The sequence below is a fragment of the Pezoporus occidentalis genome, unplaced genomic scaffold (assembly GCF_034315485.1).
Source record: "Pezoporus occidentalis ecotype Australia unplaced genomic scaffold, CSIRO_AGI_Poc_V1 ctg48, whole genome shotgun sequence".
NCBI classification, from domain to species: domain Eukaryota; kingdom Metazoa; phylum Chordata; class Aves; order Psittaciformes; family Psittacidae; genus Pezoporus; species Pezoporus occidentalis.
In genome coordinates this window covers 8,512,419-8,584,507 of record NW_026915813.1, presented here as the reverse complement: position 1 = coordinate 8,584,507, position 72,089 = coordinate 8,512,419, and positions in this window count along the sequence as shown.

Genomic DNA, 72,089 nt, shown 5'->3' with positions numbered 1-72,089 from the left:
GTCATGCCCAGGATGTAACTGGGAGTTAGCCAGAAGGGCTGTGAGTCTGCAGGGTTGGAGGAGGTATGGGTTGGTGCTTGGTCGGGCTTGGGGGGTGAGTTATCGGTTGGCTGGTGGTGAGGTGTTGTATTCTCTTCCCTTGTTATTTCCTTTATCATTATTATCATTGGTGCTAGCAGTAGTGATTTGTGTTATACCTTAGTTACTAAACCGTTCTTATCTCAACCCGTGGGCATTGCATTCTTTTCGAGTCTCCTCTCCGTCCCTCTGGGAGTAGGGGGAGGGAAAGAAGGGGGGGAAGTGAGTGAACGAGTTACCTGACTGGGTTTAAACCACGACACTGTTTTAACAGAACATTAATAAGAACTTATATTTCAGAATATTTTCTTTTCTGCACTGCTTCAGGGACGTTTTACTTCTGGAGAAGATGAAGCATTACTGGCATATTGCTGGCTACTAAAAATTCATCTGTGTTAATTCATGGCTTCATCCAGTGCTGCTTATAACAATGAAAATTTAACTGGTATTACATTTGGAAAAGGGTAAAATTTTGTAAATAGAAGTAGCCTTCTGTTGAGTTGCAGTAATTTTAAGAGATAGTGAACTATTACTGCCTAAAATGTGTGCTGGTTCTGTCTCATGATTTTGGCTGCTGAATATCAATATTACCGCAGAAGGCCTTAGCATCACAAGAAGGCAAGAGTTTAAGCAGATCAACTACATAGAAATATGTTGTTACTACTTCCTGCCACTAGTTATGTGTTTGTTTACATCCTTGGAATAGCTGGGAATGGAATGAATGATCAAATGCTTTCTTTCAGATATTGCAATCTTATTCTTTCCCTATGAACACTTTACCTTTTTTTTTTGAAGTTTTCCAGGAGGTGTATGTATCTTTCTTTTTTCCTTAGCATACATGAGCTCCTGCTGGTCTTCATTAAGAAAATGATCCTGATGAAAGCTCAGGTCCCACCCAATTATTGTCTTCCAGGCTCAAGAAAGGTTTCAAAGATTTCTTTCTTCTTCCCTCTCTTTTTGTTACTGCATAGTAGTGACTATAGCAATGCTGTACAGAGCAGATAGATCACTTTCTCTATTTCCTGCTATTTATTAGGTATCTAATGTAATCAGTGCAATCAGTTCTTCTATATTATACAGAGTACTTATCATATTTCCAAGACAATACCTCTAGATCAGTATTCCTTAAAATATCCCTCAGAACTTTACAGATGTATACTACCTTCTGAATTCTCAGGTGTGCTTGATTGCAGTAAAATTCAGTTTTCTGGATTCAATCCATTTATCCAAGATATTAAGATTCTGGTAACACTAGGGTTGTCCTTCCCTCTTATTTACTTGCTTTCTCCCCCAATCTGTGTCATCAGCAAATTTTATTATCAAAGATATTTAGATCATCAATCTATATAACTGATAAAAGAGCATTAGTGTCATACCTAATATCAGTTCTTGAACTACCCTATTAGATTATGCTATGCACATTGATATCTCATTGTTAGCAATGAAAATTTAAGTTGCAATATACATGATATCAAACATGAAATTAGAGTCCTATTCAGTGGAAGATAAAGTAGCTGTAAAATGTATCATTTTCTGAGAAAGGAGAGGCTACTAACTGTTTTATCCTGAACTATAGTAGGTTACTGTCTATTAATAATTTGTACATAGGTATAAATAAAAGCAGGTTCTTTGACTGCTAAATTATTTTATCTTACTTTTTTAGATTTTTTTACCACTTTCTGCGTCTGAAACAAAAAAAAAACACTTCTATTTCCATATTAGAAACTATACTGTACTCTGACTTATGAGCAGGCAGTTCTATGATCGGAGCCTCGAAACAAAAGCGAATTTTACAATCATCTTTAAGTACACAGAAGCAGAATATGCACAACTCAATAAAATCCCACTCTTGATGACAAGAAGTTGAGTCAGAAAATTAAGATAAATTCATGTCTGTCTTGAAAAAATTCAGACAGGAAGAAGAAGGAAGACAGCTGCAGCTAATGTATCTGGAGTTTCCTCTCTAGTTCTTTTATTGCCTTAATTTAAAATGAGTTTAGTGCTAATAAAGTTTCTAAGCAAAGCGAAGTTTCAGATTACAGAGAAGTTTGATTGTCCAGAGAAAAAGGCTGAGGACTGTGCAGGATCCAGGCCTCTATCCAAAGCACAGAATTAGATTAGCTATAGAATGATATCTTTTTCTGCTGCAAAGATTAGTAAACAAATATCTTTCTTGGCTTCATCTGCTTACCTTTGCAATATGCATAGGGATCTTAGTAATTATAACTGCTGTGTAAAGGAAATAGCAATATCCTCCTTCTGTGGCTTTATTTTTTTCAGTATGTGGCTAGCTAGCTGGAAAATAAATATGCTTGATGGAATTCACATAAAAGCCTGATGCTGACTTTTGTGGGTTCAAGAGATTGCATTTTGACCAAATTTAAACAGGCAGTTGTGTTAACTTATAAAGAGACAAGAAGATTCCTAAACTTGATCTTTTTCAGACCAAATCATTATTGTTAACAGTTATAATAATTTTTTCTTGCTGCTAATATGTTTTTGCATAGGTCATCCCATTTGACCTTTTCCAAATGTCAGCAATAGTATTTAACATGAATATGCTTCACAGACACTTTAAACACTCATATAATGTTTAATATTAAAAGAGAATAAACTTGGTATTTGTATTCAAAATGTCACTGAATATTGCGTGAACATTGATCATTCTGGCTTAATCACAAGGTGTGTATCTAAACCCTGATACTATCAGATAGCTTAGGAAATTAGTATGGAAGAGAATTGTTTTCATGCTTTTCTGTTTTTTAATTACTGAGTGTTTATAGAACACTCTTCCTTTATAAGGAATTTGGTCATAGGGAGCTGTCTTGAATTATTGCTTGGAAATAAGCAAAAAGTAAAAGAAACTTTTAGTTCCTTCTATTACTGAAGATACAACTTAATGTTCTTGAATTCTCAGAATTCCAAGTTATGAATACATCGGAGACCACATGCAGTGAAAGACCTAATTTCAGGAACCTAGTTCCCAAATGTACTAAGTATTAAGGCACTCCAAATGAGAGGTAACCTCAAATGAGCGATTTAAAAAAAAAATAAATAAAAAAAATCCAGTGAACACTTTAATGGACAAAATTTTTACAATGGACCAGTAGGAAGTATCACATGTTGTGTTCTTGAAAAAGAAATATTTCTGAAGTCAAATACTCTGAAATTCTTCTCCATCCGCATTGACTTAAACCCTAGAATTGCTTTCCAATGGAGGGTTCCTTCAATCGCTGTTTTCAGGATAATTCTGTAAGACCTGTTGAGTTTGTCTAAAACTTGAATTTCTGGCTGAAAGCTTTCTCTTTAGATTTTCAAAGCTATCACCAGGAAAGGGAGATATTTCTTTACAGTTTTCCTCAGATTTAGGACCTTTAAGTCCACATATCCAGCGAAATCCTGCATCCACTGGCTGAAGGGGGAAAACAAAAAACTTACTTGATCATGAGGAAAAGCAAAGGAAGAGGGAGGAGCCATTAGCTTCTTAGTTAGTAAAAGCAAATTTCAATACTAACTATTCCGCAGAAACTTGTTAGATTATTTTTATTTTTATTTATATGGTATCCCCTTTGTTTTGTTTTGTACATGCGATATGCCAGCCTCATTTAATCTGCTAACTTTCTAATGAGGGTGGATGTGAAAACCTGAATTTTCAAGGTTTTGCATTTTAACATTGAGATTAAAGGAGGGAAAATAATATTTGAGTTAAACAAAATGACGAATAAATGAAGATTCACATCTCTCTTCATGAGTGCTCTTACTGCTACATGATAGTATTATATGCTTGTCTGTATTGAATTCCGTTATTCTGTGAAGAATAACATTATTCCTGTTGAACAGAGCAACTGTCTGGCACATTCTGGAAGTGTCTATGTATTTTGCACGTGTAATAGGGTAATTTAGGCAGGTACAAAAGTGTGAAGGAATTATGACACCTCAGATGTTGTACATGATAGATCTTCTAGCTCGAGAGAGGGCACCTTCAACACCAGAGCTGGGGGGAAGATCAGCATCCAGGAGCCTCAACTCAGAACGACAAGAGCCACCGAGGGAGCCTCAAGTCCTCGACAGGACCTGCCCACGAGCCGGCAGCTCAGCTGACGCCAGCAGCTGACTCAAACGGGGCGGAGCCTGAAGCAGCGGCACCAGCCCTGAGTGGGTAAAAACCTGCCCCAGGGAGGGCGAGCGACCAGGAGCGCGGTGAGGCAGTTTGCGCGGGCAGGCGAGCGGGATGGTGAGCACTCGTATGACTAGGGTCCGGTCCGGGAGCTCTGCTCTTGTTGCCCCGGCGGTGGCCAGCGTAGGCACCCAGACAGAGCCGATGAGAGGGGAGGCTGCAGTGCAGAGCTCTGAGTGTAGAGGGCGCCTGCACTGGTCTTGTGAGGGAATGGTGCACAATGGGCAGGGCTGCACTCGGTGCTCCCTGGTGGAGGTCTTCCTGCAGCAGGGGGCTGAGCTGCGGGAAGCTGTTAACAGGCTGCAAGATGTCAGGGAAGCTGAGAAGAAGCAGGAATGCTTGCTCCTGGCCCAAACTGTGCAGGGGCCTCAAGCTTCACCTCTAACTCATGAAGAAGGAGGCCATTAACTTGGGAAGCTGGGAATTAGTAAGAAAAAAACAAAAAAAAAGGAGGAAAAGGACAATCAAAAGCAAGGGGCTTCCCCCTAAATCTGTTGTCCCCACGCAGAACCGCTTTGCTGTCCTGCAGGGGGCTAATGAGGAAACACACTTGAGCCAGAAACAGCCGGCTGATGCCCTGGTAAAGAAGATCTCTACTGGTGCTGCTAGGAAAAAGTGGCGGGTCGTAGTAGTGGGGGACTCTACACTGAAAGGGACAGAAGCACTCGTCTGTCGACCTGACCCCATCTCAAGGGAGGTGCGTTGCCTACCAGGGGCACTGATCAGGGATGTGGCAGAGAGGCTGCCTGCTCTAGTAAGTCCCATGGACTATTACCCACTCCTGGTGATACATGTGGGTGCTAGGGATATAGCTAGTAGTAGCCTGGGGAACATAAAGAAGAACTACAGAGTCCTGGGAGAGCTGGTTAGGGGCTCTGGAGCTCAGATAGTCTTTTCGTCAATTCTCCAGGATACAGGGGAGGACCTAAAAAAAGCTAGGAGGATTAGCCAGGTTAATAACTGGTTAAAAGGGTGTTGTCATAGTCAGGGGTTTGGGTGTCTTGAACACGGGACCCAAGTTTGTAGACCAGGTCTAGTGGGGGTTGATGGAGTTGGTCTGATGATAAAGAAGGGAAAGAGCAGTTTTGGTAGGAGGCTTGCCAGACTGGTCAAGGAGGCTTTAAACTAGATGTGTTGAGAGGGGGGCATCATTCCATCCCAACACACCCAGTCAGTTGCCAGCACCTATAATAAATGCTCAGAGCAATGTAGAGATATCCCAGCCACTCCATCCAATGAGACGGCTTCATTTGGAGCTCGGCTCAAATGCCTCTATACAAATGCCCGTAGCATGGGGAACAAACAAGAGGAAATAGAGATGTGTGCATGACGGGAGTGTTGGAATGGAAGGTTACAGGCTTTTTAGAAAAGACAGGCCTGGAAGGCTGGGAGGGGGAGCTGCCCTTTATGTTAGGTATAGGCTGGAGAGTATGGAACTCTGTCTGGGGACAGGTGAGCACTCAACAGAGAGTTTGTGGGTCAGGGTTAAAGGGAATATAGCTATGGGAGACATTACTGTGGGGGTCTGTTACAGAATGCATGGTCAAGGAGAACCTGTGGATGAAGCGCTCTACAGACAGATAGGAAAAGCCTCACACTTGCAGGCCCTTGTTTTCATGGGGGACTTCAACCACCCTGATATCTGTTGGAGCAATGGTACGGCCTGGCACAAGCAATCCAGGAGGTTCCTCGATTGTGTAGAAGACAGCTTCCTCCTGCAACTAATAGAGGCGCCGACAAGGAGAGGTGCCATGCTTGACCTCGTGCTCACCAACAGGGAAGGGCTCGTTGGAAAAGTGATGCTCCAGGACAGCCTTGGATGCAGCGATCATAAGATGGTCGAATTTGAGATCCTCAGGACAGTGAGACGAGCGTGCAGCAAGCTCACTGCCCTGGACTTCAAAAGAGCAGACTTAGGCCTCTTCAGGAACCTCTTTAGTAAGGTTCCATGGGATACAGCCCTAGAGGGCAGAGGGGCCTAAGACTCTTGGTTGATATTCAAGGATCACCTGCTACAAGCTCAGGAGTGTTGCATCCCAACTAGAAGGAAGTGCAGCAGGAGGGCCAGGAGACTTCCTTGGATGGATAACGAGCTCCTGAGGAAAATTCAAATGAAAAAAGAGGATTATAATAAGTGGAAGCAAGGACAGGTGGCATGGGAAGAGTACAGGGATGTTGTCTGGGAAGCTAGGGACCAGGTTAGGAAAGCTAAGACTCAGTTAGAATTAAACATAGCTAGAGGTAATAAAGATAACAGGAAGGGATTCTACAGGTACATAGCAAATAAAAAACAGACTAGGGAGAATGTAGGCCCCCTCAGGAAGCTCGCAGGAGAACTGGCTACACAGGATTTGGAGAAGGCTGAGGTTCTGAATGACTTCTTTGCCTCAGTCTTCACTGCCAAAGGCTCTGACCAAACCACCCAAGTCTTGGAAGGCAGATGCAGGGACTGTGGGGATGAAGACCTTGCGCCCACTGTAGGAGAGGATCTGGTTCGAGACCATCTTAAAAATCTGAACGTGCACAAGTCCATGGGCCCTGATGAGATCCATCCGCAGGTCCTGAAGGAGCTGGCAAATGAAGTTGCGAAGCCACTGTCCATCATATTTGAGAAATCATGGCAGTCAGGTGAAGTTCCCGACAACTGGAAAAAGGGAAATATAAACCCAATTTTCAAGAAGGGGAAAATGGATGACCCCAGGAACTACAGACCTGTCAGTCTTACCTCTGTGCCTGGCAAAATCTTCGAGCAGATTCTCCTGGAAGGCATGCTAAGGCACATGAAAATCAACAAGGTGCTTGGTAGCAGACAGCACGGCTTCACTAAGGGGAAATCCTGCCTGCCCAAATTGGTGGCCTTCTATGATGGGGCTACAGAACTGATGGACAGGGGTAGAGCAGTTGATGTCATCTACCTGAAATTGTGTAAAGTGTTCAACACTGTCCCACATGACATCCTTGTCTCTAAATTGGAGCGACAACAATTTGATGGATGGACCACTTGGTGGATAAAGAACTGGCTAGATGGCCACACACGAAGAGTTGTGGTCAATGGCTCAATGTCCAGCTGGACACCAGTAACGAGTGGTGTCCCTCAGGGAACGGTGTTGGGACCGGTCTTGTTTATATCTTTATTGCTGTCATGGACAGTGGGATTGAGTGTTCCCTCAGCAAGTATTGACTAAAGACATAGCTTAGTAAGACTAAATGAGGTTGCCATATTGCATGTACAAAATAAAGAAAGGGGATACCATATAAATAAAAATAATCTGACAAGTTTCTGCAGAACAGTTAGTCTTGAAATTTGCTTTTACTAACTGAGAAATCAAATTTACGGATGAGAAATTATAATTTTCTTTATAATATAATGTAATAAAGAGGTCCTTTAGAAAAGACAGGAGCAGCCAGCAGGGAGGGGGAGTTGCTATTTATGTTAGGGATAGGCTAGAGCGTACAGATCTCCGTCTGGGGACAGGAGAGCAGTTAACAGAGAGTTTGTGGGGCAGGGTTAAATGGAGAACAGCTATGGGGGACATTACTGTGGGGGTCTGTTACAGACTGCCTGATCAAGAGGACTCTGTGGATGAAGCACTCTACAGACAGATAGGAAAAGCATCACGCTCGCAGGCCCATGTTCTCATGGGTGACTTCAACCACCTTGATATCTGTTGGAGGGACACTGCGGCCTGGCACAAGCAATCCAGGAGGTTCCTGGATTGTGTGGAAGGCAACTTCCTCCTGCAAGTAATAGAGGAGCCGACAAGGAGAGGTGCCATGCTTGACCACGTGCTCAACAACAGAGAAGGGCTGGTTGAAAAAGTGACACTCCAGGGCAGCCTTGGATGCAGCAATCATGAGATACTCTAATTTGAGATCCTCAGGACAGTGAGACGAGTGTGCAGCAAGCTCACTGCCCTGGACTTCAAAAGAGCAGACTTTGGCCTCTTCAGGAACCTCTTTAGTAAGGTTCCATGGGATACAGCCCTAGAGGGCAGAGGGGCCCAAGACTCTTGGTTGATGTTCAGAGATCACCTGCTACAAGCTCAGGACTGTTGCATCACAGCTAGAAGGAAATATAGCGAGGGCAGGATATGGATAAGGATGGGTAAGAATGGATGGATAAGGAGCTGCTGAGGAAACTTTGAGGGAAAAAGGAGGCTGATAAAAGGTGGAAGCAAGGACAGGTGGCTTGGGAAGAATATAAGGATGTTGCCTGGGAAGCTAGGGACCAGATTAGGAAATTTAAGGCCCAGTGAGAATTAAACTTGGCTAGGGATGTGAAAGATAACAGGAAGGGGTTCTATAGGTTTGATGGCTTGGCTTCGCGAGCGAAGATTTGGGAAGGGCTTTAACCACGCTTACTACAAGCATGGTGACCAAGGGCATGTGAGGTATACAAATCTGGTTGGAAAAAAAGGGGTGCTTAAGCAATCAGGAAGTTGCAAATAAATGACATACTAGGGAAAACGTGAACATTCTCCAGAAGCTATCAAGAGAACGGGTTACCCTGGATTTGGAGAAGGCTGAGATTTTTGATGACTTCATTTCTTCGGTCTTCAGTGGCAAAGGCTCTGACAGTGCCACCCAAGACTTTGGAAGGCAGACGCAGGGACTGTGAGAATTAAGTCCTTAGGCCCACTGTAGGAGAGGATCCGGTTTGAGACCATCTTAAGAACCTGAACATACACAAGTCCATGGGACCTGATGAAATCCATCTGCGGGTTCTGAAGCAGCTGGCAAATGGAATTGCTAAGCCACTGTCTGAAAAATCGTGGCAGTCAGGTGAAGTTCCCAACGACTGGAAAAAGGAAAATATAACCCCCATTTTCAAGAAGGGGAAAATGGATGACCCCAGGAACTACAGACCTGTCAGTCTTACCTCTGTGCCTGGCAAAATCTTGGAGTAGATTCTACTGGAAGGCATGCTATGGCACATGAAAAACAGCAAGGTGGTTGGTAACAGTCAGCATGGCTTCACTAAGGGGAAATCCTGCCTGCCCAATTTGGTGGCCTTCTATGATGGGGCTACAGAACTGGTGGACAGGGGTAGAGCAGTTGACGTCATCTACCTGGACTTGTGCAAAGATTTGACACTGTCCCACATGACATCCTTGTCTATAAATTTGGAGAGACATCAATTTGATAGATGAATAAAAAGTGGCTGGATGGCCACATGCAAAGAGTTCTGGTCAATGGCTCAATGTCCACTTCAGGACCAGTAATGAGTGGTGTCCCTCAGGGATCGGTGTTGGGACCGGTCTTGTTCAACATCCTTGTCAGCAACATGGACAGTGGGACTGAGTGCGCCCTCAGCAAATTTGTCAATGACACCAAGCTGTGTGGTTCGGTTGATATGCTGGAGGGAAGGAATGCCATCCAGAGGGACCTTGACCCACTTGTGAGGTGGGCTGATGCCAACCTTTTGAAGATTAACCATGCCAAGTGCAAGGTCCTCCACCTGGGTCAGAGCAGTCCCAAGCGCAGCTACAGGTTGGGCAAAGAAGAGATTCAGAGCAGCCCTGCAGAGAAGGACTTGGGGGTGTTGGTTGATGAGAAATTTAACATGAGCTGGCAGTGTGCATTTGCAGCCCAGAAAGCGAAGCATACCCTGGACTGCATTAAAAGGAGCATGACCAGCCGGTCAGAGGAGGTGATCCTGCCCCTCTACTCTGCTCTTGTGAGACCTCACTTGGAGTATTGTGTGCAGTTCTGGTGTCCTCAACATAAAATGGACATGGAACTGTTGGAACTAGTCCAGAGGAGTGCCATGAGGTTGATCAGCGGACTGGAGCACCTCCCATATGAAGACAGGCTGGGAAAGTTGGGACTGTTCATCCTGGAGAAGGCTGCATGGAGACCTCCTAGCAGCCTTCCAGTATCTGAAGGGGGCCTATAGGGATGCTGGAGAGAGACTCTTCATTAGGGACTGTAGTGACAGGAAAAGGGGTAACAGGTTACAACTTGAACAGGGGAACTATAGTCTGGATATAAGGAAGTTCTGTACTGTAAGGGTGGTGAGACACCGGAATGGGTTGCTCAGGGAAGTTGTGAATGCTCCATCTGTGGCAGTGTTCAAGGCCAGGTTGGACAGATCCTTGGGTGACATTGTTTAGTGTGGGGTGTCCGTGCCCATGGCAGGGGGGTTGGAACTAGATGATCTTAAGGTTCTTTCCAACCCTAACTATTTTATGATTCTATTCTATGATTCTAATAAATTAAGAAAGGGACAAATAAAGCCTTGATTTTATTAAGTACGTGAATCTCTGAACTGTGATCAAGCTCCAGAGGCAGATGAGATGCTAATGGGAATAGGAACTGAAATTAGAGAAGGCAACTGAATACCCTTATTTAAGAAAAGGCCTAGGGACACAGCAGGAAGTTAAAGACCAAACAGTTTAACTTCAGTTTTCAGGAAAGTATCAGGGACTATTTTAAATCAGCAGATTGGAAAATGCTTAGAAAAGCACAACTTGATTAAACAAAGGTTGGAATAGAAAGGTTATGCCTTACTAATTTGTCAGTTCTGTGAGACTATCATTGCCAATGTAGAAAAAGGAATCGCAGTGTAGACATCATTGCAATGGCTGTTCAGGAAGCTTTTTAATAATGGAGATTGTGTAAGGTGCAGAATCATTTAACAGAAGAGAGTCTGGCATACTAATTTAAAAGAAAAAGGCTAAAAGACAGCGAACAAGCTACTGTAAACCTGTAATAATATTGTTTGGAAAAGGAAAAATTAAAAAAAAAAAAAGATTGTGATCCCATAGAAATAACACTGGGTTCAGGATGAGATAATACAAAAGCCTTGCACTGTATATCAAGTTCCATAAATAAAAGAATGGTCAAAATTTAGTAAACGATCTTAAAATATTTTATAAAATTTTTTTGTATGATAGGCTTTTTCCTCCAGCTTCTAACACTAAGGTAAAACTGTGATGGAACTACATTCCATCCTTCTTTGTGATACTCCTAAAAGTCTTATCTACAATATGATACAGAAGTGCCGCAGACATGTTAGTAAGGGTTATAAATGTCAGTGCAGATCAGGAAAAAATAAAATTCACTGTTCAAAAAGGAAGTTGTACTTTTCTGTCTGTTTCTATCCAGACTGAATTTAAGACTTTGAAGTGGGAAAAAAGACTATCTCATCTTAGAGGAAAAGTAAAACCAAAACAAAACAAGAAAAAAAAAAACAACCCCAAAATCCAAACCCACTCATATGGAAGTGAAAAGACCACTTTCATCATGCTCTTCATCTGTTTGAAAGACTCATACAATTTTTACTTGCCAGAATTTTCTAGCAAAGATGACCGTAATATCTCATATAGCCAGAAAATTGCTGAGATCCCTTTTTTACCTTTTTTTTTTTCCGGTTTGTCTTTAGCCTGATGACAGTTACTTACCATTACAAAAGAGAAAATGAAAGAAAAAAAATCCTTCTGGGTTTGTGTCCACTGGAAAGTCAAGAGATTTGGGAAACTGAATTAGATCATAGCAATTTTAATCCTAGAATAATATTTTACATAAAAAAAAAAACTAAGGAAAATTGCTGCATAGTTTACAGTTTGATTTATTTTTGTTTTTGTAGCACAGGTATGATATTTTGAGAAAGAGAAATTATTATTGTACTAGATTTATATATATGCTTTTAAAAGAAATAAAACAGATTCTTACCTGTTTGTAATTAATACCGTATGACATTTTATATTACCCATGTTTAATATATATGCTGTAGAAATCTAAATGTAAGAGGTGTGTTTTTCTTCTTTTTATTATTAGTATTTTTTCTCTTCAGCTTTGGCTTTCTGAGTAATGCTTAATATTTGTGGAGGTTTGACTGTGGCCAGCTACTAGGTCACCACCCAGCCACTATTTCACTTTGTCTCCTCAGCAGGACAGGAAGAGAAAATAAGATGGGGTAAAGATAGGGACATCAGTCATCAGTTATTGTTTCAGACCAAAGAGACTCAACTTGAGAAAGATTCATTTAATACCAATTAAAATGGAGTTTGATGGTTAGAAATTGAGACCGAAATTACAGCACCTCCACCCCAGCCCACCCTTTTTCCCAGGCTCAAATTTGCTCCTGATTCTTCTACCTCCAGATGCTCACTGGAGATGGGGAATGGGATAGCAGTCAGTCTGTCTCTGCTACTCCTTCCTCTTTATACTTTTCACTGCTGGAGTGTGTGTTCTTCCCATGGGCTACACTCCTTAAAGATAGATGTGTTTCACTGTGAGTCCTCTGTAGCCCACAGTCCCTGCAGTAAACCTGCTCCTTCATGGGCTTCTTTCCACAGGCTGCAGCTTCCTTCAGGGCACATCCACCTGTTCTGGTGTGACGGAATGGTTTTAAACTGAAAGAGGGTACATATAGACTAAAGTAAGAAATTCTTCATTGTAAGGGTAGTGAGGCACTAGAACAAGTTGCCAAAGAAGTTGTGGATGACTCATTCCTGGAAGTGTTCAAGGCCAGGTTGGATTGGGCTTTGAGCAACCTGTTTAGTGAAAGGTGTTCCTACCCATGGCAGGGGTATTGGAACTAGGTGATACTTAGGGTCACTTCCAACTCAAGCCATTCTATGACTCTAGATTGTAGGAAAACTTGCTTGCTGAGTTGTTGTTTCTTTGTCCCTGACATTGTCTGAGTTGTAAATTCTGTCTTCCATGGCTTAACATTACTGAGGGTCATTTGCACAGACTTTGCAATGTCAGACCATGTCATATGTTGTTCAGACAATATGTACATAACAGTTTTTACTGTCTCTCTATTGACCTACCTTAATCTTCTGTTGCACTTTTCAATGGACTTTTTAGATGCTTCTCCATCTTGATTTTTTATAAAAACAATATATAACCTGAAAAGTCTCACATACTCTTTATGAAATTTGCTTATATGATCCTTTCTTCCTACTCTCTCACCACAGTTCTGGCATCATGAACGTTTGCAACATACTAGGTTGTTCCACAGGCTATAAAATGAGAGGTTCCATGACTAGTGATCAAGTGTATGGTTCATGAGCAGCAGAAGCACTGTGAAGCCATCTCCAACAGAGCACTGGAAGAGGGGTCATTATGAACTGCAGTGCTACAACCTTGTGACTCAAGTTGCAGTGTATCTGAAAGGTGGCCCAATAAATTGTTCATATAAAAGACATGCAAGACAACCCATTACAGGGGATATCATAGTCTAGTGCATATAGAAATTTACATAACATGCATATGTAACATCCATAAGACTGAGAATCTCATGTAAGTCACAGTAAGCAGAAAGCATTTCTCGTAAATGTAATGTATGCTTCATTGAGAGGGGAATAATGTCATTTAAGGAGTATAAATATATAGTCTGTGTCTCATTATTGAAACATATAATCTTGGATTATGTTAGTTTACTGAACCAAATCAGTAATGGCTCCTAGATTTAAGCCTTCAACTGCATCAGAATTGATATAGCACAATCAAAAGATTACAAATCTAAGTGATCATCAAGCCATAGTGATCTTTCTTTATTCAAGCCACAGTTGCCGGAAAGCTGTCTTCTACATAAATTAATGAAAATTTAAAAAGTAAAAAAGATAAATAAATATCTAGGGAAATGGAAAACTGGGTGGCAGAAGGCACAAAAGCAGTCAACCAGCAAAATAATAATCAAACTAACAAAAGAAGGGTCTAAATATCAGGAGATAATACATGTTAGAATAATAGAATAGTTAGGGTTGGAAAGGACCTTAAGATCATCTAGTTCCAAACCCCCTGCCATGGGCAGGGACACCACACACTGAACCATGTCACTCAAGGATCTGTCCAATCTGGCCTTGAACACTGCCACAGATGGAGCATTCACAGCTTCCTTGGGCAACCCATTCCAGGGCCTCACCACCCTAACAGGAAAGAATTTCTTCCTTATATCCAATCTAAACTTCCCCTGTTTAAGTTTTAACCCGTTACACCTTGTCCTGTCACTACAGTCCCTAATGAAGAGTCTCTCTCCAGCATCCCTATAGGCCCCCTTCAGGTACTGGAAGGCTGCTATGAGGTCTCCACACAGCCTTCTCCAGGATGAACTGCCCCAACTCTCTCAGCCTATCTTCACATGGGAAGTGCTCCAGTCCCCTGATCAACCTCATGGCCCTCCTCTGGACTCGCTCCAACAGTTCCATGTCCTTTTTATGTTGAGGACACCAGAACTGCACACAATACTCCAAGTGAGGTCTCACAAGAGCAGAGTAGAGGGGCAGGATCACCTCCTTTGATCAGCTGGTCAAGCTCCTTTTGATGCAGCCCAGGATGTGGCTGGCTTTCTGGGCTGCGAGAACACACTGCCAGCTCATGTTCATTTTCTCATTGACCAACATCCTCAAGTCCTTCTCCAAAGGGCTGCTCTGAATCTCATCTCTGCTCAGCTGGAGCTTTGCCTGGGACTGTCCTGACCCAGGTGTAGGATCTTGCACTTGGCATGGTTAAACTTCATAAGGTTAGCATCAGCCCACCTCTCAAGCATGTGAAGGTCCCTCTGAATGGCATTCCCTCCCTCCAGTGTATCAACTGAACCCCATGGCTTGGTGTCATCAGAAAGCTTGCTGAGGGCACGCTCAGTCCCACTGTCCATGTTGCTGGCAAAGATGTTGAACAAGACCGGTCCCAATACCGATCCCTGAGGGACACCACTCATTACTGATCTCCAGCCGGACACTGAGCCATGGACCACAACTCTTTGCATGTGACCATGCAGCCAGTTCTTTATCAGTCTAGTGGTCCATCTATCAAATTGATGTCTTTCCAAATTTAGAGACAAGGATGTCATGCAGAACAGTGTTGAAGCTTTGCATAAGTCCAGGTAGATGATGTCAGCTGCTCTGCCCTTGTCCAACAGTTCCATAACCCCAAGTTCATCCTTAATTTGTCTCATTTCTTTTCCTAACAAGTATGTATTTACTCATTTAAAAAGTATTAAAAGTTTTGAAAAACAAGGAAGGATATAAAGAAAAAAACACATGTTAGCTTGAGGAAAGAGCACCAAAAATCCGCTTATCTATAGCATTTCATTATTTATTATTCACCACCACTCTAATGGGGTAAAAAGCCAGGAATGCTAAAAGGATAGTTTGCACTTGATAAATTGTGATATACCAGTATAATTATTTCTAATATTCAGAGATGGTATGAGATGATATCTTGCTTAAACATTTAGTGACTAAAAAAATATGAACATGATTACAATGCACGAGATAGGTATCCTATTAATTCTGCTGTATTCTAGTACATGAATTCACTAAAGAAGTAAGTCAGATTGACTAATTAAAACTTTATTCTATGTAGAACTTGAGAAATGAAATTGCTGCTCAGCTTTTAATGTTATTTTTTGACAGTAGGCAGACAACTTCAGAGACTAGATTGAACTGTCAAAATAATTTATATATATTAAATGTCAGTGTATCTCAGGGAGAAGATAAAAATTTACTTTCAGTATGACATTTATATGCCAGTGCTTGATTTAGATATGCAGAGGTAGCAAGACATGTTAGCTAAAAGTAGTTATGCAGCATATTTCTAAACATGATGTCCTATTTATGTTCAAAATGATGTGGACTGAATCAATTAGGAGAAACAAGTGAGTTCCAAGAACTACTTTAAAAAAGCTGTGGAGTTGCTTAGTAACCTGATGTTATACTTCATTTCCCGACAGAACTATAAAGCTGTCAGATCAGTAATGGGGAGCTCCCCAAGATAAATAACACCTTATGCATTTTGCCAAAACCTTGATTCTATTAAATATGCTATACCTAACTTTTGAGACTCATGCATATGCATATAGTAATACATGCAACAGGACAGTTATCAAAGAAATGACTTTTAGTTGCACTTTTTCATAAAAATCCCATACTTTCCCTCCTGAAATGCATTATCTTGTCAAGCAGGAGAAGGCACTGAATCCAGAATGCCTAAGGGGAAAATTTTAATCCTGCTCTTTCTTAGTGCTATATTTACCTGACATCAGCTTTGTTCTTCACTGACAGTAATCTAGCATAATCTACTGTATGCATCCCATACTTTGAAGTTTAGTTTTTTCTGCATGAATCCTCTTTGAGAACCCTGAAGAAGTCAATATGAAGTCTTCTATCATGAGTTTGCTTTCACAGGATAACAAAATAAATGTCTTAAATTTCAGTGAAAATTCAAACTATTTTCAAGTAAATTTACTGAAAAATACCAACAACAGAGGTATCAGTCCCTAAGCCTACTTTCTTTATAGGAATAGAAACAGTTTCTCAAATTGGAAGAAATTAATCTGATATTTCTTGAAAAATCTAATCTAAAAATCAGCCACAAGAGTTCTGCCAGTGTTTGAAGTGAATGTCATTTAGTTATTCTAAAATATTTTGTATTATATTTATATATATTAATATAATATAGATATTATATCTAACGTAATAGCTCTTCAGTTGAGGTGAAATGACTGTTTAAGTCACTCCAGCTATGTTGATTATATTTACTCCAGAGTTCAGCCTGATTTTTTTTTCCTACAAGTATAATGACATATATATGAAGAAAAATGACTAAATGGTTCTTGTCCTTTTAAAAAATACACTTTCCTGAATTCAGTCCAAGTAACTTTCACACTGTCTTCTGTTCTTTAGCAACTCAAGTGTTCTCAAAAGTTTTCTTTAAGACCACAGCTTGTTGTTCACTTCTCTAAATGGCAGAACTAGGACAAGTTAGCTCACAGTACTGAAAATGAAAACACTCCTAGGACATATAGTGAAAGATCTACTGATCTTTTTTGGTTTGTTTGGTTTGGTTTTTTTTTAGTGTGCGTATGTAGCCATGTCAGATAAAACAGCCTCGGTCATATCAAGGTGTAGGTTGTTTAAAATTTGTAATTGAATTATAATTGAATTAAGCAAATGTGAAAAAGTAAAGTACCAGAAGCTAACATTGGCTATAGTAGAGAAAGACCATATCTGATCTTCCTATCTATTTAATGACATTATCTAGGATTTTTATCATACCCTGTAAACCAATAATCTTTATATTGCTTAATTTTTAACCAGCAGAAATAAAAGAATAATTGTTTTCCTGCTTCCATTGAACATGAGAACATGATATTCATGAAAACCTCTTCTTATTTTCAAATGCTAGGAAATGGATGACTGCAAGTGCATGATACCATGATAATTCATAGATGCATCAAGAAATTCTTTTGCCTTGCTTTTCCTTGCCTTTCTGTTCCTCAGTTAACTTGTGGCTTCTCCCTTTTCAGCAAAGATTCTAGAAATTATTAAAGAGCTCAGTGAAATTTAAACAGGAAACACTGAGATTGTTCAGATATGCAACTTTTTTTTTTTTTTTTCTGAACGAATGAATTCCTTTATTTTGGTCTGTATTCTTGACTTCATGGATTAAAACTAGATTAAAGTTTAGAATGCTTAAGTAGCTAATGTCATAAGATATTTTTCTTAATTTTCTCACAGCTTGATATACAAGCAACAAACTATAAATTTCAAAATATGTTATTTTGTCTTTTAGTGAGTCAAACGGTTGTTGGCTGTATGTTAGCAATACAGCTAGGGTTAATCCCATTGGCAAATTCTTTTGCATTGTGTAATTAAATTTCCTCACTTTTTTTCAGAAAATACTTTGACAACTCTTTCTGTCTTATTTAATTCAGTTTTCTGAACTAAAACGTTTATGCTTTATTCATCAGGTAATTTTCCAACAAAACTAGCAGCAATTTTAAAAGACTTCTTTAGATGATTTGCTAAATGCTATAGTTTTGGTTCATAATAACTTTATTTTTTAATATACATGTTAAGCAAAGCATGAAGGAAATTTCAGAGTTTAAAATTAAAATGCCTGATAACTACCTATAAAATACACTTTAACCTGATCCACCTTTTCCAGTGTGTGCACATACAGATTCAGGAGGAGACCTATTCAACTCACTCATAGAGCAAATTCAGTTTGTTTCTATAAATAGGATTATGAATCAGCTTAAAAAAAATAAAAAGCCTTTACAAAACATGGAAAGAATGAAAGATTTGTAAAGACTGCAGTATGATCTTTGTTCCATGCATGAAGTATCACTAGTTCTTATGAATCTGGAAAAGCTTATTGTACAGGAAACTCAGATGTGATGCAAGATTCTTATGTAACGCTTTAATAGATGATATAACCAGTGTGAAAAGACTGAAGGTGCTCTGATCTTTACACCAAAGTTTTCAAGGGGAAAGCGGGCACTTGACATAGTTTATAATTTTTAAAAGGTGTCTCCAAAAGGCAATTCATCCCACTGATAGGAAATGACACAGAAAAATCACTTTAATATGGCGAATCCTAATGTAAACTGTGACTGAGAAGATCATATTTCCTTACCTTGACTTCAGCAAAGCATTTGACACAGTCTCCCACAGCAGCCTCACGGCTAAATTGAGGAAGTGTGGACTGGATGATCAGGTAGTGAGGTGGACTGCGAACTGGCTGAAGGAGAGAAGCCAGAGAGTTGTAGTCTATGGGGCTGAGTCTAGTTGGAGGCCTGTAACTAGTGGAGTTGACCCTCAAGGGTCAGTACTGGGACCAGCATTATTTAATATATTCATCAACGATTTAGATGAGGGAATTGAGTGTACTATCAGCAAGTTTGCTGATGACACTAAGCTGGGAGGAGTGGCTGACACGCCAGAAGGCTGTGCTGCCATCCAGCGAGACCTGGACAGGCTGGAGAGTTGGGCAGGGAATAACTTGATGAAATATAACAAGGGAAAATGTAGAGTCCTGCATGTGGGCAGGAACAACCCCAGGTTCCAGTATAGGTTGGGAAACAACCTGTTAGAGAGCAGTGTAGGGGAGAGGGACCTGGGGGTCCTAGTGGACGACAGGATGACCATGAGCCAACACTGTGCCCTTGTGGCTAAGAAGGCCAATGGCATCCTGGGGTGTATTAGAAGGGGGGTGGTTAGTAGGTCGAGAGAGGTCCTCCTTCCCCTCTACTCTGCCCTGGTGAGACCCCATCTGGAATATTGTGTCCAGTTCGGGGCCCCTCAGCTCAAGAAGGACAGGGAGCTGCTGGAGAGAGTCCAGTGCAGGGCAACGAAGATGATTAAGGGAGTGGAGCATCTTCCTTATGAGGAAAGACTGAGGGAGCTGGGTCTCTATAGTTTGGAGGAGACTGAGGGGTGACCTTATAAGTGTCTATAAATATATAAAGGGGGAGTGTCACGAGGATGGAGCCAGGCTCTACTCAGTGGCGAACAATGATAGGACAAGGGGTAATGGGTACAAACTGGAACACAAGAGGTTCCACTTAAACTTGAGAAGAAACTTCTCAGTGAGGGTGACGGAACACTGGAACAGGCTGCCCAGGGAGGTTGTGGAGTCTCCTTCCCTGGAGACATTCAAAACCCGCCTGGACACATTCCTGTGTAACATTATCTAGGTGTTCCTAGGGGATTGGACTAGGTGATCTTTCGAGGTCCCTTCCAATCTCTAGCATACTGTGATACTGTGGTGGTCTTCAAGGCCAGGTTGGGCAGAGCCTTGGGCAACATGATCTAGTGAGAAGTGTTCCTGTCCATGGCAAGGGGGTTGAAACTAGATAATCTTATAGTCCTTTCCAATCCAAAGCAAGGGGGTTGAAACTAGATAATCTTATAGTCCTTTCCAATCCAAACCATTTTATGATTCTATGATTATATAACTGGAATACTAAGTATGAGCCCTAGAAGACTAGTTATGTCCTGTCCAAGTTTACTGACTCCTCAAAGGCAGTGCTTTCAGCAGGGATCCCATGCAGACTGCCAGGTTCAAGGTATTGCGATCAGCAGTACGAAGTTGAACTGACAGTTACTGGTGACGTCCCTCTGGAATGGTCGTGGGACCAACACTGTTAAATACCTTTATTAATGACCTCATCAGTGGGACAGAGCGCTTTCTCAGCACTAATACCAACTTGGAGAGAGTGTTCGTTGGCTAGGGTTTTGGGACACAGAACATTTGTGAGGCTGAAAAAGCTGTATTTTTTGGCCTTAAAATGAGAAGGCTAAGAAGAGATCCTTTTGTTGTCTGCAGTTACCTAAAGGGAAGTTATAGAGAAGATAGATTCAGGCTTTTCCTGGAAGTGCAAAATCAAGAGTAAGAGGCCATAAGCACAAAACCTGGGATTTTTTTACTAGAGAAAAGGAAAAAATATTTTATTGTGAGAGTGGTCAAAGTTAGAAGAGAGACTCAGAAAGGTTATGGAGTCTCCATCCTTGGAGATATTCAGCCCTTGACTGGTGAAGGCCTTGAACTTGTTTAATTGCCTCTGCTCTGAGCAGCGGTTTGGACTAAGTGACCTTCAAAAGTCCTTTCCGACACAAGTTGCTCTGTGATTCTATGATCAGGTACCACTGCTGAGTTTTTATTTGAATGCAATTAAAACTCTTATGCACAAGAATTATTTTTAAACTATTTGTTTCATTTTCAGAGACTGCCATGTATTTTTAATTAAATACAGTGTTATCTGTGAACAGAGTTAGATTTTGATAGGAAAAATATTCCTACTTATGCATATTTTTCAGTGCGACCCAAGCTAATTTATGGACTTCTGCAAATGCTTTGCACAGCTAACTCAAAGTAAGACCTCAGTTTGTCTACAAAAGCTGATGGAAGATTTGTATTTGTGAAATATTTGAATTAAATGAAGGAAATGGTGCTTAAAGTGTGGCAACTGTTCAATCAGTGAGTACTTTACCCTTAATGTGTGAAATATTTTTTATGGGCTCATTTATGATAATAGACGTTCAAGGCTCAATCAATATAAGTGATAGATTTATGGTATATTTAGTCATAACATAATCCAAAGTAAGTACTCTTATTTATTATTATTCACAGTTTAATAATCCTTTTTTTTTCCCTATACAATTTACAGCATGTAACTAAACTCATATGAAGTACTTATCATAATTTTTCAAACAGCATTTATTCACATCTGCCTTAGCATTTTTTTACATTCAGATGTTGGACTTCAAAACATAAGACTATTATCTAATTTGTATAATTAAATGAATAGAATAGTGTCTGTCTTTTTCCTATTTCAAAGAAACAATTAGAAATCATTAACCAGGAAACTGATCCATTTTTCTGAAACTTCTTTCTTTTTGTCAAAATATTGAGGTCTACTTTTTTAGTTTATATATTTCTGATTTTCCCTCATAAGCTGTTCATTTCCCTTCTGTTCCTTCAAATACCATGCCAAAGAATTAACACTGGGAATTATGATCCTCTGGCTACCAACAAAGTCAAATAAACTGTAAATAGTTACATACATCATAAATATTGTTCCAATTTTACATATTCTAAAAGTCCTCCATAATTATAATGTGTAGTCCACAAGAGTGTATTTTATAGACAGAAGGTAAGATAAGAGAGAAGCAATCGTCACCTAAAGGGATGTATATCCTATGGTTAATTATCCTTAATTGTTAGTATGCCACTTTTAACTGTGATTCTTCCCAGCTAGACAAAAAACTGCTGTGATTTTCATATATCATTAACATGAATTTCCTCAATTAGTGAGGAAAAGATATTGCTCCAAGAATTAAGTGTAATTCCTAGTGTAAGACATTTTATATGAAGTCCGAGATATCTGTACCATAATATATAAAGACTAGAGATTTTTGCTTCACTAGCAGGAGATGATCAGTTTGCCAAATATTGTCTGGATATAAAAGTATTACTTGTGGTTCTAGACTGACAAATTACTCAGAGCATCTAAAAGGTCTGTAAAAGTATGGACATCTTGGCATTCCTCTCAAGCCCTGAAGAGTCCAGTTGATAAGCAGGACACATTATGACTATGTATAAAGATTACTTGTTATTTGATTTTATTTTAATTTAAAATTAAGAAAATATCTGTGGATGCATAAAGATTAAGAAAATATCTGTGGTGGAAGATTATATGTAATGTGGCTATATGCATCTTCAGAATTTAGATAATTAACAACAGAGTAAGTAAAGATCTGCCTTACAACTTTGATCTGTTAAAACAAAGTTCCAAATCTCATTTCTGATGTTTTCTGTGTGTTAGTTAAATGACCATTGGAAATTGAGGTAGTTTCTATTTGAGTCTATGCAGGAATTGTTTTCTTTCAGATCCATGTGAATGATCCATGTGAATGGCCACATACGTGAATGGCCACATACATGAATGGTGACAGATCAGAAACAATTTCCCCTTCTCCCTCAAAATAACAAAGATACTTTCTAAGTATTTTCATTCTTAGTTAAGTTTTGTTGGGTTTTGGCTTTTAAATTAAAGAAACTAAAATACAGTCAGTAACCTAGCAGAAGCCAAGTTCAGTAGTTTGCTTTATTTAAGCTAGGTAGTCATGTTTTACAACACATTACCTATAATTTACTGGAACATCTTGTTTCTTTTGCCCTACTTCATGTTAATGTTGTTAATTTCAACAAAACTTCCCCCAGCTAGACCTCCAGCAACATTTCTTTGTCCTTTCTGACCATTTTAGCTTCTACCTGTCTCTACTATGTTGAATTTCTGTCTACTTTCTTAAAAGAAAAAAAGAAAAAGGACTCCTGTTTACCTTCCTCAATACCCATAATTCAGGATGGCATTAGGTTAAGCATAACTTGGGCTATACCCAACTTCTAAACCATTTGGCAATCAATCTTGTCAGTTTGGTTGTGAATGTGCCAGTTTGTTCATATTTTAAACTACACAAATAAGATTAGTTTGCTACTGAATGTTCCATAATATCCTGTGAAAACGCCACTCTGGCTATGTAACTAAATGCAAATTCTTGAAGGTCAGTATGATGAGAACTTTCATTTTGATTTAAAATAATGTACTGTTTCTTTCTTTACCTCTCCCCTCAATTCTGCTACTACTTCAACACAAGTTTCAGTGGGTTTGAGTAAAAATGAGGGACTCTCGCTTTTCATTAATTTTGATTCTGGAAATGTCTTGATGAGAATTATGAAACCATGAATAGAATCTTCAATAAGAGAATTAGTTTTGTAGGCAGTAAGGCAGTTGAGAAGTGAGTTGCTGCCAGCCAGAAAGCTATATTTTAGTGACTATCTAAAACTGGAATATATTGTTACACAGATTAGTGGGAAAAAAATCCAGAACCAAAGAAAACTGAGTTTATTTCAGTTTTTGAATAGTTATATATAACATATTAAACTATACCCTCATTGGCTAGTGCTAGCATTCTAGACAGTGCTTCCTACTTACTTTGGAGTTACGTGCAATTGTTTGATATATAGATTTAAACTGGTTATTCCTATTTTAAGTAACCCATTTTTGGCAGGTGAGCAGGGTGTCTAAATGAATTAGTTGATGATTCTATGAAAGAGTCATAGAATCATAGAATATAATCATAAATAGTTAGGCTTGGAAAGGACCTTAAGATCATCTAGTTCCAACCCCTCTGCCATGGGCAGGGAAACCACACAGTAAACCATGTCACCCAAGACTCTGTCCAGCCTGGCCTTGAACACTATAGGGGTATTTTCATCTACCTTTTAACAACCAACCAAAGAAACAAAGTGATAGACTCAATTTTTTCACCACCTAATGACAAGCCATTCAGAGGAAAATAGGGATTGTAAAATTCAGGATTCTTAGTTGCTTGTTTGCTGATATTGTGTTTTTTGGAGGAAGTGGTACATTGCAAAGTAAACATTCATTTAGCTTATGGTTGCAATTGAATTGTATCAACAGAGAAGTAAATGGGAGCTTCTTTTGTTTTACATATTTGGATTTTATTTGTAACTTGCATTGAAACTCTGATATATATTTTTTTCTTAAATCTGGAACAGTGTGCAGTTGGTGCTCTAAAAATATTCCATAATATAAACCGTGATTACTACTAATTACAGGGAGACTATTTACTAGAAAAATTAAAATAAAAATGGTGAATTGCATACATTCTTAGGGGGTTGTGTTAGCTGGGTCATATAGAGCAAAATATAATGAATATTCACTGTCAACATTGTAAGTCATTATGGAAATCATTATAAATGAAGGTATTTATTCAGTTCATGCCAGGCCATGGGAAAACATTTCCAGAACGTAGGCCAGATGGTTAAGTGGGTTTTATTGCAGATATATGCTGACCCATACCCAGTGCTCCAAAAGTCGCCATCATGTCTGTGAGACACTGTGAAATCAATAGCAATGTCAGCTGAAGTTTGGTGTGCCGTAGGATTGTCAGGGTTTGAGAACACTTTCCTTTTTTTGCACCTAATTCTTAGGATTCTTTACACACTGTGAGGAGTTTCCTCAGGTCCCTGAGAAATTTAATGCTCTGAGGACAGTTACAAGCTGACCATTTCATAAAGGTTTTTTAAAATAGTGCACTGAAGCATCTTTTAGTGTAAAGTGTACTGCATGCAGCAGATTTTCTCATAACCCAGGGTCGCTTATTTTTATTCACCTTTTTGAGGGGGCAACTTTTAGTTTGGGAGCCTTCACCTGTGTTATTAGATAAATGTTTTTTTAAAACACTTATAAACTTTAAATAATTTGAGTTAAAAGCTAAGTGATATCAAATTTCTCAGACATAAAGGAACAGGGATAAGTGTTGGGACCAGTCTTGATCAACATCATTGTCAGCAACATGGACAGTGGGACTGAGTGTGCCCTCAGCAAATTTGTTAATGACGCCAAGCTGTATGGTTCGGTTGATACGCTGGAGGAAAGGGATGCCATCCAGAGGGACCTTGACATGCTTGTAAGGTGGGCTGATGTCAACCTTATGAAGTTCAACCATGCCAAGTGCAAGGTCCTACACTTGGGTCAAAGCAATCCCAGGCACAGCTACAGGTTGGGCAGAGAAGAGATTCAGAGCAGCCTTGTGGAGAAGGACTTGGGGCTGTTGGTTGATGAGAAAATGAACATGAGCCGGCAGTGTGTTCTCGCAGCCCAGAAAGCCAACCATATCCTAGGCTACATCAAAAGGAGTGTGACCAACAGGTCGAAGGAGGTGATCCTGCCCCTCTACTCTGCTCATGTGAGACCTCACCTGGAGTATTGTGTGCAATTCTGGTGTCCTCAACATAAAAAGGACATGGAACTGTTGGAGCGAGTCCAGAGGAGGACCACGAGGATGATCAGAGGAATGGAGCACCTCCCATATGAAGACAGGCTGAGAGAGTTGGGCCTGTTCAGCCTGTAGAAGAGAAGGCTGTATGGAGACCTCATAGCAGCCTTCCAGTATCTGAAGGGGGCCTATAAGGATGCTGGGGAGGGACTCTTTATTAGGGACTCTAGTGATATGACAAGGGGTAACAGGTTCAAAGTTAAACAGGGGAAGTTTAGATTGGATATAAGGAAGAAATTCTCTCCTGTTAGGGTGGTGAGGCACTGGAATGGGTTGCTCAAGGAAGTTGTGAATGCTCCATCCCTGGTGGTGTTCAAGGCCAGGTTGGACAGATCCTTGGGTGACATTGTTTAGTGTGGGGTGTCCGTGCCCATGGCAGGGGGGTTGGAACTAGATGATCTTAAGGTCCTTTCCAATCCTAACTATTCTATGATTCTATGATTCTATGAACACTGTAACATGCTAGTAGTGTAGTAGTGCAATGACAGGCTAACACAGTACACACCATAACTGTTACCTCTTTCTTGAAAGCTTTTCTTTATAAGTGTTACTTTCCCCAGCCCTCTTGTAAAACCTTATTACTGGAATGTCTTTCTGATTGTGCCTTTAAATATTCCCTTAAAGAGTAAGATATCTGTAACTCCACTCTGAATACTTTGCAATTGAGCAGTCTTTTTGATATACCTTTTCTTGATGCTATTTTATCATAATTCCCTTTACTTTTTTTAAAGATCTTGTTTACAGGGCATTGACCACTATTCTCAAAGGTATTAAGCATAAAAAACCTGAGGCAACAGGAAAGTGAACTAGTTACTTTACTTACACAGCCAGTTCCCACCAATAATAATAATAAGGGAAATAACAAGGGAAGAGAATACAATACCACCCCCTGACCAATAATACCCAGCCCGACAGAGCAGTGAAGTAGCCCTTCCGAGTAACTCCCAGTGTACATCCTGGGCATGACGTGCTATGGTATGGAATACCTGTTTGGCTTCTTTGGGTCAGGCGTCCTGTCTCTGTTTCCTCCCGGCTTCCCCTCTTCCCTGGCAGAGCATGAGGCTCACAAAGTCCTTGGTCAGTCTAGACATTTCAGCATTAACTAAAAACATCGGTGTTATCAGCGCTGTTCCAAGGCCGAAAGTCAAAACCACAGTGCTGCACCAGCTACTAAGAAAGATAAAAATGACTGCTACTGCTGAACCCAGGACACTGTTGTATGAACGCTGCCTAGTATAAAAAGGCTACAAATATTTACGAGATCTTTTGCACTAGGTATAGTGTAATAGGTGATAGTTATTTCATTGCAGTCCCACTGACTTAACAAGTCTAGGCACTTTCCAGGCTGTCCTCTTTTGGGTGGGACTACTTAACTTCTAGCTATAGCTGGTAACTAGATGCTAGCAGAACTTGAACAATTAAATAAGATGCTGCAGTCCAAACAGCAGTACTCAATAAGGAGATGCTTAAACTTAACAAGAACTTGACTTTATGATTTTAAATCTGTGCAGTTCTGTTCAGTACCATCCTAGGGATTGTGCAGGCCAGCGTCTTACTCGCTCCTAGGCCCAATCACAATCCAGAAAGGAGGCATTCCATCAGTAAAACCTAGAAGTCCTAATTTTGTAGATAATATCAGTTAATACATGCTGCTATGATCCCTAAGAAATCTAATCTTTTATCTTTTTCTGTGAGAAGATGCTAGAAGCTTCCTGCATGTCTGATAAAGGCAGTACTAGCTGGCTCCATGATGGACTCACAGTAAGCAGAAGCTGAGCCCATTAGCAACAGTTGTAGCGCCTATGTGACAACATGTTTAAGAAGGGGGAAAACCTGCTGTGCAACAGCAGCCGGGAAACAGGAGTGAGAATATGTGAGAGAAACAGCTCTGCAGACACCAAAGTCAATGAAGAAGGAGGGCGAGGAGGTGCTTCAGGTGCTTGAGATTCCGGTGCACCCCATGGAAGATTATGGTGAAGCAGGCTGTCCCCCTGTAGCCCATGGAGGTCCACTGCACAACAGATATCCACCTGCAGCCTGTTGAGGACCTTAGGCCAGAGCAGGTGGACGCCCTAAGGAGCCTGACCCCATGGGAAGCCTGTGCTGGAGCAGGATCCTTGCAGGACTTGTGGCTTTGTGGAGAGAGCTGAGCAGGTTTGCTGCCAGTACTTGTGGCTCCATGGGGACCCACACGGGTGCAGTTTGTTCCTGAAGTGGAAAGGACCCATGCTGAGGTATTTTGCAATGAAGTAAAGTTTGTGGAGTGTCAGAAGCAATATGTGATGAACAGACTACAACCCATATTCTCCATCCACCTGCACCAATGCTGGGGAAGAGGTAGAGAATTTGAGAGGGAAGTGGAACCTGGGAAGAATAAAGTATCTTCTGGTAGTTTTGGATAAAATAAAGAGCAATAAATTCAAAGGGTTTTCATGCTTTCCTTGGCTACGGAATTTGAAATGAATGACAGTATTTGTTGATAGTACTTTACTAAGTAACTTCATAACGAAGTGAGTTAGAAAACAAGTGCATTCTCTGTATTTTTCTAAAAGAGAAAATAGACTATCCTTCAAAAAGCAGATGACTTTAGTTTAAGTATAGACAAGCTATCTGTTTTCTGGTGCTTTAAGAACTGTTTAATTTAAAGATTAAGATTTTCCTGGTCATCTATTCAGAGTAATAAGCAAAAGGACTGTCTTACATTCATTGCTGAATTCACTGAATTAATCTTTAGATGTTTCTTTACAGACAGAAAGGGAACAAGAAGACAAAGACTCCTATTCAGTGATTGAAACATTAACCTGGATTCAAATTTGCTTCTTCTTGATGATGTAATTTATGAGTGAGCTGATTAGCCCAAAACATTTCATTTTGCAGGAAAATTCTAATCATGTTAAAGAACATACATACTTCTCATGGAAAGTGTGCTTTCTACAGCATCTGTAACCTGTCTTTAAAAGACAGTCAAAAGTGTTAGGTAATAATTTGATGTCAAAACATCTTTAAGAGGACGGAAACAATAATTTTGTAAATGTACACAAGCATAAACACATTATGTATGTGATTATATACATATTTCAGACTTTAAAGGTCAATTCAGGTCATGCTTACTGTTTGTAAGTATTTTGATGAAGAAATATTCCATCATCTTAAGATTTGCTCTGTAACCTTGTGAAGATTAAAATTGTTATAGAAGGAGAAGATCCTATAGTTGTCAGCTTGCTTATTTAGGGTATGTTTAAAATCTCAAAAGCCTGCATTAATATTGTATTACATTATGCTTTATCCTCAAAATAAGCATTTAAGTTTATTAAGCATTTATACTCCATTACCATGCAAGTCCTGTGATGATGTAGCTCTTCCTAGCTGTTGTGAGAGCGTTAAAAGAAACAGTGATTCATCTCACTATTTCCAGAAGCTTCATAGCAAAAATCAAGACAAGTATTTCATATAATCAATTTAAAACATAGAACAAATACTGAACACTTATATCATCAGTATCAATGTCATTACCCGTTTCAGAATCAGCACCTACCTGTTTATATATAGCAATAAGTAAGAACGGACATGACATATCTGTATTTTCATATCAAGAATTACAGAAAAACCAGAAATATATGCAGAAACTACCATAGCTTGGAAAAGAATAAAACAGATTGTAATTTTCTTTAATTTTTTTTTATTTAATTTATTATTTTACAAAGCTTACAGAAGATTTTGGGCAAAATATAAAGCACTTCTGTCATCTATTTCCCCTTTAGCATTTGGAAATCTGTAAATACCTGCAAATATCTGATAGAAATCAGAAAAGGAGAAAATTCATATATATAGAAGGGTAACAGTTTCAGCTATGGTTAGGGTGTTCTTATAGGCTCATAAGCAATCAATAAAATAATTTTATTGTAATTATTTTAGCAATTGTTATAATATTGTAATATTATGACAGTTGTAACTATTAGTCTGAGAATTGCTTGGCAGAAGCTGGATGTACACTGGCAAATAAAAGACTGTAGGGTTTTAAACAAGTGAAAAAGCATGAAGTGACAGTTATGAACATATATTCATGACTTAAACTTTGCTGTTTATTTAAAGTCCTGTATTTTACTGGGAGAGGTAAATCTTTAGAAGTTTTTACTCAGTGTTAAGAAACAGCAACTGCTTTTCTTCTTCTTATAGAATCATAGAATTGTTAGGGTTGGAAAGGACCTTAAAATCATCTAGTTCCAACCCCCCTGCCGTGGGCAGGGACACTTTACGCTAAATCATATCACCCAAGGCCTTGTCCAACCTGGTCTCTTCTTCTTCATCTCTTTCTTCTTCTTTTTTTTTTTTAATAAACTATTTTCTTTATTTGTATTGAACATTGTCTTGAGTTTGTTAATAGTGAGTTAGTACTAGAAATATTATAAAATGCATTTATAAATCCATGCTAAAATTTTCCAGAAAGATTCTTCCTAATTCAGATTAGATTTAGTTGTTTTACACAATGAAATGAATTGAGAGGGAAAATCCCAAGACAGAGTGTTTTGCTCTTTCACTGTATGAACTGTGACTGAACAGACAAAGACTGCAGTGGATGTGCAGGTACTTCGTCACACCAAATAGAAGAGCTTTTCTAGGCACAAATTCTATAGCTGATCTACAATGAACACATTAGGTGTGACAGATCTCACATACAGAGACAGGAAGGCACATGTACACAAAGTGCAGCTGATCTGAAATACATAAATTGGCCCTTTGCTTAGATTCTATTTCAGGTACCTGCCAGTTCAAGCCAGCCCATTCGTGGCTTTAGCAGACTGCTGGGAACACAGAAAGACTGTTACGGTAGCTGAATTTTCTTCTTCATTATTTGGAAAACAACTGTAGCTGGAAAAGGAGAATAGTACACAGGTCAGGGTTAAGCATGGAAATTTTGACAATTTTTGACTGTGAACAAACAGATTAGGTGCAAAATGTTAAATGCATTCTTTACAATTACCATGATAATTTCCCAATTTGCCAATGTATATAACAAATTGCATATTATCCTAATAATAGGACTGTATTTTCAATTAACTGAAAACAATAAACCTAATCTGCTGCTTTAAACTACCAATTCCAAGTCTGAAAGAATGTGACTAGACAGGTTTTTTTTTCATTTTCCACCTGTTTTGGAGGTGCTGTATTTAGCTTAGCAGGAAAAAAATTTTTGCACATGCCTTTTAACAATAGTGCCAAAGAAAGTTCTGTTGAGTGAAATAAAGGATGTGGAGAGATTGAGGAAAACAGGTTTAAAGTATATTCTTCCACACTGTGAAATCCTAATGATGACAGATTGCTGTCATCATTAGAGACTGAGCTCTGTATTTGCCAAAATGATTACATAGTTCTGACAAATAAGCTGGAAATATTTCAGCACAGAATATTGGAAGCAGCACTATATTTCACAGCAAAAATATTAGTGTGAATATTAGAATATGTAAAGCACCTCAGGCTGCATAGCTCCATGTACATTTTCAGCTGATCTGCTCTGCCAGTCTTCTTCAGTTCCATGTGAAGCTGTTAAAACCTACCTCCAGCAAACATCACATTTTCTCAGTGATACCTCTTTTACCGCAAATCATGGCTCCTGGTCTTGCTCAGCACCAGCTCTTCCTTTTCTATTTTTTCACCACCCACTTTCTTTCTTACTTGTAGATATCCCTCTGCTAACTTTCCTACTTATACGTATGGCTAAATCGTATGGAGAAGCGAGTTATTTTTAAGCCATTACCTACGCATTTGTGCCCTGCTTGCTTGGATTTGTGATGGTTTAAAAAAAGCATTCACCTTTAGAACATGGAAAAAAAAGAACACATGCAGAAAACTGAATGTGTTTCTTATGTTTTTTTTTACCTTATTGATCTCTTCATTTTCCTTCCGATTTCCTCTTCCCTTCGCACCATCTGTTTCAAATTCTTAAGCAATTTTTCTACATTTTAATTAGTTAAGATTTTATTTGTTTCTACCAAGCACTGCTTCTATTACCTCGTTAATACTGTTTCTGATATGACAGAAATATTTTTTCTTATTCTTCATTATGAAGAACAACTGTGACTCCTTCACTGCTAAGAGTGTTTTCTACCCCCAGTTTCCTAGATGCAATTTCATGCAACTTACAACTTACCATGAAATATGTTTAAATGTTTTCAGAGTATTCCAAGTGTTCTATGTGAAAAACAATTTTATTTGATGCATTGAATTTCATAATGTTACTCATCTACATTTTGTTCTTTCAGCAGCAAACCCAGACATTTAGCTTTGTATTTTCTTTGGCACTGCTATAATAAGAATGGAACTTTCATGGAGTAGTGCAACCTTTATGGGATTTTTTTTTTTCTTGAAATGTTTTTCAACTCTACACACATGAATGCATTAAAGAATAGCAGACATAATGTCATCAGATATCAAACCAAAACTGAATTACAGATGATTATGACCACCACAGTGTTTGAATATCCATTTGAAATCACAGGTTGGACAGAGCCTTGGGTTACATGGTCTAGAGAGAAGCATCCCTGTCTGTGGCAGGGGAGTTGAAACTAGATGATCTTAAGGTCCTTTCCAACCCCAACTATTCAATGATTCTGTATAGATAGAAATCCACTGGATCATTTATGAAATTTAGAAGGATAATATATGATCAGAGTATCAATATTGATGAACTAAATGGTTTTAAATGGAAAAAGGAGGCCCTTCTGAAAGAAAACAATATTAAACTAATCAGTGTGGTTTAAATTCTTTTTTATATGGTGAAAAATACCTTATTGTAGAAGATTACTCTGAATAATACTTTAACTGATGTTGAACTTAGAAAAGCTATTTTCCAAACTGACTTTTTCCTTCAACTGATTCATATATCAATCTTCTCAAATCAGCCTTGGCCTAACTACTAGTTTGTGAAAAAAAAAAGTAAGAAGACCCTGGCAGTGATCAAAATAAGTCATCAATGCATTAATTCTCTGGTGAATGATCTTGTGTTTTGTTTAGTATTTGTTAGTAATTATGGTATGAATAATTTTGATATCACATAAGTCCACCTGATACTTAATGAGGCAATCAGTTATTGGACTGGGACATGGTATTTATCTTATGTCAATATCTCAGCTGCTTTATCTATGCATTTTCCTTTGCTAATATAAGACCAGTAATCCGTCTAATGGTCAAACGTTGAAAACAGTGATAGAAGCACATTCAAAAAAATATTACATGCGCAAGTTAGCGGGTAAGCAAGGGTGGGTTTTGCTATGCAAGAGTCACAGAAAGACTAATAGCCATATGTACAAGTTACAGTTTATAAATTTCTTTTAAAATAATTTCTACTTTGCTACAAAAAGTACAAGACAGCAAAGCAGTAGATATTGAAGGATCAGTACTGTAGCTTTAGACATATAAACTAGTAATCTCCTCTCTGCCCAGCTGTAGCTGTGCCTGGGACTGTCCTGACCCAGGTGGAGGACCTTGCTCTTGGCATGGTTAAACTTCATGAGGCTGTCACTGGCCCACTTCTCAAGTGTGTCAAGGTCCCGCTGGATGGCATTCCTTCCCTCTAGTGTATCAACCAAACCACACAGCTTGGTGTCATCGGCAAACTTGCTGAGGGCACACTCAATCCCACTATCCATGTCAGCGATGAAGATGTTAAACAAGACCGGTCCCAACACCGATCCCTGAGAGACACCACTCATTACTGGTCTCCAGCTGGATATTGAGCCATTGACCACAACTCTCCGCACGTGGCCATCAAGCTAATTATTTATCCACCAAGTGGTCCATCCACCATATTTTTGTCTCTCCAGTTTAGAGATGAGGGTACCATGTGGGACAGTGTTAAACACTTTGCACATGTCCAGGTAGGTGGTGTCAACTGCTCTGCCCCTATCAATCAGTTCTGTAGCCCCATCAAAGAAGACCACCAAACTGGTCAGGCAGGATTTCCTTTTAGTGAAGCCATGCCACCAAGCACTTTGCTGTTTTTCATGTGCCTTAGCATGCCTTCCAGGAGAATCTGCTCCAAGGTTTTACCAGGCACAAAGGTGAGACTGACTGGTCTGGACTGTTCTAGAGCTAAGAAATTAGGAAACTAGTACAAAAATACTAGATCTAAAAATGACTGAAAAACAGTATGAGTGTAGAATGATTGGAAAGACCCTATGTAAATATGTTTTAAAAATCAGATATTAAAGCAATATTTAGTATATGTGTAGAAAGAAAATTCAACTAATATTTATAATGAAATTGAAGACGAAAATAATTCCTTACTAAAAGGAAGTTGCATCAGAATAATTCTCATTTACTATGTGTCGTGGTTTAAACCCAGTCAGGTAGCCTGTTCACTCACTCCCAGTGAGTGGTGCCGAGCTGACAACAATCGAGGTTCGTGTCCGTCTCCCCCCCCCGCCTCCCCGCACCGGGCCTCTCCCCTTCCCCGCTCCCGGAGGAACGGGGAGGAGGATCGAGAGAGTGCAACTCCTACGGGTTGAGACAAAAACAGTCCAGCAACAAATCACCGCCGCTACTATCAGCTAAAACAATGATAAGGGAAAATAACAAGGGAAGAGAATACGATACCACCGGCCAAGAAAAACGAGTTCCACCCCGAAGCCCCTGTCCTTCCGGGTAACTCCCAGTTACCCCTCACCCCGGGCATGACGTGCTGTGGTATGGAATACCTCCCCGGCTAGCCCGGGTCAGGCGCCCCGTCTCTGCTTCCTCACAGCCTCCCCTCCTCCCTGGCAGAGCATGAGCCTCACAAAGTCCTTGGTCAGGGTAAACATCACTTAGCAACAACTGAAAATATCGACTTCACCAACACTGTTCTCAAGCTGGAAGTCAAAACACAGCACTGCACCAGTTAACACAAAGGAAAAAACATGACTGCTACTGCGGAACCCAGGACACTATGATAGTGGATACTCAGAAGTCAAAGGGGATATAAAAACTCTTAAAAAGATCAGAATTAGGAATTGTTATATTACCAGTGAGACAGCTATAAATACTGATGTCAAAGGAAATGTTTGACTATGAATATATAATGATCATTGACAAAATGATCTTCTGGAAATTGAGATTTGGAAGATTTATATTATTTATATTACATTTTTGGGAAAAGGGAAAAAAATTGTTTGTCACTTATTCTGAGGAAAGAAGACACAGAGAACTGAGACAAAACCAGACTTTTATCATACTCTTACAAATGCTTGGCTTAAAGGGGTTGCCCTGAGCATTTTAGTTCCATGGAATTCTAGCACCAAGTAAATAAGAACTACTACAATTATTCTCATATATGAGGAAAAGAGGCACTAAATTGTCATAAACTCACTGTGAAACCATGATTATGCCATGGTTAAGTTTCAACTGTACCTTGGCAAAGGTCCATTGATAGTTTGGATGCAAATAAAAGAAAAATCTCTTAATGCTAGAAAATAATGAGATGCAGGCTATGATACACTGTAATTCTAAAGAGTGATGAAGTCTTTAATTCTCATGAAATCTGGTAGTATATTCGAGCTTTTTGTTTAAAGCTCCTAAAGTATAAAATGGATTTTTCAAAGGAGTGTACTGTTCTGATCTTTACTTTTGAGTGAGAACTAGTGTAATTTGTAAGAGGAAATGATAAAAAAAAAGAATTGAAACAAAGTAAAAGCAAATGCTATCATCAAGGAACAAATTAATTGTGTTAGATAGAATAAAAGAATTAGACTATCTGTAGGGTTGCTGTTATCACATAAGCAGTTAGCAGCTGGAAGCAACACAGTCTGAGATTTGCTTCCCCAGCATTAACTGTATAGTTATGAACTAGTTAAAAATATCTTGGGAAATTCAAGCAAGAGGACAAAGCCCAACACTGGATAAAAAAAAAATAATGAAAAAGTAAACCAAAAGGAACAAGTATATTAAATTAGAATTATGAGTGGAATTGCTTTCTTTTTCATGAAGAAAGATTTATTTTGTAGAGACAGTGTTTTTTACTTTGATGCTATTGAAGACCTCTTAAAAGAAATTATCTATTATTTCTTGATTTTAGTTTATGGAGTCATTTCTCATCTATAATGATTCACCATGAGATCAGCTAGGAAGAATGATATATTTTTTTTTCCAACATTTTCCATTTTAAAACAATTTCCAAAATTTTTTGAGTCTCAAACATAATTATTACTTCTAAACCCAACCAAAACCACTTATAAATAAGATTCCTGAAAAAGAAATTCAACAACAACAACAAAAAAACATATTGAGGGTGTATGACATCTTTGTTTCCAGTTAAGGGAATGCTGACACAAGAAAAACATAAGAAAGAAATCAGTACACCTTAAAAATATATTATTTACTCATTTTAAATAGAAAAAAAAAGAAAAAGAGAAAAGGGAAGACAAAAAAAAAAAAAGAAATTATCAAGTCAGTGTTTTGGTCATTTGAATGACCAAAAAAATCAAGACTAAGTAATTGTAGAAGTAAAGGTTAGGAAAAAGATAGAGCCAGCAGGACTAGCAAGAATTGTTACCCATGATGTCTTAGTCATGAGAATATAATGAGGATTCCACTTTAATGATAATTAAAGATAAACTCACTCAATGCTGAACACCAGTATTCTGATAGTCTTGTTTACAGGGCTCAGTGAATGATCCCTATTCCATATAAGTAAATTTCTCAGGATATGATATACGAATAGTACAGATTTATTAACTGCTCCAATTAATATTAGTTTCTGACATGAAAAACCTGTTCATTGATTGAATTTTAAGGAATGGGTTTGTTAAAATAACTGAGAAAGCAAGTAAGACTCTGTGTATTGTTTTGCAGTAAACTTCAGTGACACCATTTGTAAGATTTAAAATCTTTAATAACCTATATATAGATTAATTCAATAATTATTAATAAAAGCAAAACAAAATGTTTTAATTATTAATGAATTTTAAAAGTAACATTTTTTTTCTAAGAAAATAAAGATGGAAATGACAAACTAGTCAAAAATCTATTATCTTACCTTGTTAGTATGAGTAGTGTTGCCATGGTGACTTTAATCTTTCTGTAAATGTACAAATAGCTACATAAATTTTTTTCTCACTCTTGGGTTTTGAATCATAAAAGAAGTCCATTGACTTAATGATAATTTTATTTGGTTTTTAACTTGAACAAGGTGGTAGAAGATTCTGCTCTGGGTAATACATTAAAATATCCTAACTGATGATATCTTATCACTAATTGAGATGAATCCTATCTTCATAGCATATGCTGATTAACAAGAACTTTAATTTTTCTTTCTTATTTAACACCTTTTTTTTTTTGCTTAAGAGTCATTCATATTTCATGTATGTTACTGAGGCCACTGGAAGTAGTTGTAGTTCATCTAAATTTAGATGTGGAAAATTTAAATGGTTTAACTTCAGCTCTTCTCTCAATCATGGTGAGGAATAAATATTTCTTAAAGAAAAATAAAAAAAGTTGACCTACTTAATTTTTTTCCTTGGGTTACATGAAAAGGTTACATTTAGCTCTAATGAGCTAGACCTTTGGTGCCTTAGATAGATGAAATGAATCCAAACTTGTCTTGAGTGTTTCTAGGGATAGGTCATCCGCAACTTCTCTGGGCAGCTGTTCCCACTCTCACAGTAAGGAATTTCTTCCTAATACCTAATCTAAACCTATTCTCTTTCACTTTCACTGTAAACTGAACAGGGCCAAAACTCTCAGATTGTCTTCATAGGAGAGGTACTCCAGCCCTCTGATCATCTTCATGGCCCTCACCTGGACTTGCTGGAGTTGATCCATGTCCTTCTTGCCAGTTAATACCTAAGAATTTTTGTGCAGTGTTGATTTACTTAAAGGTGCAACAGAAATGTTAAAGGTTGTTTTAGTTAAACTCTCAATGATCTTATACATGAATGACTGTATGTTGCAGAAGGCAAATGTTCTCGATATATAATAAAATTGTTTTCTTCCTAGAAAAATGTGTCTATAGACAATATTGTTAATCAGCTAGTATAATATGAGTATAGTAAGTTGCCTCATGCTGTTCTTCTGTCTTTTTTTTTTTCTCCCAAAAAAGAGAAAACCTGCACAAACAACTGAAGACTAAGAAGAGGAATCTGGCGAAATATCTCAAATCTCTGAAGGACACCTGAGGCTTCAGGAGTGCAATTTGAAGCATCTTAGATTTTATAATGCATTTGTCTCAACATATTTTTATGATATAATGACTCCCACCACATTCTGTTATGGTAAGTAATTAGGTATTGCAGAAAGGACAGCTTAATTTATCTGTCATTCCAAGTATTAATGAACATGTTTCTATGTTACTCATAGCAATACATAATGTAGTATAACTACAATCTCCAGTTATTCCAATGCCATGAGCACATTCCTAATCTAAAAAAAAAAAGACACCCCCCCCCAAAGAAAAAAAGAAACAAACCCCACAACAAAAAACAGTTGGTATTTCTCAATCATAGAGGATATCACAAATGGTAAGATTATGAGAAAACATGATCTCTGAGAAAAAAATCACGTTTATTTAGATGAGGAAAGAAAAGACTGGAAGGAACACAATGGTAGCTTTGCAATGTATACAATGCCTTCCTAAAAACAACAGTGAAAATTTTCCTGTCTGCTCTATTTGCTTTATTGGAGTAGTTTCAATTTGGGAGACATTACTTCTCAGTTTTCAGAAGTCTGAATCTAGTGAAATCTGCAGTATTACTGGGCAACCAAAGGTGTTTGATAATTGAAAACCTAACGTTTTAATTCTATGATGGGGCTACAGAACTGATGGACAGGGGTAGAGCAGTTGATGTCATCTACCTGGACTTATGAAAAATGTTTGACGCTCTCCTGCATAACAACCTTGTCTCTAAACTGGAGAGACATCAATTTGATGGATGGACCACTTGGTGGATAAAGAACTGGCTGGATGGCCACACACAAACAGTTGTGATCAATGGCTCAATATCCAGCTGGAGACCAGTAACGAGTGGTGTCCCTCAGGGATCAGTGTGGGGACCGGTCTTGTTCAACATCTTTGTCACTGACATGGACAGTGAGATTGAGTGTGCCCTCAGCAAGTTTGCCAATGACACCAAGCTATGTGGTTCAGTTGATATGCTGGAGGGAAGGAATGCCATCCAGAGGGACCTTGACACACTTGTGAGGTGGGCTGATGCCAACCTTATGAAGTTTAACCATGCCAAGTGCAAGTTCCTCCACCTGGGTCAGAGCAGTCCCAAGCACAGCTACAGGTTGGGCAAAGAAGAGATTCAGAGCAGCCCTGCGGAGGAAGACTTGAGGGTGCTGGTCGATGAGAAAATGAACATGAGCCGGCAGTGTGAGCTCGAAGCCCAGAAAGCCAACCATATCCGGGGCTGCATCAAAAGGAACGTGACCAGCAGGTTGAAGGAGGTGATCCTGCCCCTCTACTCTGCTCTTGTGAGACCTCACTTGGAGTATTGTGTGCAGTTCTGGTGTCCTCAACATAAAAAGGACACGGAACTGTTGGAACTAGTCCAGAGGAGGGCCATGAGGATGATCAGGGGACTGGAGCACCTCCCATATGAAGATAGGCTGAGAACGTTGGAGCTGTTCATCCTGGAGAAGAGAAGGCTGCTTGGAGACCTCACAGCAGCCTTCCAGTATCTGAAGGGGGCCTATAGGGATGCTGGAGAGGGACTCTTCATTAGGGACTGTAGTGATATGACAAGGTGTAACGGGTTAAAACTTAAACAGGGGAAGTTTAGATTGGATATGAGGAGGAAATTCTTTCCTGTTAAGGTGGTGAGGCATTGGAATGGGTTGCCCAGGGAGGTTATGAATGCTCCATCCCTGGCAGTCTTCACGGCCAGGTTGGACGAAGCCTTGGTTGAGATGGTTTAGTGTGAGGTGTCCCTGCCCATTGCGGGGGGGTTGGAACTAGATGATCTTAAGGTCCTTTCCAACCATAACTGTTCTATGATTCTATGATTCTATGATTTCTGGGCCTGTTTATTGAAGTGTATAGTGTAGTTCATGTCATTAACATAAATCAGATACTTTTGATCCTAATTTAAATATGGTCATAAGATGAAATGCTCTGCTGATCCTTACCCATTTTTTACTGAAGACAAAAGGAGATAAATCTGTTTGACCTGATAAGCTTTAGGTAAGGTTTATTATATGATAGCATAGAAAAAAAAAGGTATCCTTTTATACTATTTAACGTTATTATTTAGTTAGAAGGCTTTAGTTCTATTGATTGTTTCCAGTTTATTATGGAGGTGTATTTCTTAAACCTTCAGAACATTTTAGACTTCCTTTTTGAGAAACAGAAGGAAATCATTGCTTGCTGAAACTGTCAGACTAATGGCACTAGAAGTGCACATTATGTGGCAGCATTGTTACAGCTTTGACCCTTTTGTTCTAAGGAGGTTCACCTCTGTTAGAGATTGACCAGTGAAGTGAGATAATTTTATGTTCATAACCATTCCAGTTTGTTAATAGTATGTTTACTTTATTTACTAGCTGGAACTAAACTTGAACTGATGGCATGAATAATAAAATGTTTGTAGCAAACACCTTTTTCAAACTGTTTAATATGCTGCCTTATTAAAATAGACACTTATTAGAGAGTTACATATGAATGTCAAAGTAAACTTTTAGAATTACACAAATTATATTAACAGAGAAAGGATAGACATTTAAAACTCTTGTAATATTTTTTTAAATGTTTCTGATTGTTTATGCAGAAATAAGTAAGCATAGACAACTTCAGAATGTTACTGCGTGATTTAGAAGGTGATATGAGAAAAGGATTTTAAAATTACAATGCATTGAGAATTTATAGTGATTCTGTTTTAGACAACAGCTAGAGAATTTTCTGTATCTCAAACCAAAGTTGTACTTGTCTGCTGACACCAAAAATGACCAACGTTTAAGGATATTTTTTTTTTTTTAAACAAGGAGCTATGGGAGGTGCTGGAAAGCCTCTGTCAGTATAAGACACTGGCAAACTATACCAGAAAATCAAAAATATCCCATGAAACAGATGGAAAAAAAAGAGTCGCTAAAATAGAGGGAATGGATGAGGGCATAGAAACAGAGAGAAAACAGATCTAAGTGAAGAGGTCAAATGCACTATCAAATCAATATATAACTGAGCAAATGCAAAAAACACACACACAAATCCTTTAAATATTCATAACATAAGTGAAAAAAAAAATTGATAGAAGAGTTAGGTCATTCTTGACTACCACTTGATTCAGGTGAACTAAAATAACTCCAATAGATTACTCCTGAATTACAGATTAATGTATAATTTCTTTTTAAAGGGATCTAATAATGTCAGATATCAGAAAAAAAAGGAAGATTAGACAGAACTGATCTGCATATTATGGTAACTTGTGTAATATTTTGATAGAGAATATTGATAAAATCGAGAGCACATTTGGATAGATGATTTGTAAAAATATTACTCTTTATAAAAAAATAAATTTTTGTTTTTCTAGTTTGCCCTAGAGGGATGCTGTACTACAGTTGTAGCATCTTTACTACATAGCTTTGGTATCACACACACTTATCTAATGATAAAATAGGGTCTGTTCATGGATCTGGATAATTAGTTTCCAGAATGTCTCTCAACTAACTCTTCCAGGTCACCGATATTATACCTGAATAGAAGAAATCCCTTGAATATACAGAGCATCTAAGCAATTGATTTCTTCTCCTTAGGAAACTGACCTGCAATATTCAGAAAGCTGCTATTAAGGAGAAAGGCATAGTTGCTTAAGGGAGTAATATTTCTCTGAAACTGTCTTCCCTGAGTTCACTCCAACCCCTTCCTTCTCTCATTCATTAGTAAAATATCTGGGACCTCAGAGTAGTTTCATCCATATGGCTTGACCTCACCACCAGTTATAAAAGATTCTGATCTTTATAGTCAATCTACAGTAAGATTTATCTAACCTGCATGATGTTTAGGGGAAAAAAAAAAAAATTACAAACCTTAACCAAATATTTCAAGCGTACAATATATGCCCAGTGTGCATCATAGGTTTGTTATGATACCACACTTGAGTTCAATTAAGAAAAAATACAAATCATAGATACATAATAATTTTGCAATATTAGCAGTAATGTGTTACTTTTATAGCTTTTTTCTCCTATCAAGAAATTTCCAAAGTGTAAGTTCTACTTAAAAGAAAACTATAGCAAACTTTTTTGATTAATGAAATTCCATGTTAATCCCCCATGCTGCAAATCAATTATTTAATGCCTTTCACAGATAATGGATCATGTAGTACTTTCTGATTAATGCCAACAAACTAGTTTTAATGCAGTGAAGTAATCAATGATCTTAACCATTCTGTTTTAATAATACCTTTCTGGGGTTAGAGAAAAAATACCCCCCAAAAAAATTTAAAGAAAATATTTTTACATGAGAACAACTCAGAACTCAAACTGCATCAGGGAATATATAGTTGTGCTTACTAGTAACAGACAAAAAGCCACTATATATTGACTACAAATGCTATATCTCCATTAAATAGCCAAATATCAATGATTAGCATTTTTCAGGACAGGCTTTTCCACTGAAGTATGTATTATATCAAATGTTTATTAATAGATACTGATGGAATCAAGTTGATAGCATATAGTATAAAGTGTTCTGTATATTTTATTCTTAAAAATTAATGTAAATTTGTGTGCTTACTGTGAGGATAATGAAGCACTGGAACAGGTTGTCCAGAGAAGTTGTAAATGCTCCATCACTGGCAGTGTTCAAGGCCAAGCTGGACAGAGCCTTGGACAACATGGTCTGGGGGCTTGGAACTAGATGGTCTTAAGGTCCTTTCCAACTCTAACCATTGTATGATTCTGTGATTCTTCTCAAGTCATCTGTGGAGCACTGTGGTGGGTATTCTGCAACAGTGCTGAATAATGTTTTATCAATGATATATGTAAGAATTGTATATTATTGAGGAAGGAAGCTTGGATAATAGGGAAAAAAAAGTTATCATGATAAATTACTAGTCTCCAGCCTGTGAAAAATTATGTGATAAAATCTGATGTGCATTGAAAGGAAAAAAAGTTATTACCTACCGCACTGGTTTTGGTTAGGATAGAGTACAGTTTTTTCATAGTAGCTTTTATGGGGCAATGTTGTTTTTTTTTTGAGACCACGAGTGTTGATGACACACCATTTTTAGCTCTTGCTGAACAATGTTTGCACAGCTTCAAGGCATTCTCTGCTTTCTCACACTGTCTCACCACTGAGTAGCCTGGTGGTGCAATAAGAAGTTGGAAGGGGACACATCTGGGTCAGCTGACTCCAAAGGCATATTCCGCAGCATGTGATGCCATGCTCAGCAAAAAAATCTGGGGAAAGAGGGAGGAAGAAGAAGATATTCAGAATTACGGCATTTGTCTTCCCAAGAACCCATTATGCACGATGGAGCTCTGCTTTCCTGGAGATTGCTGAAAGCCTGCTTGTTCATGGTAAATAGTGAATGAATTCCTTATTTTGTTTTGCTTGTGCACATGGTATTTGTTTTACCTGTTAAACCATTTTTATCTCAAGTCATGGGTTTTCTCACTTTCACCCTTCCAATTCTTTTCCCCATCCCACTGGCTATGTGTGAGCTGCGCAGCAGGAATCAAAACACAACATTCCTTTTCAGTGCCCAACATGGGACGCCAAAAAGGTTGATACCAAAGGCTGACCAGCAGCTCAAAGGAGGTGATCCTGCCCTTCTACTCTGCTCTTGTGAGACCTCACTTGGAGTATTGTGTACAGTTCTGGTGTCCTCAACATAAAAAAGACATGGAACTGTTGGAAAAAGTCCAGAGGAGGGCCACAAGGACGATGCGGGGTCTGGAGCACCTCCTGTATGAAGATAGGCTGAGAAAGTTGGGGCTGTTCAACCTGGAGAAGAGAAGGCTGTGTGGAGACCTCAGAGCAGCCTTCCAGTATCTGAAGGGGGCCTATAAGGATGCTTCGAAGGGACACTTCATTAGGGACTGTAGTGGTAGGACAAGGAATAATGGGTTCAAACTTAAACAGGGGAAGTTTAGACTGGATATAAGGAAGAAGTTTTTTACTGTGAGGGTGGTGAGGCACTGGAATGGGTTGCCCAAGGAAGTTGTGAATGCTCCATCCCTGGCAGGGTTCAAGGCCAGGGTGGACAGATCCTTGGGTGGCATGGTTTAGTCTGAGGTGCTCCTGCCCATGGCAGGGGGCTTGGAACTAGACGATCTTAAGGTCCTTTCCAACCCTAACTATTCTATAATTCTATGATTCTATAATTCAAGGATCCTTGCTTTACTTACTATATTCCCTTTATTGAATTTACATGCCTGGTGGTTGAAACCATTCATGAAACAAGCCAACAAAGGCATATCATGACAACTTTCTGTGAATGATATATAATTTCCAAACAGTTTAAATGGTTTCACTGCTATTTTTCCTAATACTCACTTATTAGGAGACTTCTGATGGAGTGAAAGAAACTAATACTGTTTCCCTTATTTGTATGTTATCTTGTATGTGTGTGAGCCATGAGTGAGAGGAGGGTTGTAAACAGTATAATTGTTTGCACCATCTTGTGATGCTTTTTAGTAATGAAGTCCTGCACATACACTAACAAATATGCTTATATAAATTCCAATTACCTCTAGGCAGTATTGTTATCCTCATTTTTATGCGTACAGAAGTGAAGCTAATTACCCTTTTTTCCTCTAAATGGTGTTGAAATGTCAAGTGGTTTCGATTGGGTATTGCCTTGAAATATAAATATTGCCTAGCAGCTTTTAAGAAAATTGGGGTTTGGTGAACGTTCCTCAGCAATCAATTATTATAGATTTAGCTTCACCACTGAGGTTTGGATTCTGATTTTGTTTTGTCTTAACAGTAGGTTAGATACTGGCAAGAGAAGAACAGTATGGCTTAATCATGTGTGTGGTGTTTTGGGGGGATTTAGGAACCCACTCTTCACTTGAAAATTGCTCATATTCTTGTCCTGGGTTCAGCAGTAGCAATCATTTTTCTCTTAATAGCTGGTGCAGCACTGTGGTTTTGACTTTTGGTCTGGGAACAGAACTGATAACACCGATGTTTTTAGTTACCGCTGAAATGTCTAGACTGACCAAGGACTTTGTGAGCCTCGTGCTCTGCCAGGGAGGAGGGAAAGCTGGGTGGAAGCAGAGACAGGACACCTGACCCAAACTAGCCAAAGAGGTATTCCATACCACAGCATGTCATGCCCAGGATGTAACTGAGAGTTACCCAGAAGGGCTAGTTGACTGCAAGGTTGGACTAGGTATCAGTCAGTGCTTGGTTGGGCAGGGTGGGGTGAGTTATCGGTCGGTGGGTGGTGAGATGTTATATTCTCTTCCCGTGTTATTTCCTTTATCATTATTATAATTGGTGGTAGCAGTAGTGATTTGTGTTATACCTTATTTACTAAACTGTTCTTATCTCAACCCGTGGGCGTTGCATTCTCTTTGATTCTCCTCCCTATCCCTTCGGGAGCAGTGGGAGGGCAAAAAAGGGGGGAGTGAGAGAGCGACTGCGTGATTTATGGCAGACTTTGTTTAAACCATGACAATTCTGAAGAACTGGTGATTTGATTTTGACTTTGTTCTGCGGAAAATATAATTCACATTAAAATAGGCAGTTGCAATGTGATAATTCTCAGCATGACGTACAGCTAAAAGTGCAGTCAGGCAGCATCAATTCATAAAGGTAAAGTCCTTTAAGGTATATGCACAGATAACTGAATGATGGGAACATTTTGGAGTAACAGAGATGTCTTGGGTTTTGTAGCCATTAAATGAGGCCATAATAAAGCCTCTGAAGAAATGGTTGTTATTAATAAAAGCTAATGTCAATAGCACTGATTTAACAGCTAATATGTGTGTGTGTTATGTTGCTAGTTCTATTCCAGCATTATCCTGCAATCAAGATAGATATTGAGCTATAAAATGTATAGATATAGATTTATTTTAAGGACAGCATTAGTCATTATAAAGCCTCAAGAATAGCTACTGTGATTCCATGTGCACCTTTGAAAAAAAAAAAAAAATTGCTGAGGGGACTATTATATTCATATTGGTTGTTTGTATAGAATTGTGTAAACTTTCGTGATTGATTTTTTTTTTAAATTCACTTCCTCAAAAGGTGCAATTAAAAATTCAGAATTATTTGAGAATCCCTGCACAATTCAATTCTTTCATGAACTGATGTGAAAAAGATACATGGAACTCTGCACTTTGTATCAAGGGTAGCAGATTCAGATATCCTTCATCCTCACAAACAAAGGGCAAAACTGGAAACTAGTTTACCAGTTAATTTTAAGATTAGTTTATACAATTACTACCTAGGGTGAAATCGGTGTGCTCAGCACGCTCCCTGGAATGTCTGTACACCAATGCGCGCAGCATGGGAAATAAGCAGGAGGAGTTGGAAACCTGTGTTAAGTCAGGAGACTATGATCTGGTGGCAATTACAGAGACGTGGTGGGACAGCTCACATGACTGGAATATAGTCATGGAGGGCTATGTCCTTTTCAGGAAAGACAGGCCAGCCAGGAAGGGTGGTGGGGTTGCTCTTTATGTGCGGGAGGAACTACAATGCACCGAGTTCTGTCCAGGGACAGATGACGAGCGAGTTGAGAGTCTGTGGGTGAGAATTAAGGGGCAGGCTGGCAGGGGGGATACTGTTGTAGGTGTCTGTTACAGACCACCAGATCAGGGTGAGGAAGTTGACAAGGCCTTCTACAGGCAGCTGAGAGCAGCCTCACAGTCACAGGCTGTGGTCGTCCTGGGGGATTTCTGTTGCCTTCACAAGGCGTGGCGACCTGGTTCAGGAACGGCACGGCGACCAACCCCAGGCCGCTCGGGCCATCAGCTCACAGACACCAGTGTGGTGGACGGCAAATGGCGTTTATTACTTCGCAACACAGCGTTATATACCCTGGGTTTACAGCGTCACTTCCGTCTGCTTACATCACCAGCTACATACTATTGGCTATTAAACAGGGGGGGCTCTATCTTTCCGTACAACGCGATATCTTCCGGCCGCCAGGCCCTAACTACCTACATTTCCCCCCTCCCTATGCTTAATAAAACTAACCGGGTGTAACAACAGTACATGGTTGATGCTTTTACACAACATTGAGAACAGTTTCTGCAAACGGAATATATGCTTGAAATAAGGATGCAGAGCGCATCGGGCAAGGCACGTGAAACAGGTGATAGCAGAGAATGACAAGGTATAACTGGGGACAGACCAAAAATTGTGAACAAGAACGTTCCTAAAGCAACTGTTGGCGTTCTATGAGCATGATGTTAACCTTTCCTAAACGACTTTTGACGAATGACATCAGCTTATTCAATATACAGGGTCCAAAAATCAATGCTATCAGGATTGTTGTAACCGGCCCTAGCAGGGTAGATATCACAGGGGTAAGCCACGGTGAATTGGTGAACCAGGATGTGAACCAATTCTGTTCCTCCTCCCGTTCCCTTTTTCGTTTTTCTAGTCTCTCTCGTAGTTTGGCCATAGTATCTCTCACTATGCCAGTGTGATCGGCATACAGACAACATTCTTCCTTCAGAGCTGCACATACTCCCCCTTGTCGCAGGAACAGTAGGTCTAACCCTCTTCGATTCTGTAGCACGACCTCAGATAACGATCTAAGCGAACTCTCTAATGCACTGATAGATTGTTCTAGTCTAGCTAGGTCTTCATCCACTGCCATGCTTAGGGCGGTAAATTCTTTGTGTTGGCGCACTAAGGATGCCACCCCTGTGCCTACTCCCGCACCCCCCATGATCAGGAGAGCGGCTATTGTCAATGCTGTAAAGGGTTCCCGTTTTGACCGGTGGTATTCTGGAGTGGTTTGTGACTCATAGAAACATTGTTCGGAATGGTAGAAGATCTTAGGAACTATGGTTACCTGGACACAATATTCTGAGGATTCATCAAACTTGTCTAACGACAGACAGGGTGTAACTCCCATAATGGAGCAAACCCATTTGGCATTATTGGCCGGTACTAGCCACTGGGCAGGGGTTTTGGACTGTGCCACATTAGCACATAGTTGTTTTTTGTGTTTAGGGACTGTACCTATACATGTACCACTTCCCGTCACATGTGCTAATGTAATCCCTTGTTTTTCTGTGTCCCAAGCGCACTGGGCCGGATTCGTACCATTTACTCTTAAGGGTGCGTCTTCTATTCCTATAGCCTCATAGTAGGGTGGTGTTATGCTGTAGCATAGCCAACAATGTTCCGTAAGGTTTGGGTTAGTCTTGTTCAGCAGTTGGTAGCTAGCTTGCATCATTTTCAAAAGGGGATTAATTTCAGGGGTTTCGTTAGGGGTTGGGTTATTCCGAAGGGTTTCATCAGGAATTTGGGTGACTGGAGTAGTCTTCATTTCAGGAGTTATCGCTATATTGTCTATTTTGGTAATTCTTGTTGTACTATCCATTGTTCCTTTAGCCAAATCATCAGTTAGTATCTGGTTAGGGCCTACTGGCAGCGGATCATTTGGGACCACTTCCTTTTTTATAAGAATTAAACCGCCCTTATCTGTCCCTGGTTCCGTATACCTCACTCCCCATATTCTTCCAATTATCCATCCTACGTCTTCAGGGCTGGTGACATTTAAGAAGAGGTATTTGCATTTTCCACGTCCTCCCCACCCTTGTGGTGGTTTGCACCCATATGGACCCCATTGCACCTTTAGGTACCTGTCTATACCACTACCCGGTATCCAGCCAGGGGCTATGGTTTCACAACCCCAATAGCTGCAGTAATATTGATTAGGGTGGTTACAATATCCCTTTCCAGGATTCGAACTAGGGCACATATAGAATCCCATGTATTCCCAGCATCGGGATCTCGGGACAAGCTGACATAAGGTGGCATTAAAGCTTGGTGCTCCTGGTGTTATTTGGGTTGCGATAACCTGTTGGCCCTCAAATCGGAGTAAGGTCCACTTGAAAGGCTGATGGGGGTGGGGTTCTGGTACCGCTTGTGTGATAGCGACGAGCTGTAAGGCGAAGAGCACACAAAGATGTCGCCATCCTTGTCTGCGGGGATCATGCTGCCGTTGCCCGGATTTCATCTGCTCAGGATTTTCGGGTATGGAAGGGATATCTGCGGACTTGTCATCTTCTCTCGGTATTGGAGCGTATGAGTTGCGAGGACGTCCGATGATGTGATCCTGTGGAAAGAAAGACTCAAAGTTTGTTAGTTTTGTTTCTGAAGGTCTGGTTTAATGGACTTAAGTGGGCACCACTTAACGATTCCGTCCTTTTTGACCGCGGCATACCCTCTCCCAGTAAGAACTAGTCTCCACCCTTGTTCCCACTCTCCTAGCTCATTTCTGACTACGATTAATGGACCTTCGTCCATTGCTCGAGTGGCCCAGTGTTTTTGAGTGGGGCTATTCGCCTCTTCCCCCCTGGGAAATTGGTTTAGCGCTAATAGGGCAGTGGCTAGCAAGCGTGCTTGATCTCCCGGGGGAATGGCGCTAGAGAAGCCTTCTGTTTTTGCCAGCACTTCTATTTTAGATTTCAAAGTCTGATTTGCTCGTTCAACTATGGCTTGTCCTGTGCTATTATATGGGATACCTTGTATTAGGGTAATACCCCATTTTTGTGCGAATGCCCGGGCTGACGCGGAGACAAAGTTTGGACCGTTGTCCGTTTTGATTTGCTTGGGAATACCAAGCCATGCCATAGCTGTTAGCCAATGTTGGATTGTTGCTTTAGAGTTGGTTTTGAGATGCTGTGAGGCTATAATCACTCCGCTGTATGTGTCTACTGTTACTGCTAACCATGCTCGGGGTTTTAATAATGGACAAAGGGTAAAATCTGTCTGCCACAGTTCGGAGGCTTTTAGACCTCTGGGATTGATTCCGCTGGACCATAGCGGTAGTTTCTGACAGTGGGGACATGTGGCCACTATGTGTTTTGCATCAGTGATCGAGATTTCACATTTCTTTGCCAGCGCTTTAGCTCCGATGTGGAGAGACTCGTGTAGTTGACGAGCATTTTTTAGCGTCCACAGTCCTTTTGCTGCAGCATCGGCTTTGTCATTGCCAGTCTGAAAAAACCCTTTGATTGGGTCGTGGCTGTTGACATGGATGACGGATATGGTACCTTTGCGAGACAGAAGTGCTTCTTCCAGCATTAAAGCTATTGTGGACGTTGATACACCTGGCCCTGACATGGCCAAGCAAAGCTTGGCTACGAACATTGAGTCAGTCACTATGTTGAGATGTTCTTCTGGAAACAGTCCACACGCCAGGACTATGGCTTGCGCTTCCAGTTGCTGTACCGAAAGCGTGAGGTCGGTCATCTTGATGCGATGCCACTTTTTCCCGGATTGCCATACTGCTACTGCGGTAGAAGTTATGGAGGATGCGTCTGTAAATACTGTTGGTCCTTGTCGAGGGCGGTCTATGATTTTTTGAGGGAGGTCGATGTCGACAACGGCCAGCATTTGAGTCCAGGGGGGTTTTGCAGCATACTGGACTTCTCCGCCAAATCCAACAAGAGCTATGGCTAGATACTCCGAAGTCCCCACCGATTGATTCGGGAGTTGCTTGCGGAAAGGCAGGTATATTCTGGCGGGCTCAATGCCTAGACGTCTTAGGGCGAGCTTTCTGCCTCTCATGATGAGATCGCCAAGGCACTTGAGTCCTGGAGAGAACGCGCATGATGGTTTTCCTAGGACTATCCATTGTATTGGCTGGGCTTTTTCAGGGGCTCCCTGGGCAAGTGCCCCCACTCCCCCTCCTTTTGTAAAATGTACATATAGGTCAAGCGGGACACCTGGGTTCCATCTGGCGAGCGTGCTCGATGAGGCTTGTTGTTCAATGAAATCAAGAGAGTTCATCGCCTCTGGTGTCAATGTTTTTTGTTCCCAGGGGTTTTTCCCTTTGAGAAGATCGTAGAGGGGGGTCATAATTTCGGGAGGGATCAGGACAACATTACGGAGCCATTGCAGGGATCCCACTAATTGCTGCATGTCGTGGAGTGTTTCGATGTTCCGACGGATCTTTATTTTGGGGGGGGTTACATAAGAGCCTGTGATCCCCATCCCCAAAAAGGTCACACACGGTCCTCTTTTGACTTTTGCATCTGCAATTTCAAATCCATTTGTTTTTAAAGTTGTCGAGACAGCTGTCACTAGGTGGTCCACCTGGTCTTCTGACGGCGCGGCGATTAAGATGTCATCCATGTACTGAATGATAGTTGCAGTCGAATTATCGCGCCGAACTGGTGCCAGCGCCCGATCCACTACGATTTGGCAGATAGTAGGGGAATTAATCATTCCTTGAGGCAGTACTTTCCACTGGAAGCGTAGGTTGGGACGTGAACTATTTGGAAAAACTATTGAAAAGGCAAATCGCTCTCTGTCTTCCTCATGCAATGGTATCGAAAAGAAACAGTCTTTAATGTCGAGGACAGCACACGGTTGGCCCTCTGGTATCATAGAATTCATGGGCAGTAATGTTTGGACGGGGCCCATCGGTTGAATCTTCTTGTTTACTTCACGCAGGTCATGGAGGAGGCGAAAGCCTTCACTAGTTCGTTTGGGTATTACAAAAACAGGAGTATTCCAGGGACTAGTAGACGGCTCTATATGACCTTTCTGCAATTCGCGGTCAACCAGCTCGAGTAGAGCATTCATTCGAGGCTTTGACAGGGGCCACTGCTCGACCCACACCGGGTCGGACGATTTCCATGCCAATTTGATAGGTGGAAGTGGGTATGTGGCAGTGGCCCTTACAATAAATTTGTCACCCGGCCTTTCAGAAGGGCCAAAGCATCCCTTCCTAGCAGGGGTGGGACCCCTGACATAACATATGGGAAGAGAGTGATGGTTTCCTCCGGCCCTTGTTTGGTATGAAGTGTGATTGCCACTAATCGAACACTTTTTTGAGCCCGGATTAATCCCCCGACTCCACCCACCGTGGGGGCGCCTTCCAATTTCCAATTTTGGGGCCAACTTGTTTCTGGAATGACTGTTACATCTGCTCCGGTGTCAATCAGAAAAGGGACAGTAATGGCAGTGTCATCTGTGGTATTATAAAGGGAACAAATTCCCCACACTACTGGTGGGCTGTCGCATTTTACTGCCAGGGCCACCCTAGGGTCTTGTTCCCCAGAAATGGTTGCTGTTGTTCTTGGGGTGTAGATTGATTTAAATGGATCATCGGCTGGGCCACAAAATTGGTGGTTTCTCGTGGGGGCAACGGGTTCGGGAGTGCTTCGCCCCATCCGGGGTTGGCATAATTGGGCCGCCGTATGTCCCAGCTGGGAGAGGACTGTGTGCGGCCCAATTGCCCTCTCCCCTTCCCGTTTCCCTGACTTTTTGATCTACAATCTCTAGCAAAATGTCCTTTCTTTCCACAGGCCCAACAAAGTCCTCTTGGTCGACTTTGGCGCGAGGGGGGTACCGCGGATGAGTCCCCAAATCGGGGACAATTCGCTCCCACGTGGCCCGCCTGGCCGCATTTAAAACATGTCATGACCTCAGCCACCGCAGTGCGGACAGCAACTTGAATCGGGGCTAAATGCTCTTCCCTTGTAACATGTTTGATCATGTCTGCTAGACTTGCTCCCGCTGGCAGGGACCGTAAAATCTCTTTGGTTGTAGAATTACATTGCTGTCGTAAACAATCTGCAATGACCGGGCCTTTTGCTACCGTAGGCAGGATTGAAGAATCAACCGCTGCCTGAAGGCGATCTACAAATTGAGTAAAACTCTCGCCTTCATTTTGTTTAATCGTAGACCAAGGTGTCGGCGCAGCAATGACCCTAGAAGCAGCGTGAATAGCTTCTCTGGCCGCATGAGTGGTTATCATAACTTCATGGGGCCGCAGGCCTTGGGCCTGTGCTTGGGGGGTGATCATTGTTGGATCTGAGCCCATCAATCGCTGGATGTTGGAGCCATGCGGGGTGATCTGGCCCGGTCACTTTAGCTAATTGTTTCACACAGTTATTTTCCCATTCTTCCTTAAAAACAATCATCCCTGCCCCATCAAAGATCATTCTACAAGTTTGCTTTATATCAAATGGGAGCATATCACCTCCCCCAAAGACACTATCTAAGAGGGTGGACACCATGGTAGAGTTAAGTCCTTTATCTGCAATCGCCTTAACAATCGCATGTATATCTTTAGGGTTTACTGGTGAATAAATTCTCTGTCCCCCATTCGTTACTTGGACTGGGTATGCTAGCGTGGTTGAGGAGACACAGCCAGCACACTCAGCTTTTATTTCTTCCCAGTTGGTGAATGGGGTGTTTAGTTCTTGTGTTTTTGGTTCATTTTGGGTAAAAGTGTTTTGGCTTTTTATTGTATTGACTCTCCTTGCCTCCTCCTCCGAGCTTGAATCAGTTGCGGACCACTCATCCCAGCTGGTATCGGACCCAGAGTCAGAGCTCGACTGGCTAGTTACTTCCGGTTTGCGGTGTCTTTTTGTCGGGCTTCGGCCCCGCCCGCTTCTCCTGTGGGCGGGTTTGTTCCGCTCTCTGCTTTTGTCCCTCCTATCTTGCTCGCCCCGCCCACCCCGCCCACTACGCGGCGGGGTGTGTGCCCAGCAAGGGCATTTTCCCGGACGGCCGCTTTGATTGGCCCTCCACGTTCCACTCGCTTTTACCTTCTCTTTTCGGCCGTCCCCTCCTTTGTCCTTCTTCTCGTTCCCCTCCCCCTTGCACACCGCCAGCACCTCCTCATCATTCCCGCCATAGACACCTTCGGCCCGCCCTTCCCCGTTTCCGCTCGGCGCCATCTTGAGCGCATAGGGCGGTGGTCTAACGCAAGGTTCTCTAGACTCTACCTTTTCCTCAACTGCTCTGGCCTCCTCAACTAACCCTCCCCAGAAAGATTTAGCTCGTTCTTGTGCCTCTACAAGCGAGTTGGAGTTCGGGGACTGGGGAGGCATGCCGCTCTCTTGCAGATCTTTAGGCTCAGCAGAATCGCCGAGATCTGGGAAGTGCAGAGTTTGTGTGGCCGCCCCAACTCCCAATTTGGGGGTGGCCAATAGACAGCTCTCTGCCGCCTTCCAGGTCTCCTGCGCTTGTATTGCTTTCTGCAGGGCCCGTTCGACTTTTCCCCATGACTTAAGGTTTTTCCCACAACCTGAGGACTTCGTCTCCTCAGCTAGCGCTTTAGTACATTTATCCCACACTTCAGGGTGGAGAATATCCACCGGCTGGTCAATGACCCCGATTTGCAAGAGTCTCGCAACAGCGAGAGAAAAATCTTTAGACTTGCAATCAATACCCCACTGTTTATGTAATTGTGATACGACCTTCACAAGGGCTTCCATCCTCCTTGTTGGTCCGGGAGCGTCCTCCCCGCCGGGCTGGTCCTGCCGCTCCGGCCGCCGTTCACCCGTCCAGGCGAGTTTCCCGGGTTTCGGCACCACTTGTTGCCTTCACAAGGCGTGGCGACCTGGTTCAGGAACAGCACGGCGACCAACCCCAGGCCGCTCAGGCCATCAGCTCACAGACACCAGTGTGGTGGACAGCAAATGGCGTTTATTACTTCGCAACACAGCGTTATATACCCTGGGTTTACAGCATCACTTCCGTCTGCTTACATCACCAGCTACATACTATTGGCTATTAAACAGGGGGGGCTCTATCTTTCCGTACAACGCGATATCTTCCGGCCGCCAGGCCCTAACTACCTACAGGGCCCAACATAGTTGGTTGACATTCAAGGGCTGCTTTTTCTGTGCTCAAGATTGGAGCATCCCGACACGTAGGAAGTCAAGGAAGAGGGCCAGGAGACCTGCGTGGCTAAATAGGGAATTGCTGGGTATGCTCAAGTGGAAGAGGAGAGTTTACAGGTCATGGAAGGAGGGGCTGGCCACTTGGGAGGAATATAAGGCTGCTGCTAGAGGATGTAGGAAGACAGCTAGGAGGACTAAGGCCTCCTTAGAATTAAACCTGGCGAGAAGGGTCAAGGACAGCAAAAAGAGCTTTTTCAAATACATGGCAGACAAAACTAACACCAGAGGCAATGTAGGCCCACTGATGAACGGGATGAGTGCCCTGGTGACAGAAGATACAGAGATGGCAGAGTTACTGAATGCCTTCTTTGTCTCTGTCTACTCTGCTGCAGGCAGTCCTGAAGAGCCCTGTACCCCTGAGACCTTAGATGAAGTCAGGTCAACGGAGCGGTTTGCCTTAGTCAATGAGGAATGGGTTAGAGACCAGTTGAGCAATCTGGACATCCATAAATCCATGGGTCCAGATGGGATGCACCCGCGGGTGCTGAGGGAACTGGCAGAAGTCATTGCTAGACCACTCTCCATCATCTTTACAGAGTCTTGGGAAACAGGAGAGGTGCCTGAGGACTGGAGGAAAGCAAATGTCACTCCAGTCTTCAAAAAGGGCAAGAAGGAGGACCCGGGTAACTATAGACCGGTCAGCCTCACCTCCATCCCTGGGAAAGTGATGGAACACCTTATCCTTGGTGCCATCTTAAGGCATATCTAGGATAAGAGGGTTATGAGGGGCAGTCAACATGGCTTCACCAAGGGGAAATCATGTTTGACCAATCTCTTAGCCTTTTATGAGGAAATAACACGGAGGATGGATGATGGCAGAGCGGTGGATGTGGTCTACCTTGACTTCAGCAAAGCATTTGACACAGTCTCCCACAGCATCCTCACGGCTAAATTGAGGAAGTGTGGACTGGATGATCAGGTAGTGAGGTGGACTGCGAACTGGCTAAAGGAGAGAAGCCAGAGAGTTGTAGTCTGTGGGGCTGAGTCTAGTTGGAGGCCTGTAACTAGTGGAGTGCCTCAAGGGTCAGTACTGGGACCGGTATTATTTAATATATTCATCAACGATTTAGATGAGGGAATTGAGTATACTATCAGCAAGTTTGCTGATGACGCTAAGCTGGGAGGAGTGGCTGACACGCCAGAAGGCTGTGCTGCCATCCAGCGAGACCTGGACAGGCTGGAGAGTTGGGCAGGGAATAACTTGATGAAATATAACAAGGGAAAGTGTAGAGTCCTGCATGTGGGCAGGAACAACCCCAGGTTCCAGTATAGGTTGGGAAACAACCTGTTAGAGAGCAGTGTAGGGGAGAGGGACCTGGGGGTCCTAGTGGACGACAGGATGACCATGAGCCAACACTGTGCCCTTGTGGCTAAGAAGGCCAATGGCATCCTGGGGTGTATTAGAAGGGGGGTGGTTAGTAGGTCGAGAGAGGTCCTCCTTCCCCTCTACTCTGCCCTGGTGAGACCCCATCTGGAATATTGTGTCCAGTTCGGGGCCCCTCAGTTCAAGAAGGACAGGGAGCTGCTGGAGAGAGTCCAGTGCAGGGCAACGAAGATGATTAAGGCAGTGGAGCATCTCCCTTATGAGGAAAGACTGAGGGAGCTGGGTCTCTATAGTTTGGAGAAGAGGAGACTGAGGGGTGACCTTATAAGTGTCTATAAATATATAAAGGGGGAGTGTCACAAGGATGGAGCCAGGCTCTACTCAGTGGCAAACAATGATAGGACAAGGGGTAATGGGTACAAACTGGAACACAAGAGGTTCCACTTAAACTTGAGAAGAAACTTCTTCTCAGTGAGGGTGACGGAACACTGGAACAGGCTGCCCAGGGAGGTTGCGGAGTCTCCTTCCCTGGAGACATTCAAAACCTGCCTGGACACATTCCTGTGTAACATTATCTAGGTGTTCCTGCTCCGGCAGGGGGATTGGGCTAGATGATCTTTCGAGGTCCCTTCCAATCTCTAGCATACTGTGATACTGTGATACTGTGAAAATTACTTGGATGAAGCTATCCAAATCAGAGTATACCTGACCATGAGTAAGTTAAGAAGAGAAACTGAAATGTATTATGTTAGTTTATCAACAGCATAACCACCCTGCTCAATGCTGTGCCATGCCAGATATGGTGATTGCAAGCAGCAGTATTTCCATGTTTGTACAATATTTTTTTTCTAGCACACTATGCTTTCATACGTAGCCTGTCTTCCTTCTCCTGAGATAAGGAGGAGATATCTTTCTGCAGCCTTTTTTGTGTTATGAAGGCTTAACCAAAGGTACCATTCTTGTATGACACATGCCAGGAGTATTAATTACCGCATAGCTTGTTTTGGTAAAGGATTTTCATATTCCTCTGTAAAGCAGACTCTATTCTGTAAATCAGGACTTCCAAATATGGATGACTAGATTTATAGCAGACAGATACCTTCTCACTGACAGTTTGATTAATTTTGAGTTACTCCCAGAGATTAATTTCACTCATTAAATCAAAATTCAGTCCTCACTAAAATTAGTTTTCACCCCACCTGCCCTGTTTGTCTAAGAAGCTTTGTATATCTAAACTGATATTAGGTCAGATAAATGAATCAATAGGCTTGAAAACACATCATCCAAAACATGAAGAACATTTTATGTTTTCACACAGCTGGCTGCTTGTAACAGGCTTAGCTGAGCAGGATACATCTTTATTACAAGGGTAACAGCTAAGCAGAATTGCAGAATCATTTTGGCTGGAAAAGACCTGTAAGATCATTGAGTCCAACTAGAGATTTAAGGACAATGAGTATATAATGAACATTAAGAAATCTGTGAGAAGACGAAAAATTCAATAAAACAAGTTGGTGTCTGATTACTTTCCTCAATAGTTTGTAGGGGGATACAAATTAATTGTGCATTTTTTATGATCCAAAATTAATTTTCTTTGGGTTGTAACAGAGGGGAAAAGAGTTTAATGGACCTTAATAAAGATGTGATTGATACTGAAGCATAAATCATAGATGTCTTAAACACTGAGTTTACATATTATTGTTACATTATCTCTTTGTTAAAGAACTCCATAGAGCAGTAGAAAAGCTGAAAATCATGTTTATGAGACCATTTAAGTAAATCTGTCTGTAATTTGTTTTGGTAATCTGAATGAGGATTTGAGTGGATAGCATTGCTGTCAAGTTTATATGAACTCTAAATATGTGCTGCCACCTAGATGCACGTTCTTCAAAGACAAAACACTTCTGAGTATCACTAGTATGCCTATAAATATGTTTGTTACAATACACATAAATGTATATATATATATACTGAAGCTTTCATTATCAACAGGAAAGAAAGGTAATATCATTTATCTCCTAAAAGCATTTAAGCTTTTCAAATAATAATGTCTTTACCTTGCCACTTATTGCAACAAGTTTATGCTAGGAGATATTGTGTTGTTTTAAAGCTGAAATCTAAATGAAACCCAGATGTCTGTGAAGTAAAAAATTCCCCACTCACTTTAAACTAGCCTTTGAATCCTTTAGCTACTGAGCAGTCTTATTACATGCTACTAACATCTTAGTGAGTGAATGTTAGGGAGAATGATGGATATTATTTGACAGACATATTTTAACCATGACACATAACAGAATATAAGTGCCTAATGAACAGGAAATAATAATTCTTCAGCTGCATCCATGCATTTAGGTGTTTTATGAAGCTACTTGGAATCAGGACTTTCCTCAAAGAAAAATGCTAGTTAGTCTTTTGCTCCTGATATACGTTATTTAATTCCAAAGGAGCATTCAAACTTTTCTGCCCATTATTAGCTACAATACTAAGAACTTACTAAGAAGATATAATCTGATAGTCTGCTTCTCTGAGTCCCTCAGCAAAAAAACAGGTTTTATTATTTGCTATTAAAAAAAAAAAAACCAAACACATGCTTTTGTTAAATTTGATCCTTTAGTCAAAGAAATTAAAATTTGAAGTAGATTTTAAAATATATACATATAAGGTATGACCAATGGCTTTGAGACTAAATGCTTAAAAGTAGAATCAGTTGTGTGTCAAACCGTAAAAAAAAATAATTAATTTTATATTGTTCAATAAATTGGTAGTTGTGTATAGGAAAATATTCATACACCATGTGAATTCATAACGTTAATTTCTAAATCTATTTATTTATAGATGCAGATATGGGTTTCACAAAGGTTTGCCAATATCCAATTCTATTTTTTTTTTTCCCCAGTAAGTATTTCCATGCAATAGTAAAATACCATTTCTTATTTTTTTACTTCAGTGTGTCCTGAGTTTTAGCTTTGAAAATCTTGAGTCTGGAGACTCTTGTGTAGAATGTCTTAGATTTGTGATGTAACTAACCTGTGCCAAATTTGTATTCAACAAGAGAATTCTGTGGAAGTCTATATTAAAAATGGAAATTGAATTTTAAATTTTCAGGTGAATCTTTAAATTGGTATTGCAGTTAAGACACAAGAATTAGATAGTAATTTGCTCCTTGTGGTGAGAAGTGTAACTGCATTTGATTAACTTAAGTCAGCAACAGCAAAAAACTTCAGTTGGGTTTTTCAGCAAAAATTAATGCAATTTTATAAAACACATCTTATGAATTTCTTATATATCTGGTTAATTTTACAAATATCATATAAAACTTAAGTGAGACTAGCTAAGTGATTTTATTACATTAATTTTAAATTACATTGATTTTGAAGTAATTAATGTGCTAATAGTAGTATTTCATTATTTAAAATGTTAAACTGAAATACTGTTTTGGGGTTTTAGCTGTTTATATTTTCTTAAAGTAAAAACACTTCTACAAATGAAAGAACCTCTGAAAATTAATTTTGTCATCAATCACACTTTCAATCTTGATTGTTACCTTGTTATCAATCTTTACCTCTATAAAAGTGGATTGTTTTAACTTTGAAAAAAAAACCAAACTCACAAATACTTTAAATAAATAATACACTGTCGTGGCTTAAACCCAGCCAGACAGCTTGTTCACTCACTCCCAGTGAGTGGTGCTGGGCTGGAAGCAGTCAAGGCCCGCGTCCCTCCCCCACCCCCTGGGGGTTCTCCCCTTCCCCACTCCTGGAGGGATGGGGAGGAGAATTGAAAGAATGCAACTTCCATGGGTTGAGACGAGAACAGTCCAGCAAACAATGTACAACACAAATCACCACTGCTACCACCAATGACAACAATGATAAGAGAAAATAACAAGGCAAGAGAATACGATACCACCTGCTGAAAAACAAGTCCAACCCAGAAGACCCCATGTCCTTCCAGATAGCTCCCAGTTACCTCCCCCCAGGCATGACTTGGGTCAGGTGTCCTGTCTCTGCTTCCTCACGGCTTCCCCCCTCCCTGGGAGAGCATGAGCCTCACAAAGTCCTTGATCAGGGTAAACATTACTTAGCAACAACTGAAAACATTGGTGGTATCAGCACAGTTCCCAGTCTGAAAGTCAAAACACAGCCCTGCACCAGCTACCAAGAAGGAGAAAAATTGACTGCTACTGCAGAAACAAACACATTTAAGGATTGCAAAGTGTACTTTTCAGTAATCACACACTCGCACAGCTCTTTAAAGCTGTCTCCTCTTAAGCGCTGGTTAATTGTCTTGAGGAGGGGGAAGAAATAGGTTTTGGTAACAGCTGTAAAGAATGCGAGAATGATTCATGTCAAGAACTTAGAAATCATTGTTACCAATGCAGCTGTGACCAGTGTACCATATGTGGAATGTATAAAAACGACCTTGATTATAATAAATGTTGCTGTCAATGTAATGATGGGAAAGAAGAAGAAACAAGGGAATAAGCTAGTCCCCTCTTCAATCATTTAGACTGTTAAAACAATAAGGAACGCTTTTAGCTTTGTTTAACTGCTTGAATGCTTTAAGGGGGTTAGGTAACCAAGGAGACACATCCTGTTAAATATACGGGTCTAAGATTGTGGTTAAGCCTGTGATAGACATCTTTCTGAAATGAAAAGAAGCCACACTGAGTTTCGGGCAAAGAAGACAGCAGGGTTGACTGGAACTCAAAACCAGGAACTGAAACCCTGGACCGAGAAGTATAAGAGACTGTACCCCAAAAATCCCGGTGTGCGTTGTTGGCGGAGTGGAGACTCCCCGCGCACCCAGGACTGTTTGCTTATTGCCTCTTGATATTAATCAATTGTAATAAAATAATTAAATCAGATCATGGCCAAGACTAAATTTTTATAACACAGTTATATAAAAAAAAAAAATTAGAATACCAAATTTCCTTAAAAAGCTTATTACACAGGGTTGCTAATGTCATTACTGCAATAGAAATGTCAGTGAAACATATAAAGACTGTTCTTGAAAGGCATAACTTAGAAAGCAAAGCAAAGCAAGGAACGTATTTCTGTAGCTGAAAAAAAGGTAACAAAGCAGGACAAAGAATTTTGAAATCAAAAATTTATACTGGAATGGGTTTCTTGAAGTAAGAAAGCCAAGACTGGAATAATACAGCTCTGTGTTATGTGATGTTACATGTAGGTAATCTTATAACCTAAACACAGCTATCTATTTATATGTAAATAAATGACTGCTATGTATTACTGTGATCTTCAGTTAAGACTATGTAATTTGAGGTCATGAATACTTGATGAACTTAACAGATTGATTGTCAGGCATTTTTCAAACTGATACATTAATAAATTTTTCTTAAAAATATTAACAACTGTTACAACTGGAATCATCTAGATTGCATTTACTGCTTTTTAGTGATATTTCTCGGAAAAGTAAGGATTTTTCCCCTGATGTTTCCAATAAGAAATTTTAAGTTTTATCAAATAAATAATATCTGACTTATTTTTTTTTAGTCTAAAATTAATTCAGATAGAAGTGGACACGTTAACTGTTAGAAAGAGATGCGAGAGAATAGAGGTGAGGAAAATAAACCAACCAACCATTAATTTTTTCTAGTGATTCTTTTTAGTTAGTTTTATGGATTTTCTGGTTTTAGTATGAAAATAATTTTCAAAGAAAAGATGATTCCTACTTTTTTTTATATATATATTCAGACTAATTTTTTTCTGTTAAAATATTTGAATAAAATATTTTCTAGGAAATCTTATTGAAGATGTGAAGGATCCTGGCAGGACCTGTGAACCCATAAGGAGAGGAGCCAGCACTGGAGCAGGTTTGCTGGCAGCATTTGAGACTTCATGGGAGACCCCTGCTAGAGCAGTTCATGAAGAACTGCAGTTTGTGGGAAGGGTTCATTTTGGAGACATTCATGGATAATTTTCTCCCATGGGAGAAGAGTGTGAGGAATCCTCTCACTGAGGAGGAAGTAGCAGTTATTACAATGTGTGATGAACTGACCGCAACCCCCATTGCCCGTCCCCCTGAACTACTGGGGGTGGAGGATGAAGAGAAGTTGGAAGTAAAGTTAAGCCTGGAAAGAAAGGAGAGGTGGGAAAAAGATGCTTTTAGCATTTGGATTTATTTCTCATTATCATACTCTAATTTGATTGTTAAAAAATGATTGGTAATAAAAGAAACAAATTTCCTCAAGTCAAGTCTTTTTTGTCTGTGATGGTAATTGGTGAGTGACCTCTTCCTGTCCTTATGGCAGTCAAGGACATTTTCATTACATTTTCTATCCCCTGTCAATCTGAGGAGGGTAGTGATAGAGAAGCTTTGCTGAGCACCTGGTGTTTAGGGTCAATGCATCATACTCAGGTTCAGGTTTATTAGAGAACTGGGAGGATAAAAAGACACAGACTTTCTGTAATATGAACACTACTGACCATACTGTCTATGAGGATCTCTCAGAAACAGCAGATAATTAAAAACATTCACTAGCAGTGAGATATGACAGTCTAAAGGAAGACTGAATGATTCTTTTGGGGTCTCAGAGAGCAGGAGCTTCCTTTTATATTGCACATTCAGTAGTAGATATGATATTATAGCCACTGTCAGCTGACTGTCTTTTCATAGAATCATAGAATCATGGAATCATAGAATCATAGAATCATAGAATAGTTAGGGTTGAAAAGGACCTTAGGATCATCTGGTTCCAACCCCCGTGCCATGGGCAGTGAAACCTCACACTAAACCATGCCACCCAAACAGGTATTTGCTAAGGCTTAAATATAAGAGTTGCAAATAAAAAGAGTATATTATTTAAGCAGCAGCTTTTGTTTTATTTTCTTAACTATGGTCATTCATTAGAAAAAATACTTTCATATACATAAACTTCAGGACTTCTGCTTTTTTCATTGTTACTGAAATGAAACTTGCTACAAAACCTGTCTAAACCAGATGATGTAGAATATTCATCCTGTAATTAGGGATGAATGAAGCTCTGAAAGCTTTGAGTTTTGGATAATCTTCCCAAAGTTAAGTTGCTTAGTAAGAATTTTTTATGAAGCTATCTGGATGATTTTCTGGTTTTTTGCAAGTAACATTTAACTTGTCTCATCTTTCAGTTGCTTCATATGCATTGAGCAGTTACTCCTTGATAACAAAATCATTCTCTAAAGTAAGCAGTTATAAATAGTTATGTGAAGGGTTATTCAAAGATTCAGAACAGTTAAGAAAGGAATTCGGCAAGTTATTATTTCCCATATGCTTCTACTATTTCCCTACTTCACATTTGATCTCTTTCCTCCATCATGAGAATGGAAAAAGTACTTGCACTGCCCTTTTGCACAAAGTGAACTTCATTCCTTACACTGAGATGACAAGTCTCTTTCTTTCAATTTCATCTTCCAAAAATTGTAAAGATATGACCATAAGTGGATGTGTAAGTTTTTTGGCATGTAGAGGCTTGTCTCATCACTTAATTTATTCAACCAATTTAATGCTTACAGTTCAGACATATTATTATGCATATGACTTTTGAAGCTGTTGATATTAACTTCAGGTGTAATAAAACAGGACTCAGCATTTGCAAATTAATCTTGTCTGGAATTCCTTTTGACAGAAGAATGTAACTTAGGAGCTTTACAGTCCTTATCATATACTGTACCTACAATTCACACTACCTTACAACAGACCTAACTTGATATATTTTCAGTTTCTCATGCATTTACATTGTACATTTAAAAAAATAGTGTCTCCTTGTCCATAGTGACAAAATGTCTATTTGTAATAAAATTCAGTTGTTTTGAATATATCTGATTTCTAGATATTATTAGGTGCATTTAGGCATCATGGGTATTTCTTTTCTAATAAAAGCTCATCAGCTTATACTGTAGCATGCTAACGTTTGAAACTCAGTCTTAGTTTTAGATTTTCATTTACCAGACAGTTACAGACTAGGAGTGTGAACATATATTTTCTCTCATTTTCATTTCTAGCAGAAAAACTTTGATCAGGAATGTTCACTCATGATTAAAGAAAAACTGAGTAAAGTAGACTTTCTCAAAACTTAATGTGTGATTGTGAAAGTTTTATTTCATTTTGTTTTGTTTTTTTAAGAAAAGTACATAAAATATTTATTTATTTATTTATCCTTCTTGAGAAAATCAAAGTGGTTTGCTTTATGACCATGATCTTAAAGGACAAAAAATAAGACAGTGAAAAAGTTTAAAAGTCAGATATTACGGACAGCACTTGTGTGTGTGTATGATATGTCTTTTTTTAAATATAGTTGGTAGAAGGAAATGTACACATAAGAAATCGATGTGTAATCTGTAACTACACCTAATTTAAGATTGTCTCTGATAGCATCCTTTACATAATGCTTAAAAGAAATCTTCTATTCCCCTAAACGTTATCTTTCATATTATCAGTTTCTGGGATGAAAAGAAACATCTTCCTGCTTCTCAATTTGCTTACCATTCTACATTGCAACCTTACAGTTTGGTTAAAATATTTTGTCTACCATGCATATACAAATATTTTATTTAACCTTTTATCTTATAAAGAAATTTAATACTTTTAACTTACTATTAGTCTTAATACTTTCATATGGTAAAGTACTCCACAGCTAGTAAAGAGTAACAACACAATTCATTTGATAGGTTTTTAAATTATCTATTGCTACAATGGTACAATAGTTTTTTTCTATTCCTATATTTTAGGTAAAATAGAATAAGCATTGGATTTCTTTTCAGTTCTCATTTCTTTTTTTTTCTTGCTATATCCTTAAATTTGGAAATGTTGATCCAGGTAAATGTGTAGTGACTTCAGTGCGTCGCAATATACGTTTAACGTTTTCACTGGTATTTTCAAGGGAAATGTGCACATTTATGGCAATGAAATCTGTTTCTGACTGCAATTTTAGGGAGATGAATTGTGTGTGTCAGGCATGGCAGGCAAGGTAGGCCACATGCTAGAAATCTTTGCAATTCTTCTTGATCCCATTGTCACTAAAATACTGCCCAGAGTAATAAAAAAATGGAAACAGAAAAACCCACAAAGGCATTTTCTTTCTTCTTTTGTCCCTTAATATAAAATCTCAACAGAAATCTCTACTATCTTTTATTTGTTTTTGAATATAAATTCATCTAACTTGCTTCTATCCTAAAGCTACTGTTTGCAAAATCTTATTGAGTAGGTTATTTTTATTTCTCTGGAGGTATCTCATTTTGGAGTGCATTGACTTAAGTAAGGAAGCAGTGAATCTTGATTTAAATAATAAATTTTAATGTTTTGCTTTGTAGTTAAGGTATTTCTTAAAGAAATGCAGTTTCTCACTACCTGACACAAGTTGTTACCAACTTTATACTTAATTTTTTGTAAAGCAATAATGCAACTTAATATGCCTTTGTGCAGATACTTCAGAACTCTTTTTTTTTGCAAGAAAAGAATTAAGGTCTCCATTATACCTAAATGATGGTTTTCTTTTACTCATTATTTTTGACACTTTCGTTAAAAAGGAAATTGGATTTTAAATAGAAATAGACAAAACATCAGTTTAATAAATAAAAAGGTCTCAGAGACATTAAGAAATCTAAAGTTGTTTTTCAGTGAAAGCTACTTGATTTATAATAAAGGAAGCACATGTAGGTTAGCAAATTTATTAGAATATATATAATTTTCTTGGCCTTTTAAATCTCTTTTTTATGACTTTTTTTTCTAATGTCATCTTTTATCTATTAATACATTGGGGGAAAAAAAAGCTTTCCATATTGTCAATGGTCCTTTGTGACCGCTGCCTGCTATTAAATTTACAAATTAAGATGAAGGAAATGTTTTCTCTGTGAAGTCAAAAACTTGTAAAGTCTTTGATGCTAACAGGTCAAAGAAGGTAATCTATTTTCCTTACTGTGAATGGGAAATGATGCAAGAGACAGAATGGACACAAAATGGACAGTGGAGACAAAAGGAAACAAAAATGTCTGTGACCATGCCCACACTCAATTAGAAAGAAAAACAGTCTATTAAATTCTGGAGCTCAGGAGAGACCTGAAAATTGACTACTGAATGCATCAAATGAAACATTTTCTTCTTTAATCATACCAATCATAAATAATGATCATAATAAACATCATAGTAATAATAAAACAATAATAATGGAAAGAAAAGAAAGCCCTGGCAAGATGAATATGATTAGATAGTTAACTAGTTTCCTATAAAACTTCTTAAGGTAGACATCTGTTTTCCTAAGTATTTTCCTATAGTATTCCTATATATCTTCCCTATTTTCTCCCCAGAGTAACAAAGTAATGAATTAAAGTACACCATAAAATAAAATCTTATGAAGCAGCTGTAGAAAAAATTTAACCAGTGAAAACTTCAATTTTATAGCAACTTGATGTGAACAACTCCAGTATAGATCCTCAAAGCAGATTTGGAGTTATGAAAATTACTCTGAAGATTTTTGGCTTTGAATTAAAAAAAAAAAAAGGAATGTAATTTCATCATTTTCCTCCTAATATTCACTGGATGTTGCGGCATGTCCATTTGCTTGTTGCGTGTTTTGTCTTTCAGTTCATATTCTTTTAACTTGGGAATAGTCAGTATAAAGTGAATGGAGTTGCAGAAGGGAAATGAAAGCAAAACAAGGGTCACAGAACTGTGACTATGGATCAGCTACAATAAATATATTTATTTTTCCTACTTATATTCACCCTCATTATTTTTTTAATATAATGTTATCCATCCTTTTCTGTGTCAAAAATATTTTGAACCTTCAAATTACAAATACAAATTACAACTTTATTTTAGAATTTTATGTGCTTCCTTTCAGATCAATGGCACAGCCAGCCAGAGCTGAACACCACTCTATTTAAGAGACACATGAGTAGGAGAAGGTCATAGGTCTATACATTTTAAACTGTATTAAATGATGCAGGATTCAGCATCTAAGCAGTATACATCTAAATAAGTAGTCTATGAAAACTCAGTCCTCCTTATACTTTCAATATGTAAAAATAATGATGCATATTATTTATATTCATGTTTCTTACAGAAACCTGAACTATTTATCAGCTGCTTTCCAAAGAGTCATTTTTGTATCTAAAAATTTCCTTGATGCATTTCAAATAATAGACTTCTGAAAAACATCATTTAATAATACATTATTCATTAACAGCACAGCATATCTACATCATCCATATCTTTTCCTGAAGATTAACATATATTTTGTAACACTTCTGTTTGTCCAACAATACCATAGGTTTATTGTATGTGAAAAACTCAGCAGTCAGACACTGTCTGGAATTTAAGCAATACCAGGAAATCCTTAAAAGCTGCACCTAATCTTTCATGCATTTTTAAATACTGCAATATAGCTATGTCTGGGGCTTTAACTTGCATTCGCTCCAGTAGATTACATAGTGTCTGGCCATGTAAAATCCTGAAAACTGTTTTAATGTAAAATAAATATTTTTCATTTCAGTTAGTAGTTGTAATTCAATTAATTAGTATTAGTAAATGAAGTAAGATTATTCTGCTTTGGGTATAGATGTGTGTAAGCATAAAATACAATACAGATTTCTTGCTATTTCTTTTTTCTGTATCAGCAGACCAGCTTTTTTCTTCAACACTTTTTATAGAACCCCTCTTGAGAGACATTAGATGCTTCAGTAGTATATTAGCTGACAACCAACCTGAAAAGTAGAAGACATGATTCCTAATCAGCAAAAAGCCCAAAGATTTATTGCTTTTGATTAGTTTGAGATTCTCATTTGTCTTCAATGACCTGGAAATCCAGTCAAAGACTTCTGGGAAGTGATAGACTTTTAAAAACTTCAACAGCTGCTAATCAAGAGCTCACCAATTGATCACTAAACCACAGGCTCATGAGATCATATGAGATATTTTAACTGTTTTACAACTGAAATACTTTGAATTACTACAGTAAAATTATAATTTTTAAAATCTTAAGGCTTATATACTGTAGAGGGTTCACTGTGAAAGTGCAAAATGCTACCAACTTGTCAAATCACTAGGATTTTGTAAATGTGACGCAGAAGGTGGGACAATGACAAGTGGTAAATAAATAAAAATATTTGTCTGAAAGATTTTGGGGTTATTTATTTATGTTAAATTAAGGAAAAAAATCAACATTTTGTTTCAGATGTTCAAGTCAAAGGAAACCGAAGAAATAATGGTCTTGTGGTTGGGTCATATGTGGACCTGAATATGTTTCTAATTTGCATTTCTAGTTGCTTTTGGTACAACTTCAGTTTGCTTTTCTAGCAATACAGAAAACATTTAATAGTTTTGGTGTTTTAATCAAAAATAGTACATCATTATTGATATGTAGGCTGAAATGTATTAATTCAACCCTACTTTTTCATAATATATTTTTCCCAGAGAACAATATAAAGAGTATACTTGCTCAAATTAAAGTTAATCAAAACTTTATGAATTCATTGATGGTTTTACAAACTATACTTCCTTTCCATCTAGTCATGATTTTTCAGATTATACTTACTTTCAACAAACTGTTCGTGTGTGGAATCTATTTAGTCTCTCCTCAAAAAAAGTGCTTTGTGAAATTAATCATCCTGATCACCTAAAGTTAGAATCTTCAGGATAAAGAACTAAAATTTGGAAACAAAAAGAAAACAGTACCTGCTAGGGAAGGATTTAGCCATTCCTCAGTACAAAATAAGCTAAGCCTTAGAGCATGCGAGCATATTTTTCAACCTGAACCTAAGGTATTCATTTTATTAAGTGACTGCTAATTAATATGCCCTTAGAGACACTGTTGGGTTTGAAATTTAGCATAACCTATAATAAGCAGACGCTCCAAATATCCAAAATACTTGGGTCATTTTCAAATAGAACTTTCTCTGTCATAGCTCATAACGCCATGGTAGGTGAGTAATAGAATATTCAGATACCAGAAAAGATATCTTCTGTTTCAATTGTGAGAGTGATTCAAGTCAGTTTTGGATAGCACATTGTGTAAGTGTTAACAGTTATTTTAATGTTTACCTATAAATAAAAACCCACTAAATGGGAATATCATTTACTCCATTTCTTTATTAAATAGGCTACAGTGAGTTAAAGATGACTTCTGAGTTTTAAACTTGAGGCTGCAGTGACAAGATGGTTGAGCCAACCTCCTACCAAAAAAGAGGTCTTGATCCCAATTGCTACCTTACTCCCCTTCTTGTCTTCCTCTTGCCCTAGTTCTGACAGCACGTTTTCTTTCTTTTTATACCATCACTAGGTCTGGTATAAATATGACTCAGAAGAATGCCATTCATTCTTAGGGAAGAGGGAGGAGATAGGTATTAGTTTAAATTAGCTCATGGAAGAGACCTGTTGTACTTCAGATTTAGTACAATATAAATGGAATTTATAAAGGAACAGGAAAAGTAAGAGAATCCATGAAGAAAAAGGCTGCTTTATTCACTGATAATATGACATTAGATCAGCATAGTCTACCACATAACCAGTTTTTATGAGTGTACTTTAGTGTAACACCACTATTAATTTGAAATATTCACCATACATATATATCACATGGTGTGATCACATAAGATTGAATGCAGCATATTATGAAAAGCCAAGACAAACCATTGGCTGGTTCAAAACTGGCATAACTACATAGAATTCAGTCTATGCTGACATGCTTCTGATGGAATGTAATAAGATTAATTGGCTTGTTAAATAACTTCTAACGGACAGAGGACAAGAAGTTTCAAGAATTTTTGATTATCAAACATTTATTTTAAAATAGATGGCTACATTAGAGGACAAAAAGTTTATTAAGCTATGTTTATATTGCAGGATAACTCCAAGCAGGGGAGTGAATGTGATCATGGGATCCATTCACAGGGGAAAACTGTGACTAGACTCATTGTTTAGTAGATTTCAAAGGACCAGAGTAAGAGGTCAGTTCTGAGGTATGAATCTTTAAGAAGACAGGTTTCATTACTTCAGTTTCTCAATAAACTACTAAGAGAATTATTGTAATGTTATCATTTTCAAAAGGAAAACATAAAATTTTCGATATTTTTTATTTCTATGACTATATGTAGACTTTTTTCAGCCTTGAGGATTAATTAGTAATACCTGTTATCAGTCAAAGTATATCTAGAAAATAAATAGAAATTAAATTAGGGCTAAAGAAATGCATTCTTTCCCTCCATGGAAAGAGAGTATATTTTGTAATAAACTATTCAGATTGCTCTTACAGGGTCTCCTAAAAGATGTCAATTCTCCATAAGTGAGACAGGATTCTGAGAAAGCATATACTTTGTCATCAAATGAGAAAGCAGGCCATATAAACTGAGGCTTTGGAGAAATATATTACTGGAGACTAGGTGCAAGCAGAAATACATAAACACGAAACATAAAAGCTATTTCCTTCTTCCTGTGGTAATACATTCTTACAAAGTGCTTTCATTATTGTGCTGTGTTTCTTTATGACATTTGCTTCTGAAATGTTTTCTATTGTTCTGCTGTTGTTTTTCTCTACCTGTTTGTTTTTGTTTGATGTTTTTTTTTCCACTTTAATAGCAAGAATTAAAATACTGACATAATTCTGAGAAAAAAGAATCTTTCAAATTATGGTCAAAGCTAGTAGTGGAAGTAAAAGTCTCCGTTGATAATATGCAGTCATTTTGCTAGACAGATTCACATCAAATGTTCATTGTTTGGATACTGCATGGTGATGCAACTAAACAGCTTCTTCCATAAGAAATAGGCTAGCCATTCTCCTCATTATATGAGGTTCAGTGACTTTAAAGTGCAGTTAAAACATGCAATATAACTCTGTATGTAAACAAATCCTGTGAATAATATGATTTTATATAATAATCCATTTATCAATATAATATTAAAGCATAACTAGCCGATCCATTTCCTACTCATTTCATGGAAATCATAATAAGACACCCGTGGACTAAGATATTAAGTAGGCTATATTATTCAATTTATTCCAGAACAGAATATACTTTTGAGCTAATACATACTCAATATGAATACTTAAGGCATTAAGTTTATGATTTCAAACAGGACTGTACCAATGTAACAGCAAGTTTCCAACCCTAATGGACCAAGCATTTGAATAGAATAATCTGGCTATTGTTTAATCACTTGTGTGATTTATGCAGGATCTAGATATGTAGCTGCTCTGTCAGCGCAATTATAAGCATGATAACTACAAAGAATTTCAAGAGCTCAGAGAACTCCCTGGCTTAAACCAGCTCCCTGGTTTGGGAGAATGGACAGTTTGAACCACAGCTGTGCATTTAGGTATCCAAAGATCTTCTGACTGTAAAATGTGTCCTAACAAAGAACTTAAATTATGCTTCCTAAGGAACTGTCACACGTACTGCCAATAATAAATGGATGCTACTTGAGAAGTTTTAATGCATGGACCTACAGCAGAGGCCTTTGTATCTGTCAGAGTAGGATTACTTTAACCAGACTGCAACACTAGCTTGTTTTGAACTTAAACATTAAGCACACTAATACCTTTTAAGTGCATAAGCATTTTTGTAGACAGTTGTCCAGTAAAACAAAATTTCCATTCTTTGTTGCAGGACAGAGGACTCATGCTAACTGTACCTTTTTTGCAAGGCCCTAGTCACAGTGTATTAGGCTTGTTATCAACTAGTTACGAGAACTTACTGTGTGAATCAGAGCACGCTATCTGCTGTCTCTTCCTATGATGTACAGTTTTATCCTGGGATAACAGCAAAAGCCTTCAAAATATGAGCACAGGTTAAAAGCAGAAGCCCCAGAATGATGCACAATTCACTGATGGTCAATTACTGATCACTGAGAAAACCCAGCCTTGAGAGCTATGAAGGCAGGTTTTGCTTTTAGAAAAGGAGCAGCAGCTGAGGAAAGTCACAAAACAGCAGAAAAGCAGCAGAAGGCCTGGGAAAATAATCCTGCCTTAGTGTCTCAAATTGCATAGTCTAGAGGAAGGGTTAACAATTCTCTAGAAACTAGACTGTCTTGCAAAAGGAAAAGGTACCAAATTTGAGGAGCTGGGGGTAGAGCAAGAAAACCTCACCTACTGCATTTCCTGCTTCTCTTATCAACAAGCTCTGAAGGCTGACTACCCTGATAGGTAAGATTTTAAAGGTCTGTAGCCACCAGCTATACATATTGTTCATACTGACAGCTAATACAGGATGTGATTATTATGAATGTACTCTTTGAAATAAGCAACAATAATATAAATAGTACATAAGAGCTGTAAGCATGGAGTGTGTCCTTAATGAATGCCAGTCTAGTTAAAATTTATTTAAAAAATTCAAACTGACATACCGGTCTTGCAAACACTCCCATCCCAACAGTCTCCAATTTCTTAAGTGATACACATAATCAACTGCAGCACTCAACGTCTGAGGTCAGAAAGGCCCATCAAAGCCAACAAAATCTTCACACAACTGAAAAAAAAACCCAAAATATTTTATAGCTCTGCCTTGAAAATCCTGGAAAACCATGACTATAATGTCAGTTGGAGAAATTATCATCTCCTTTTTGTTACAGGTCTCACATTTTGGCTGTCACTGGACTGGCGTTTTGCCAT